The sequence below is a fragment of the Danio rerio genome, chromosome 2 (assembly GCF_052040795.2).
Source record: "Danio rerio strain M-AB ecotype USA chromosome 2, GRCz13ab, whole genome shotgun sequence".
In the NCBI taxonomy this organism is placed as follows: Eukaryota; Metazoa; Chordata; class Actinopteri; order Cypriniformes; family Danionidae; genus Danio; species Danio rerio.
Window position 1 is genome coordinate 63867599 of NC_141022.1, and position 62158 is coordinate 63929756.

At 47.9% G+C, this 62158-nt stretch overlaps 1 protein-coding gene and 1 long non-coding RNA gene across 3 annotated transcripts; both read left to right on the forward strand.

Moving 5' to 3' along the window:
- The first annotated feature begins 787 nt into the window (after window positions 1–787).
- LOC147846617 (uncharacterized) lies at window positions 788–30959 on the forward strand. Of its 2 annotated transcripts, XM_088649533.1 has the most exons (19): window positions 788–13123; window positions 13676–13951; window positions 14504–14779; window positions 15332–15607; window positions 16160–16435; window positions 16988–17263; window positions 17816–18091; window positions 18644–18919; window positions 19472–19747; window positions 20300–20575; window positions 21128–21403; window positions 21956–22231; window positions 22784–23059; window positions 23612–23887; window positions 24440–24715; window positions 25268–25543; window positions 26096–26371; window positions 26926–27201; window positions 27756–30959. In XM_088649533.1, exons 1-19 carry the CDS (start codon window positions 12838–12840, stop codon window positions 28064–28066), a joined length of 5289 nt encoding a protein of 1762 aa, XP_088505659.1. In that variant the 5' UTR covers window positions 788–12837; the 3' UTR covers window positions 28067–30959. The 2 variants fall into 2 exon arrangements, with proteins under 2 accessions (XP_088505659.1, XP_088505660.1); XM_088649534.1 differs by lacking the exon at window positions 27756–30959 and having other exon boundaries at window positions 26926–27477.
- An 8664-nt stretch (window positions 30960–39623) lies between these two features.
- Window positions 39624–48000, forward strand: LOC147846618 (uncharacterized). The gene is made up of 2 exons (XR_015478025.1): window positions 39624–41095; window positions 41457–48000. It is a non-coding gene; the product is annotated as an uncharacterized LOC147846618 (long non-coding RNA).
- The last annotated feature ends 14158 nt before the right edge of the window (window positions 48001–62158 follow it).

A 62158-nucleotide genomic window follows, 5' to 3' on the forward strand; every position in this document is an offset into this window, starting at 1 on the left:
TGTGTTGAAGAGTGCGGTCATTTTCTGTAAATAATAAAGTTTTGTCTTTGTGGACTTAATACATTTATTTTATTTTCCCCTGAGATTAAATAATGTGGCTCTCTCCCATTTGCGTTTTGAAATGGAGGCCCTAAATGTACTGCTCAAACCTTATCGCGACGTTTCGGAGTTTCTTTTCCTTCCTCAGGCTAGTTTGAGCAACTGAATGGCTGGAATACTTCACATCAGCTCATTTATATAGACTTCTCAGTGGGCGTGGCTTCCTAACACTCTCTCTCTCTGTTTTCACACTTTCTCGATGTTTCGGTTTTTCTCGATGTTTCCCAAAACTGAATATCGGCACTTTGTGGTGCGTCATAAACTTAGCGTTACATTTTCTATTGTCTTGTTGTGTACTTTTTGACATCAATTTGTTAAATGCTCCGAGTTGGAGACTCATTTCCCCGACATCGATGGATCCGCCGGCGTTCCCGTCCGCAGCAGGCGAGGTGCAGAGCTGGAGGCACTGGCTGGGTTAGGGTGAAGAAAAATCCAGAGGTTGGACTGAGTCCATCCCCGGTTATGCACGGTCCATCGACATCAACTGCCCGCCACGCCCGCGGCGTCCGAGTCGGCCGAACGGATCCGAACGACATCGAGAAAGGCCAGCGTCAGCCCGCAACACAACTAAGTTGCTGTGAAAAAATTACCCACCAAGTTTTAGGTATGTGTGTAGCGCTAATTCAGTGTTTGGGTAGGGTTCGGGGTCTTAGGGTCCCTGGTCTTAGGGCTCTAGGCACTTGGGTTAAGTTTTTAGGTGTGAAAGGTCACCCGGGTTGGGTTTAGAGGTGTGTTGAAGAGTGCGGTCATTTTCTGTAAATAATAAAGTTTTGTCTTTGTGGACTTAATACATTTATTTTATTTTCCCCTGAGATTAAATAATGTGGCTCTCTCCCATTTGCGTTTTGAAATGGAGGCCCTAAATGTACTGCTCAAACCTTATCGCGACGTTTCGGAGTTTCTTTTCCTTCCTCAGGCTAGTTTGAGCAACTGAATGGCTGGAATACTTCACATCAGCTCATTTATATAGACTTCTCAGTGGGCGTGGCTTCCTAACACTCTCTCTCTCTGTTTTCACACTTTCTCGATGTTTCGGTTTTTCTCGATGTTTCCCAAAACTGAATATCGGCACTTTGTGGTGCGTCATAAACTTAGCGTTACATTTTCTATTGTCTTGTTGTGTACTTTTTGACATCAATTTGTTAAATGCTCCGAGTTGGAGACTCATTTCCCCGACATCGATGGATCCGCCGGCGTTCCCGTCCGCAGCAGGCGAGGTGCAGAGCTGGAGGCACTGGCTGGGTTAGGGTGAAGAAAAATCCAGAGGTTGGACTGAGTCCATCCCCGGTTATGCACGGTCCATCGACATCAACTGCCCGCCACGCCCGCGGCGTCCGAGTCGGCCGAACGGATCCGAACGACATCGAGAAAGGCCAGCGTCAGCCCGCAACACAACTAAGTTGCTGTGAAAAAATTACCCACCAAGTTTTAGGTATGTGTGTAGCGCTAATTCAGTGTTTGGGTAGGGTTCGGGGTCTTAGGGTCCCTGGTCTTAGGGCTCTAGGCACTTGGGTTAAGTTTTTAGGTGTGAAAGGTCACCCGGGTTGGGTTTAGAGGTGTGTTGAAGAGTGCGGTCATTTTCTGTAAATAATAAAGTTTTGTCTTTGTGGACTTAATACATTTATTTTATTTTCCCCTGAGATTAAATAATGTGGCTCTCTCCCATTTGCGTTTTGAAATGGAGGCCCTAAATGTACTGCTCAAACCTTATCGCGACGTTTCGGAGTTTCTTTTCCTTCCTCAGGCTAGTTTGAGCAACTGAATGGCTGGAATACTTCACATCAGCTCATTTATATAGACTTCTCAGTGGGCGTGGCTTCCTAACACTCTCTCTCTCTGTTTTCACACTTTCTCGATGTTTCGGTTTTTCTCGATGTTTCCCAAAACTGAATATCGGCACTTTGTGGTGCGTCATAAACTTAGCGTTACATTTTCTATTGTCTTGTTGTGTACTTTTTGACATCAATTTGTTAAATGCTCCGAGTTGGAGACTCATTTCCCCGACATCGATGGATCCGCCGGCGTTCCCGTCCGCAGCAGGCGAGGTGCAGAGCTGGAGGCACTGGCTGGGTTAGGGTGAAGAAAAATCCAGAGGTTGGACTGAGTCCATCCCCGGTTATGCACGGTCCATCGACATCAACTGCCCGCCACGCCCGCGGCGTCCGAGTCGGCCGAACGGATCCGAACGACATCGAGAAAGGCCAGCGTCAGCCCGCAACACAACTAAGTTGCTGTGAAAAAATTACCCACCAAGTTTTAGGTATGTGTGTAGCGCTAATTCAGTGTTTGGGTAGGGTTCGGGGTCTTAGGGTCCCTGGTCTTAGGGCTCTAGGCACTTGGGTTAAGTTTTTAGGTGTGAAAGGTCACCCGGGTTGGGTTTAGAGGTGTGTTGAAGAGTGCGGTCATTTTCTGTAAATAATAAAGTTTTGTCTTTGTGGACTTAATACATTTATTTTATTTTCCCCTGAGATTAAATAATGTGGCTCTCTCCCATTTGCGTTTTGAAATGGAGGCCCTAAATGTACTGCTCAAACCTTATCGCGACGTTTCGGAGTTTCTTTTCCTTCCTCAGGCTAGTTTGAGCAACTGAATGGCTGGAATACTTCACATCAGCTCATTTATATAGACTTCTCAGTGGGCGTGGCTTCCTAACACTCTCTCTCTCTGTTTTCACACTTTCTCGATGTTTCGGTTTTTCTCGATGTTTCCCAAAACTGAATATCGGCACTTTGTGGTGCGTCATAAACTTAGCGTTACATTTTCTATTGTCTTGTTGTGTACTTTTTGACATCAATTTGTTAAATGCTCCGAGTTGGAGACTCATTTCCCCGACATCGATGGATCCGCCGGCGTTCCCGTCCGCAGCAGGCGAGGTGCAGAGCTGGAGGCACTGGCTGGGTTAGGGTGAAGAAAAATCCAGAGGTTGGACTGAGTCCATCCCCGGTTATGCACGGTCCATCGACATCAACTGCCCGCCACGCCCGCGGCGTCCGAGTCGGCCGAACGGATCCGAACGACATCGAGAAAGGCCAGCGTCAGCCCGCAACACAACTAAGTTGCTGTGAAAAAATTACCCACCAAGTTTTAGGTATGTGTGTAGCGCTAATTCAGTGTTTGGGTAGGGTTCGGGGTCTTAGGGTCCCTGGTCTTAGGGCTCTAGGCACTTGGGTTAAGTTTTTAGGTGTGAAAGGTCACCCGGGTTGGGTTTAGAGGTGTGTTGAAGAGTGCGGTCATTTTCTGTAAATAATAAAGTTTTGTCTTTGTGGACTTAATACATTTATTTTATTTTCCCCTGAGATTAAATAATGTGGCTCTCTCCCATTTGCGTTTTGAAATGGAGGCCCTAAATGTACTGCTCAAACCTTATCGCGACGTTTCGGAGTTTCTTTTCCTTCCTCAGGCTAGTTTGAGCAACTGAATGGCTGGAATACTTCACATCAGCTCATTTATATAGACTTCTCAGTGGGCGTGGCTTCCTAACACTCTCTCTCTCTGTTTTCACACTTTCTCGATGTTTCGGTTTTTCTCGATGTTTCCCAAAACTGAATATCGGCACTTTGTGGTGCGTCATAAACTTAGCGTTACATTTTCTATTGTCTTGTTGTGTACTTTTTGACATCAATTTGTTAAATGCTCCGAGTTGGAGACTCATTTCCCCGACATCGATGGATCCGCCGGCGTTCCCGTCCGCAGCAGGCGAGGTGCAGAGCTGGAGGCACTGGCTGGGTTAGGGTGAAGAAAAATCCAGAGGTTGGACTGAGTCCATCCCCGGTTATGCACGGTCCATCGACATCAACTGCCCGCCACGCCCGCGGCGTCCGAGTCGGCCGAACGGATCCGAACGACATCGAGAAAGGCCAGCGTCAGCCCGCAACACAACTAAGTTGCTGTGAAAAAATTACCCACCAAGTTTTAGGTATGTGTGTAGCGCTAATTCAGTGTTTGGGTAGGGTTCGGGGTCTTAGGGTCCCTGGTCTTAGGGCTCTAGGCACTTGGGTTAAGTTTTTAGGTGTGAAAGGTCACCCGGGTTGGGTTTAGAGGTGTGTTGAAGAGTGCGGTCATTTTCTGTAAATAATAAAGTTTTGTCTTTGTGGACTTAATACATTTATTTTATTTTCCCCTGAGATTAAATAATGTGGCTCTCTCCCATTTGCGTTTTGAAATGGAGGCCCTAAATGTACTGCTCAAACCTTATCGCGACGTTTCGGAGTTTCTTTTCCTTCCTCAGGCTAGTTTGAGCAACTGAATGGCTGGAATACTTCACATCAGCTCATTTATATAGACTTCTCAGTGGGCGTGGCTTCCTAACACTCTCTCTCTCTGTTTTCACACTTTCTCGATGTTTCGGTTTTTCTCGATGTTTCCCAAAACTGAATATCGGCACTTTGTGGTGCGTCATAAACTTAGCGTTACATTTTCTATTGTCTTGTTGTGTACTTTTTGACATCAATTTGTTAAATGCTCCGAGTTGGAGACTCATTTCCCCGACATCGATGGATCCGCCGGCGTTCCCGTCCGCAGCAGGCGAGGTGCAGAGCTGGAGGCACTGGCTGGGTTAGGGTGAAGAAAAATCCAGAGGTTGGACTGAGTCCATCCCCGGTTATGCACGGTCCATCGACATCAACTGCCCGCCACGCCCGCGGCGTCCGAGTCGGCCGAACGGATCCGAACGACATCGAGAAAGGCCAGCGTCAGCCCGCAACACAACTAAGTTGCTGTGAAAAAATTACCCACCAAGTTTTAGGTATGTGTGTAGCGCTAATTCAGTGTTTGGGTAGGGTTCGGGGTCTTAGGGTCCCTGGTCTTAGGGCTCTAGGCACTTGGGTTAAGTTTTTAGGTGTGAAAGGTCACCCGGGTTGGGTTTAGAGGTGTGTTGAAGAGTGCGGTCATTTTCTGTAAATAATAAAGTTTTGTCTTTGTGGACTTAATACATTTATTTTATTTTCCCCTGAGATTAAATAATGTGGCTCTCTCCCATTTGCGTTTTGAAATGGAGGCCCTAAATGTACTGCTCAAACCTTATCGCGACGTTTCGGAGTTTCTTTTCCTTCCTCAGGCTAGTTTGAGCAACTGAATGGCTGGAATACTTCACATCAGCTCATTTATATAGACTTCTCAGTGGGCGTGGCTTCCTAACACTCTCTCTCTCTGTTTTCACACTTTCTCGATGTTTCGGTTTTTCTCGATGTTTCCCAAAACTGAATATCGGCACTTTGTGGTGCGTCATAAACTTAGCGTTACATTTTCTATTGTCTTGTTGTGTACTTTTTGACATCAATTTGTTAAATGCTCCGAGTTGGAGACTCATTTCCCCGACATCGATGGATCCGCCGGCGTTCCCGTCCGCAGCAGGCGAGGTGCAGAGCTGGAGGCACTGGCTGGGTTAGGGTGAAGAAAAATCCAGAGGTTGGACTGAGTCCATCCCCGGTTATGCACGGTCCATCGACATCAACTGCCCGCCACGCCCGCGGCGTCCGAGTCGGCCGAACGGATCCGAACGACATCGAGAAAGGCCAGCGTCAGCCCGCAACACAACTAAGTTGCTGTGAAAAAATTACCCACCAAGTTTTAGGTATGTGTGTAGCGCTAATTCAGTGTTTGGGTAGGGTTCGGGGTCTTAGGGTCCCTGGTCTTAGGGCTCTAGGCACTTGGGTTAAGTTTTTAGGTGTGAAAGGTCACCCGGGTTGGGTTTAGAGGTGTGTTGAAGAGTGCGGTCATTTTCTGTAAATAATAAAGTTTTGTCTTTGTGGACTTAATACATTTATTTTATTTTCCCCTGAGATTAAATAATGTGGCTCTCTCCCATTTGCGTTTTGAAATGGAGGCCCTAAATGTACTGCTCAAACCTTATCGCGACGTTTCGGAGTTTCTTTTCCTTCCTCAGGCTAGTTTGAGCAACTGAATGGCTGGAATACTTCACATCAGCTCATTTATATAGACTTCTCAGTGGGCGTGGCTTCCTAACACTCTCTCTCTCTGTTTTCACACTTTCTCGATGTTTCGGTTTTTCTCGATGTTTCCCAAAACTGAATATCGGCACTTTGTGGTGCGTCATAAACTTAGCGTTACATTTTCTATTGTCTTGTTGTGTACTTTTTGACATCAATTTGTTAAATGCTCCGAGTTGGAGACTCATTTCCCCGACATCGATGGATCCGCCGGCGTTCCCGTCCGCAGCAGGCGAGGTGCAGAGCTGGAGGCACTGGCTGGGTTAGGGTGAAGAAAAATCCAGAGGTTGGACTGAGTCCATCCCCGGTTATGCACGGTCCATCGACATCAACTGCCCGCCACGCCCGCGGCGTCCGAGTCGGCCGAACGGATCCGAACGACATCGAGAAAGGCCAGCGTCAGCCCGCAACACAACTAAGTTGCTGTGAAAAAATTACCCACCAAGTTTTAGGTATGTGTGTAGCGCTAATTCAGTGTTTGGGTAGGGTTCGGGGTCTTAGGGTCCCTGGTCTTAGGGCTCTAGGCACTTGGGTTAAGTTTTTAGGTGTGAAAGGTCACCCGGGTTGGGTTTAGAGGTGTGTTGAAGAGTGCGGTCATTTTCTGTAAATAATAAAGTTTTGTCTTTGTGGACTTAATACATTTATTTTATTTTCCCCTGAGATTAAATAATGTGGCTCTCTCCCATTTGCGTTTTGAAATGGAGGCCCTAAATGTACTGCTCAAACCTTATCGCGACGTTTCGGAGTTTCTTTTCCTTCCTCAGGCTAGTTTGAGCAACTGAATGGCTGGAATACTTCACATCAGCTCATTTATATAGACTTCTCAGTGGGCGTGGCTTCCTAACACTCTCTCTCTCTGTTTTCACACTTTCTCGATGTTTCGGTTTTTCTCGATGTTTCCCAAAACTGAATATCGGCACTTTGTGGTGCGTCATAAACTTAGCGTTACATTTTCTATTGTCTTGTTGTGTACTTTTTGACATCAATTTGTTAAATGCTCCGAGTTGGAGACTCATTTCCCCGACATCGATGGATCCGCCGGCGTTCCCGTCCGCAGCAGGCGAGGTGCAGAGCTGGAGGCACTGGCTGGGTTAGGGTGAAGAAAAATCCAGAGGTTGGACTGAGTCCATCCCCGGTTATGCACGGTCCATCGACATCAACTGCCCGCCACGCCCGCGGCGTCCGAGTCGGCCGAACGGATCCGAACGACATCGAGAAAGGCCAGCGTCAGCCCGCAACACAACTAAGTTGCTGTGAAAAAATTACCCACCAAGTTTTAGGTATGTGTGTAGCGCTAATTCAGTGTTTGGGTAGGGTTCGGGGTCTTAGGGTCCCTGGTCTTAGGGCTCTAGGCACTTGGGTTAAGTTTTTAGGTGTGAAAGGTCACCCGGGTTGGGTTTAGAGGTGTGTTGAAGAGTGCGGTCATTTTCTGTAAATAATAAAGTTTTGTCTTTGTGGACTTAATACATTTATTTTATTTTCCCCTGAGATTAAATAATGTGGCTCTCTCCCATTTGCGTTTTGAAATGGAGGCCCTAAATGTACTGCTCAAACCTTATCGCGACGTTTCGGAGTTTCTTTTCCTTCCTCAGGCTAGTTTGAGCAACTGAATGGCTGGAATACTTCACATCAGCTCATTTATATAGACTTCTCAGTGGGCGTGGCTTCCTAACACTCTCTCTCTCTGTTTTCACACTTTCTCGATGTTTCGGTTTTTCTCGATGTTTCCCAAAACTGAATATCGGCACTTTGTGGTGCGTCATAAACTTAGCGTTACATTTTCTATTGTCTTGTTGTGTACTTTTTGACATCAATTTGTTAAATGCTCCGAGTTGGAGACTCATTTCCCCGACATCGATGGATCCGCCGGCGTTCCCGTCCGCAGCAGGCGAGGTGCAGAGCTGGAGGCACTGGCTGGGTTAGGGTGAAGAAAAATCCAGAGGTTGGACTGAGTCCATCCCCGGTTATGCACGGTCCATCGACATCAACTGCCCGCCACGCCCGCGGCGTCCGAGTCGGCCGAACGGATCCGAACGACATCGAGAAAGGCCAGCGTCAGCCCGCAACACAACTAAGTTGCTGTGAAAAAATTACCCACCAAGTTTTAGGTATGTGTGTAGCGCTAATTCAGTGTTTGGGTAGGGTTCGGGGTCTTAGGGTCCCTGGTCTTAGGGCTCTAGGCACTTGGGTTAAGTTTTTAGGTGTGAAAGGTCACCCGGGTTGGGTTTAGAGGTGTGTTGAAGAGTGCGGTCATTTTCTGTAAATAATAAAGTTTTGTCTTTGTGGACTTAATACATTTATTTTATTTTCCCCTGAGATTAAATAATGTGGCTCTCTCCCATTTGCGTTTTGAAATGGAGGCCCTAAATGTACTGCTCAAACCTTATCGCGACGTTTCGGAGTTTCTTTTCCTTCCTCAGGCTAGTTTGAGCAACTGAATGGCTGGAATACTTCACATCAGCTCATTTATATAGACTTCTCAGTGGGCGTGGCTTCCTAACACTCTCTCTCTCTGTTTTCACACTTTCTCGATGTTTCGGTTTTTCTCGATGTTTCCCAAAACTGAATATCGGCACTTTGTGGTGCGTCATAAACTTAGCGTTACATTTTCTATTGTCTTGTTGTGTACTTTTTGACATCAATTTGTTAAATGCTCCGAGTTGGAGACTCATTTCCCCGACATCGATGGATCCGCCGGCGTTCCCGTCCGCAGCAGGCGAGGTGCAGAGCTGGAGGCACTGGCTGGGTTAGGGTGAAGAAAAATCCAGAGGTTGGACTGAGTCCATCCCCGGTTATGCACGGTCCATCGACATCAACTGCCCGCCACGCCCGCGGCGTCCGAGTCGGCCGAACGGATCCGAACGACATCGAGAAAGGCCAGCGTCAGCCCGCAACACAACTAAGTTGCTGTGAAAAAATTACCCACCAAGTTTTAGGTATGTGTGTAGCGCTAATTCAGTGTTTGGGTAGGGTTCGGGGTCTTAGGGTCCCTGGTCTTAGGGCTCTAGGCACTTGGGTTAAGTTTTTAGGTGTGAAAGGTCACCCGGGTTGGGTTTAGAGGTGTGTTGAAGAGTGCGGTCATTTTCTGTAAATAATAAAGTTTTGTCTTTGTGGACTTAATACATTTATTTTATTTTCCCCTGAGATTAAATAATGTGGCTCTCTCCCATTTGCGTTTTGAAATGGAGGCCCTAAATGTACTGCTCAAACCTTATCGCGACGTTTCGGAGTTTCTTTTCCTTCCTCAGGCTAGTTTGAGCAACTGAATGGCTGGAATACTTCACATCAGCTCATTTATATAGACTTCTCAGTGGGCGTGGCTTCCTAACACTCTCTCTCTCTGTTTTCACACTTTCTCGATGTTTCGGTTTTTCTCGATGTTTCCCAAAACTGAATATCGGCACTTTGTGGTGCGTCATAAACTTAGCGTTACATTTTCTATTGTCTTGTTGTGTACTTTTTGACATCAATTTGTTAAATGCTCCGAGTTGGAGACTCATTTCCCCGACATCGATGGATCCGCCGGCGTTCCCGTCCGCAGCAGGCGAGGTGCAGAGCTGGAGGCACTGGCTGGGTTAGGGTGAAGAAAAATCCAGAGGTTGGACTGAGTCCATCCCCGGTTATGCACGGTCCATCGACATCAACTGCCCGCCACGCCCGCGGCGTCCGAGTCGGCCGAACGGATCCGAACGACATCGAGAAAGGCCAGCGTCAGCCCGCAACACAACTAAGTTGCTGTGAAAAAATTACCCACCAAGTTTTAGGTATGTGTGTAGCGCTAATTCAGTGTTTGGGTAGGGTTCGGGGTCTTAGGGTCCCTGGTCTTAGGGCTCTAGGCACTTGGGTTAAGTTTTTAGGTGTGAAAGGTCACCCGGGTTGGGTTTAGAGGTGTGTTGAAGAGTGCGGTCATTTTCTGTAAATAATAAAGTTTTGTCTTTGTGGACTTAATACATTTATTTTATTTTCCCCTGAGATTAAATAATGTGGCTCTCTCCCATTTGCGTTTTGAAATGGAGGCCCTAAATGTACTGCTCAAACCTTATCGCGACGTTTCGGAGTTTCTTTTCCTTCCTCAGGCTAGTTTGAGCAACTGAATGGCTGGAATACTTCACATCAGCTCATTTATATAGACTTCTCAGTGGGCGTGGCTTCCTAACACTCTCTCTCTCTGTTTTCACACTTTCTCGATGTTTCGGTTTTTCTCGATGTTTCCCAAAACTGAATATCGGCACTTTGTGGTGCGTCATAAACTTAGCGTTACATTTTCTATTGTCTTGTTGTGTACTTTTTGACATCAATTTGTTAAATGCTCCGAGTTGGAGACTCATTTCCCCGACATCGATGGATCCGCCGGCGTTCCCGTCCGCAGCAGGCGAGGTGCAGAGCTGGAGGCACTGGCTGGGTTAGGGTGAAGAAAAATCCAGAGGTTGGACTGAGTCCATCCCCGGTTATGCACGGTCCATCGACATCAACTGCCCGCCACGCCCGCGGCGTCCGAGTCGGCCGAACGGATCCGAACGACATCGAGAAAGGCCAGCGTCAGCCCGCAACACAACTAAGTTGCTGTGAAAAAATTACCCACCAAGTTTTAGGTATGTGTGTAGCGCTAATTCAGTGTTTGGGTAGGGTTCGGGGTCTTAGGGTCCCTGGTCTTAGGGCTCTAGGCACTTGGGTTAAGTTTTTAGGTGTGAAAGGTCACCCGGGTTGGGTTTAGAGGTGTGTTGAAGAGTGCGGTCATTTTCTGTAAATAATAAAGTTTTGTCTTTGTGGACTTAATACATTTATTTTATTTTCCCCTGAGATTAAATAATGTGGCTCTCTCCCATTTGCGTTTTGAAATGGAGGCCCTAAATGTACTGCTCAAACCTTATCGCGACGTTTCGGAGTTTCTTTTCCTTCCTCAGGCTAGTTTGAGCAACTGAATGGCTGGAATACTTCACATCAGCTCATTTATATAGACTTCTCAGTGGGCGTGGCTTCCTAACACTCTCTCTCTCTGTTTTCACACTTTCTCGATGTTTCGGTTTTTCTCGATGTTTCCCAAAACTGAATATCGGCACTTTGTGGTGCGTCATAAACTTAGCGTTACATTTTCTATTGTCTTGTTGTGTACTTTTTGACATCAATTTGTTAAATGCTCCGAGTTGGAGACTCATTTCCCCGACATCGATGGATCCGCCGGCGTTCCCGTCCGCAGCAGGCGAGGTGCAGAGCTGGAGGCACTGGCTGGGTTAGGGTGAAGAAAAATCCAGAGGTTGGACTGAGTCCATCCCCGGTTATGCACGGTCCATCGACATCAACTGCCCGCCACGCCCGCGGCGTCCGAGTCGGCCGAACGGATCCGAACGACATCGAGAAAGGCCAGCGTCAGCCCGCAACACAACTAAGTTGCTGTGAAAAAATTACCCACCAAGTTTTAGGTATGTGTGTAGCGCTAATTCAGTGTTTGGGTAGGGTTCGGGGTCTTAGGGTCCCTGGTCTTAGGGCTCTAGGCACTTGGGTTAAGTTTTTAGGTGTGAAAGGTCACCCGGGTTGGGTTTAGAGGTGTGTTGAAGAGTGCGGTCATTTTCTGTAAATAATAAAGTTTTGTCTTTGTGGACTTAATACATTTATTTTATTTTCCCCTGAGATTAAATAATGTGGCTCTCTCCCATTTGCGTTTTGAAATGGAGGCCCTAAATGTACTGCTCAAACCTTATCGCGACGTTTCGGAGTTTCTTTTCCTTCCTCAGGCTAGTTTGAGCAACTGAATGGCTGGAATACTTCACATCAGCTCATTTATATAGACTTCTCAGTGGGCGTGGCTTCCTAACACTCTCTCTCTCTGTTTTCACACTTTCTCGATGTTTCGGTTTTTCTCGATGTTTCCCAAAACTGAATATCGGCACTTTGTGGTGCGTCATAAACTTAGCGTTACATTTTCTATTGTCTTGTTGTGTACTTTTTGACATCAATTTGTTAAATGCTCCGAGTTGGAGACTCATTTCCCCGACATCGATGGATCCGCCGGCGTTCCCGTCCGCAGCAGGCGAGGTGCAGAGCTGGAGGCACTGGCTGGGTTAGGGTGAAGAAAAATCCAGAGGTTGGACTGAGTCCATCCCCGGTTATGCACGGTCCATCGACATCAACTGCCCGCCACGCCCGCGGCGTCCGAGTCGGCCGAACGGATCCGAACGACATCGAGAAAGGCCAGCGTCAGCCCGCAACACAACTAAGTTGCTGTGAAAAAATTACCCACCAAGTTTTAGGTATGTGTGTAGCGCTAATTCAGTGTTTGGGTAGGGTTCGGGGTCTTAGGGTCCCTGGTCTTAGGGCTCTAGGCACTTGGGTTAAGTTTTTAGGTGTGAAAGGTCACCCGGGTTGGGTTTAGAGGTGTGTTGAAGAGTGCGGTCATTTTCTGTAAATAATAAAGTTTTGTCTTTGTGGACTTAATACATTTATTTTATTTTCCCCTGAGATTAAATAATGTGGCTCTCTCCCATTTGCGTTTTGAAATGGAGGCCCTAAATGTACTGCTCAAACCTTATCGCGACGTTTCGGAGTTTCTTTTCCTTCCTCAGGCTAGTTTGAGCAACTGAATGGCTGGAATACTTCACATCAGCTCATTTATATAGACTTCTCAGTGGGCGTGGCTTCCTAACACTCTCTCTCTCTGTTTTCACACTTTCTCGATGTTTCGGTTTTTCTCGATGTTTCCCAAAACTGAATATCGGCACTTTGTGGTGCGTCATAAACTTAGCGTTACATTTTCTATTGTCTTGTTGTGTACTTTTTGACATCAATTTGTTAAATGCTCCGAGTTGGAGACTCATTTCCCCGACATCGATGGATCCGCCGGCGTTCCCGTCCGCAGCAGGCGAGGTGCAGAGCTGGAGGCACTGGCTGGGTTAGGGTGAAGAAAAATCCAGAGGTTGGACTGAGTCCATCCCCGGTTATGCACGGTCCATCGACATCAACTGCCCGCCACGCCCGCGGCGTCCGAGTCGGCCGAACGGATCCGAACGACATCGAGAAAGGCCAGCGTCAGCCCGCAACACAACTAAGTTGCTGTGAAAAAATTACCCACCAAGTTTTAGGTATGTGTGTAGCGCTAATTCAGTGTTTGGGTAGGGTTCGGGGTCTTAGGGTCCCTGGTCTTAGGGCTCTAGGCACTTGGGTTAAGTTTTTAGGTGTGAAAGGTCACCCGGGTTGGGTTTAGAGGTGTGTTGAAGAGTGCGGTCATTTTCTGTAAATAATAAAGTTTTGTCTTTGTGGACTTAATACATTTATTTTATTTTCCCCTGAGATTAAATAATGTGGCTCTCTCCCATTTGCGTTTTGAAATGGAGGCCCTAAATGTACTGCTCAAACCTTATCGCGACGTTTCGGAGTTTCTTTTCCTTCCTCAGGCTAGTTTGAGCAACTGAATGGCTGGAATACTTCACATCAGCTCATTTATATAGACTTCTCAGTGGGCGTGGCTTCCTAACACTCTCTCTCTCTGTTTTCACACTTTCTCGATGTTTCGGTTTTTCTCGATGTTTCCCAAAACTGAATATCGGCACTTTGTGGTGCGTCATAAACTTAGCGTTACATTTTCTATTGTCTTGTTGTGTACTTTTTGACATCAATTTGTTAAATGCTCCGAGTTGGAGACTCATTTCCCCGACATCGATGGATCCGCCGGCGTTCCCGTCCGCAGCAGGCGAGGTGCAGAGCTGGAGGCACTGGCTGGGTTAGGGTGAAGAAAAATCCAGAGGTTGGACTGAGTCCATCCCCGGTTATGCACGGTCCATCGACATCAACTGCCCGCCACGCCCGCGGCGTCCGAGTCGGCCGAACGGATCCGAACGACATCGAGAAAGGCCAGCGTCAGCCCGCAACACAACTAAGTTGCTGTGAAAAAATTACCCACCAAGTTTTAGGTATGTGTGTAGCGCTAATTCAGTGTTTGGGTAGGGTTCGGGGTCTTAGGGTCCCTGGTCTTAGGGCTCTAGGCACTTGGGTTAAGTTTTTAGGTGTGAAAGGTCACCCGGGTTGGGTTTAGAGGTGTGTTGAAGAGTGCGGTCATTTTCTGTAAATAATAAAGTTTTGTCTTTGTGGACTTAATACATTTATTTTATTTTCCCCTGAGATTAAATAATGTGGCTCTCTCCCATTTGCGTTTTGAAATGGAGGCCCTAAATGTACTGCTCAAACCTTATCGCGACGTTTCGGAGTTTCTTTTCCTTCCTCAGGCTAGTTTGAGCAACTGAATGGCTGGAATACTTCACATCAGCTCATTTATATAGACTTCTCAGTGGGCGTGGCTTCCTAACACTCTCTCTCTCTGTTTTCACACTTTCTCGATGTTTCGGTTTTTCTCGATGTTTCCCAAAACTGAATATCGGCACTTTGTGGTGCGTCATAAACTTAGCGTTACATTTTCTATTGTCTTGTTGTGTACTTTTTGACATCAATTTGTTAAATGCTCCGAGTTGGAGACTCATTTCCCCGACATCGATGGATCCGCCGGCGTTCCCGTCCGCAGCAGGCGAGGTGCAGAGCTGGAGGCACTGGCTGGGTTAGGGTGAAGAAAAATCCAGAGGTTGGACTGAGTCCATCCCCGGTTATGCACGGTCCATCGACATCAACTGCCCGCCACGCCCGCGGCGTCCGAGTCGGCCGAACGGATCCGAACGACATCGAGAAAGGCCAGCGTCAGCCCGCAACACAACTAAGTTGCTGTGAAAAAATTACCCACCAAGTTTTAGGTATGTGTGTAGCGCTAATTCAGTGTTTGGGTAGGGTTCGGGGTCTTAGGGTCCCTGGTCTTAGGGCTCTAGGCACTTGGGTTAAGTTTTTAGGTGTGAAAGGTCACCCGGGTTGGGTTTAGAGGTGTGTTGAAGAGTGCGGTCATTTTCTGTAAATAATAAAGTTTTGTCTTTGTGGACTTAATACATTTATTTTATTTTCCCCTGAGATTAAATAATGTGGCTCTCTCCCATTTGCGTTTTGAAATGGAGGCCCTAAATGTACTGCTCAAACCTTATCGCGACGTTTCGGAGTTTCTTTTCCTTCCTCAGGCTAGTTTGAGCAACTGAATGGCTGGAATACTTCACATCAGCTCATTTATATAGACTTCTCAGTGGGCGTGGCTTCCTAACACTCTCTCTCTCTGTTTTCACACTTTCTCGATGTTTCGGTTTTTCTCGATGTTTCCCAAAACTGAATATCGGCACTTTGTGGTGCGTCATAAACTTAGCGTTACATTTTCTATTGTCTTGTTGTGTACTTTTTGACATCAATTTGTTAAATGCTCCGAGTTGGAGACTCATTTCCCCGACATCGATGGATCCGCCGGCGTTCCCGTCCGCAGCAGGCGAGGTGCAGAGCTGGAGGCACTGGCTGGGTTAGGGTGAAGAAAAATCCAGAGGTTGGACTGAGTCCATCCCCGGTTATGCACGGTCCATCGACATCAACTGCCCGCCACGCCCGCGGCGTCCGAGTCGGCCGAACGGATCCGAACGACATCGAGAAAGGCCAGCGTCAGCCCGCAACACAACTAAGTTGCTGTGAAAAAATTACCCACCAAGTTTTAGGTATGTGTGTAGCGCTAATTCAGTGTTTGGGTAGGGTTCGGGGTCTTAGGGTCCCTGGTCTTAGGGCTCTAGGCACTTGGGTTAAGTTTTTAGGTGTGAAAGGTCACCCGGGTTGGGTTTAGAGGTGTGTTGAAGAGTGCGGTCATTTTCTGTAAATAATAAAGTTTTGTCTTTGTGGACTTAATACATTTATTTTATTTTCCCCTGAGATTAAATAATGTGGCTCTCTCCCATTTGCGTTTTGAAATGGAGGCCCTAAATGTACTGCTCAAACCTTATCGCGACGTTTCGGAGTTTCTTTTCCTTCCTCAGGCTAGTTTGAGCAACTGAATGGCTGGAATACTTCACATCAGCTCATTTATATAGACTTCTCAGTGGGCGTGGCTTCCTAACACTCTCTCTCTCTGTTTTCACACTTTCTCGATGTTTCGGTTTTTCTCGATGTTTCCCAAAACTGAATATCGGCACTTTGTGGTGCGTCATAAACTTAGCGTTACATTTTCTATTGTCTTGTTGTGTACTTTTTGACATCAATTTGTTAAATGCTCCGAGTTGGAGACTCATTTCCCCGACATCGATGGATCCGCCGGCGTTCCCGTCCGCAGCAGGCGAGGTGCAGAGCTGGAGGCACTGGCTGGGTTAGGGTGAAGAAAAATCCAGAGGTTGGACTGAGTCCATCCCCGGTTATGCACGGTCCATCGACATCAACTGCCCGCCACGCCCGCGGCGTCCGAGTCGGCCGAACGGATCCGAACGACATCGAGAAAGGCCAGCGTCAGCCCGCAACACAACTAAGTTGCTGTGAAAAAATTACCCACCAAGTTTTAGGTATGTGTGTAGCGCTAATTCAGTGTTTGGGTAGGGTTCGGGGTCTTAGGGTCCCTGGTCTTAGGGCTCTAGGCACTTGGGTTAAGTTTTTAGGTGTGAAAGGTCACCCGGGTTGGGTTTAGAGGTGTGTTGAAGAGTGCGGTCATTTTCTGTAAATAATAAAGTTTTGTCTTTGTGGACTTAATACATTTATTTTATTTTCCCCTGAGATTAAATAATGTGGCTCTCTCCCATTTGCGTTTTGAAATGGAGGCCCTAAATGTACTGCTCAAACCTTATCGCGACGTTTCGGAGTTTCTTTTCCTTCCTCAGGCTAGTTTGAGCAACTGAATGGCTGGAATACTTCACATCAGCTCATTTATATAGACTTCTCAGTGGGCGTGGCTTCCTAACACTCTCTCTCTCTGTTTTCACACTTTCTCGATGTTTCGGTTTTTCTCGATGTTTCCCAAAACTGAATATCGGCACTTTGTGGTGCGTCATAAACTTAGCGTTACATTTTCTATTGTCTTGTTGTGTACTTTTTGACATCAATTTGTTAAATGCTCCGAGTTGGAGACTCATTTCCCCGACATCGATGGATCCGCCGGCGTTCCCGTCCGCAGCAGGCGAGGTGCAGAGCTGGAGGCACTGGCTGGGTTAGGGTGAAGAAAAATCCAGAGGTTGGACTGAGTCCATCCCCGGTTATGCACGGTCCATCGACATCAACTGCCCGCCACGCCCGCGGCGTCCGAGTCGGCCGAACGGATCCGAACGACATCGAGAAAGGCCAGCGTCAGCCCGCAACACAACTAAGTTGCTGTGAAAAAATTACCCACCAAGTTTTAGGTATGTGTGTAGCGCTAATTCAGTGTTTGGGTAGGGTTCGGGGTCTTAGGGTCCCTGGTCTTAGGGCTCTAGGCACTTGGGTTAAGTTTTTAGGTGTGAAAGGTCACCCGGGTTGGGTTTAGAGGTGTGTTGAAGAGTGCGGTCATTTTCTGTAAATAATAAAGTTTTGTCTTTGTGGACTTAATACATTTATTTTATTTTCCCCTGAGATTAAATAATGTGGCTCTCTCCCATTTGCGTTTTGAAATGGAGGCCCTAAATGTACTGCTCAAACCTTATCGCGACGTTTCGGAGTTTCTTTTCCTTCCTCAGGCTAGTTTGAGCAACTGAATGGCTGGAATACTTCACATCAGCTCATTTATATAGACTTCTCAGTGGGCGTGGCTTCCTAACACTCTCTCTCTCTGTTTTCACACTTTCTCGATGTTTCGGTTTTTCTCGATGTTTCCCAAAACTGAATATCGGCACTTTGTGGTGCGTCATAAACTTAGCGTTACATTTTCTATTGTCTTGTTGTGTACTTTTTGACATCAATTTGTTAAATGCTCCGAGTTGGAGACTCATTTCCCCGACATCGATGGATCCGCCGGCGTTCCCGTCCGCAGCAGGCGAGGTGCAGAGCTGGAGGCACTGGCTGGGTTAGGGTGAAGAAAAATCCAGAGGTTGGACTGAGTCCATCCCCGGTTATGCACGGTCCATCGACATCAACTGCCCGCCACGCCCGCGGCGTCCGAGTCGGCCGAACGGATCCGAACGACATCGAGAAAGGCCAGCGTCAGCCCGCAACACAACTAAGTTGCTGTGAAAAAATTACCCACCAAGTTTTAGGTATGTGTGTAGCGCTAATTCAGTGTTTGGGTAGGGTTCGGGGTCTTAGGGTCCCTGGTCTTAGGGCTCTAGGCACTTGGGTTAAGTTTTTAGGTGTGAAAGGTCACCCGGGTTGGGTTTAGAGGTGTGTTGAAGAGTGCGGTCATTTTCTGTAAATAATAAAGTTTTGTCTTTGTGGACTTAATACATTTATTTTATTTTCCCCTGAGATTAAATAATGTGGCTCTCTCCCATTTGCGTTTTGAAATGGAGGCCCTAAATGTACTGCTCAAACCTTATCGCGACGTTTCGGAGTTTCTTTTCCTTCCTCAGGCTAGTTTGAGCAACTGAATGGCTGGAATACTTCACATCAGCTCATTTATATAGACTTCTCAGTGGGCGTGGCTTCCTAACACTCTCTCTCTCTGTTTTCACACTTTCTCGATGTTTCGGTTTTTCTCGATGTTTCCCAAAACTGAATATCGGCACTTTGTGGTGCGTCATAAACTTAGCGTTACATTTTCTATTGTCTTGTTGTGTACTTTTTGACATCAATTTGTTAAATGCTCCGAGTTGGAGACTCATTTCCCCGACATCGATGGATCCGCCGGCGTTCCCGTCCGCAGCAGGCGAGGTGCAGAGCTGGAGGCACTGGCTGGGTTAGGGTGAAGAAAAATCCAGAGGTTGGACTGAGTCCATCCCCGGTTATGCACGGTCCATCGACATCAACTGCCCGCCACGCCCGCGGCGTCCGAGTCGGCCGAACGGATCCGAACGACATCGAGAAAGGCCAGCGTCAGCCCGCAACACAACTAAGTTGCTGTGAAAAAATTACCCACCAAGTTTTAGGTATGTGTGTAGCGCTAATTCAGTGTTTGGGTAGGGTTCGGGGTCTTAGGGTCCCTGGTCTTAGGGCTCTAGGCACTTGGGTTAAGTTTTTAGGTGTGAAAGGTCACCCGGGTTGGGTTTAGAGGTGTGTTGAAGAGTGCGGTCATTTTCTGTAAATAATAAAGTTTTGTCTTTGTGGACTTAATACATTTATTTTATTTTCCCCTGAGATTAAATAATGTGGCTCTCTCCCATTTGCGTTTTGAAATGGAGGCCCTAAATGTACTGCTCAAACCTTATCGCGACGTTTCGGAGTTTCTTTTCCTTCCTCAGGCTAGTTTGAGCAACTGAATGGCTGGAATACTTCACATCAGCTCATTTATATAGACTTCTCAGTGGGCGTGGCTTCCTAACACTCTCTCTCTCTGTTTTCACACTTTCTCGATGTTTCGGTTTTTCTCGATGTTTCCCAAAACTGAATATCGGCACTTTGTGGTGCGTCATAAACTTAGCGTTACATTTTCTATTGTCTTGTTGTGTACTTTTTGACATCAATTTGTTAAATGCTCCGAGTTGGAGACTCATTTCCCCGACATCGATGGATCCGCCGGCGTTCCCGTCCGCAGCAGGCGAGGTGCAGAGCTGGAGGCACTGGCTGGGTTAGGGTGAAGAAAAATCCAGAGGTTGGACTGAGTCCATCCCCGGTTATGCACGGTCCATCGACATCAACTGCCCGCCACGCCCGCGGCGTCCGAGTCGGCCGAACGGATCCGAACGACATCGAGAAAGGCCAGCGTCAGCCCGCAACACAACTAAGTTGCTGTGAAAAAATTACCCACCAAGTTTTAGGTATGTGTGTAGCGCTAATTCAGTGTTTGGGTAGGGTTCGGGGTCTTAGGGTCCCTGGTCTTAGGGCTCTAGGCACTTGGGTTAAGTTTTTAGGTGTGAAAGGTCACCCGGGTTGGGTTTAGAGGTGTGTTGAAGAGTGCGGTCATTTTCTGTAAATAATAAAGTTTTGTCTTTGTGGACTTAATACATTTATTTTATTTTCCCCTGAGATTAAATAATGTGGCTCTCTCCCATTTGCGTTTTGAAATGGAGGCCCTAAATGTACTGCTCAAACCTTATCGCGACGTTTCGGAGTTTCTTTTCCTTCCTCAGGCTAGTTTGAGCAACTGAATGGCTGGAATACTTCACATCAGCTCATTTATATAGACTTCTCAGTGGGCGTGGCTTCCTAACACTCTCTCTCTCTGTTTTCACACTTTCTCGATGTTTCGGTTTTTCTCGATGTTTCCCAAAACTGAATATCGGCACTTTGTGGTGCGTCATAAACTTAGCGTTACATTTTCTATTGTCTTGTTGTGTACTTTTTGACATCAATTTGTTAAATGCTCCGAGTTGGAGACTCATTTCCCCGACATCGATGGATCCGCCGGCGTTCCCGTCCGCAGCAGGCGAGGTGCAGAGCTGGAGGCACTGGCTGGGTTAGGGTGAAGAAAAATCCAGAGGTTGGACTGAGTCCATCCCCGGTTATGCACGGTCCATCGACATCAACTGCCCGCCACGCCCGCGGCGTCCGAGTCGGCCGAACGGATCCGAACGACATCGAGAAAGGCCAGCGTCAGCCCGCAACACAACTAAGTTGCTGTGAAAAAATTACCCACCAAGTTTTAGGTATGTGTGTAGCGCTAATTCAGTGTTTGGGTAGGGTTCGGGGTCTTAGGGTCCCTGGTCTTAGGGCTCTAGGCACTTGGGTTAAGTTTTTAGGTGTGAAAGGTCACCCGGGTTGGGTTTAGAGGTGTGTTGAAGAGTGCGGTCATTTTCTGTAAATAATAAAGTTTTGTCTTTGTGGACTTAATACATTTATTTTATTTTCCCCTGAGATTAAATAATGTGGCTCTCTCCCATTTGCGTTTTGAAATGGAGGCCCTAAATGTACTGCTCAAACCTTATCGCGACGTTTCGGAGTTTCTTTTCCTTCCTCAGGCTAGTTTGAGCAACTGAATGGCTGGAATACTTCACATCAGCTCATTTATATAGACTTCTCAGTGGGCGTGGCTTCCTAACACTCTCTCTCTCTGTTTTCACACTTTCTCGATGTTTCGGTTTTTCTCGATGTTTCCCAAAACTGAATATCGGCACTTTGTGGTGCGTCATAAACTTAGCGTTACATTTTCTATTGTCTTGTTGTGTACTTTTTGACATCAATTTGTTAAATGCTCCGAGTTGGAGACTCATTTCCCCGACATCGATGGATCCGCCGGCGTTCCCGTCCGCAGCAGGCGAGGTGCAGAGCTGGAGGCACTGGCTGGGTTAGGGTGAAGAAAAATCCAGAGGTTGGACTGAGTCCATCCCCGGTTATGCACGGTCCATCGACATCAACTGCCCGCCACGCCCGCGGCGTCCGAGTCGGCCGAACGGATCCGAACGACATCGAGAAAGGCCAGCGTCAGCCCGCAACACAACTAAGTTGCTGTGAAAAAATTACCCACCAAGTTTTAGGTATGTGTGTAGCGCTAATTCAGTGTTTGGGTAGGGTTCGGGGTCTTAGGGTCCCTGGTCTTAGGGCTCTAGGCACTTGGGTTAAGTTTTTAGGTGTGAAAGGTCACCCGGGTTGGGTTTAGAGGTGTGTTGAAGAGTGCGGTCATTTTCTGTAAATAATAAAGTTTTGTCTTTGTGGACTTAATACATTTATTTTATTTTCCCCTGAGATTAAATAATGTGGCTCTCTCCCATTTGCGTTTTGAAATGGAGGCCCTAAATGTACTGCTCAAACCTTATCGCGACGTTTCGGAGTTTCTTTTCCTTCCTCAGGCTAGTTTGAGCAACTGAATGGCTGGAATACTTCACATCAGCTCATTTATATAGACTTCTCAGTGGGCGTGGCTTCCTAACACTCTCTCTCTCTGTTTTCACACTTTCTCGATGTTTCGGTTTTTCTCGATGTTTCCCAAAACTGAATATCGGCACTTTGTGGTGCGTCATAAACTTAGCGTTACATTTTCTATTGTCTTGTTGTGTACTTTTTGACATCAATTTGTTAAATGCTCCGAGTTGGAGACTCATTTCCCCGACATCGATGGATCCGCCGGCGTTCCCGTCCGCAGCAGGCGAGGTGCAGAGCTGGAGGCACTGGCTGGGTTAGGGTGAAGAAAAATCCAGAGGTTGGACTGAGTCCATCCCCGGTTATGCACGGTCCATCGACATCAACTGCCCGCCACGCCCGCGGCGTCCGAGTCGGCCGAACGGATCCGAACGACATCGAGAAAGGCCAGCGTCAGCCCGCAACACAACTAAGTTGCTGTGAAAAAATTACCCACCAAGTTTTAGGTATGTGTGTAGCGCTAATTCAGTGTTTGGGTAGGGTTCGGGGTCTTAGGGTCCCTGGTCTTAGGGCTCTAGGCACTTGGGTTAAGTTTTTAGGTGTGAAAGGTCACCCGGGTTGGGTTTAGAGGTGTGTTGAAGAGTGCGGTCATTTTCTGTAAATAATAAAGTTTTGTCTTTGTGGACTTAATACATTTATTTTATTTTCCCCTGAGATTAAATAATGTGGCTCTCTCCCATTTGCGTTTTGAAATGGAGGCCCTAAATGTACTGCTCAAACCTTATCGCGACGTTTCGGAGTTTCTTTTCCTTCCTCAGGCTAGTTTGAGCAACTGAATGGCTGGAATACTTCACATCAGCTCATTTATATAGACTTCTCAGTGGGCGTGGCTTCCTAACACTCTCTCTCTCTGTTTTCACACTTTCTCGATGTTTCGGTTTTTCTCGATGTTTCCCAAAACTGAATATCGGCACTTTGTGGTGCGTCATAAACTTAGCGTTACATTTTCTATTGTCTTGTTGTGTACTTTTTGACATCAATTTGTTAAATGCTCCGAGTTGGAGACTCATTTCCCCGACATCGATGGATCCGCCGGCGTTCCCGTCCGCAGCAGGCGAGGTGCAGAGCTGGAGGCACTGGCTGGGTTAGGGTGAAGAAAAATCCAGAGGTTGGACTGAGTCCATCCCCGGTTATGCACGGTCCATCGACATCAACTGCCCGCCACGCCCGCGGCGTCCGAGTCGGCCGAACGGATCCGAACGACATCGAGAAAGGCCAGCGTCAGCCCGCAACACAACTAAGTTGCTGTGAAAAAATTACCCACCAAGTTTTAGGTATGTGTGTAGCGCTAATTCAGTGTTTGGGTAGGGTTCGGGGTCTTAGGGTCCCTGGTCTTAGGGCTCTAGGCACTTGGGTTAAGTTTTTAGGTGTGAAAGGTCACCCGGGTTGGGTTTAGAGGTGTGTTGAAGAGTGCGGTCATTTTCTGTAAATAATAAAGTTTTGTCTTTGTGGACTTAATACATTTATTTTATTTTCCCCTGAGATTAAATAATGTGGCTCTCTCCCATTTGCGTTTTGAAATGGAGGCCCTAAATGTACTGCTCAAACCTTATCGCGACGTTTCGGAGTTTCTTTTCCTTCCTCAGGCTAGTTTGAGCAACTGAATGGCTGGAATACTTCACATCAGCTCATTTATATAGACTTCTCAGTGGGCGTGGCTTCCTAACACTCTCTCTCTCTGTTTTCACACTTTCTCGATGTTTCGGTTTTTCTCGATGTTTCCCAAAACTGAATATCGGCACTTTGTGGTGCGTCATAAACTTAGCGTTACATTTTCTATTGTCTTGTTGTGTACTTTTTGACATCAATTTGTTAAATGCTCCGAGTTGGAGACTCATTTCCCCGACATCGATGGATCCGCCGGCGTTCCCGTCCGCAGCAGGCGAGGTGCAGAGCTGGAGGCACTGGCTGGGTTAGGGTGAAGAAAAATCCAGAGGTTGGACTGAGTCCATCCCCGGTTATGCACGGTCCATCGACATCAACTGCCCGCCACGCCCGCGGCGTCCGAGTCGGCCGAACGGATCCGAACGACATCGAGAAAGGCCAGCGTCAGCCCGCAACACAACTAAGTTGCTGTGAAAAAATTACCCACCAAGTTTTAGGTATGTGTGTAGCGCTAATTCAGTGTTTGGGTAGGGTTCGGGGTCTTAGGGTCCCTGGTCTTAGGGCTCTAGGCACTTGGGTTAAGTTTTTAGGTGTGAAAGGTCACCCGGGTTGGGTTTAGAGGTGTGTTGAAGAGTGCGGTCATTTTCTGTAAATAATAAAGTTTTGTCTTTGTGGACTTAATACATTTATTTTATTTTCCCCTGAGATTAAATAATGTGGCTCTCTCCCATTTGCGTTTTGAAATGGAGGCCCTAAATGTACTGCTCAAACCTTATCGCGACGTTTCGGAGTTTCTTTTCCTTCCTCAGGCTAGTTTGAGCAACTGAATGGCTGGAATACTTCACATCAGCTCATTTATATAGACTTCTCAGTGGGCGTGGCTTCCTAACACTCTCTCTCTCTGTTTTCACACTTTCTCGATGTTTCGGTTTTTCTCGATGTTTCCCAAAACTGAATATCGGCACTTTGTGGTGCGTCATAAACTTAGCGTTACATTTTCTATTGTCTTGTTGTGTACTTTTTGACATCAATTTGTTAAATGCTCCGAGTTGGAGACTCATTTCCCCGACATCGATGGATCCGCCGGCGTTCCCGTCCGCAGCAGGCGAGGTGCAGAGCTGGAGGCACTGGCTGGGTTAGGGTGAAGAAAAATCCAGAGGTTGGACTGAGTCCATCCCCGGTTATGCACGGTCCATCGACATCAACTGCCCGCCACGCCCGCGGCGTCCGAGTCGGCCGAACGGATCCGAACGACATCGAGAAAGGCCAGCGTCAGCCCGCAACACAACTAAGTTGCTGTGAAAAAATTACCCACCAAGTTTTAGGTATGTGTGTAGCGCTAATTCAGTGTTTGGGTAGGGTTCGGGGTCTTAGGGTCCCTGGTCTTAGGGCTCTAGGCACTTGGGTTAAGTTTTTAGGTGTGAAAGGTCACCCGGGTTGGGTTTAGAGGTGTGTTGAAGAGTGCGGTCATTTTCTGTAAATAATAAAGTTTTGTCTTTGTGGACTTAATACATTTATTTTATTTTCCCCTGAGATTAAATAATGTGGCTCTCTCCCATTTGCGTTTTGAAATGGAGGCCCTAAATGTACTGCTCAAACCTTATCGCGACGTTTCGGAGTTTCTTTTCCTTCCTCAGGCTAGTTTGAGCAACTGAATGGCTGGAATACTTCACATCAGCTCATTTATATAGACTTCTCAGTGGGCGTGGCTTCCTAACACTCTCTCTCTCTGTTTTCACACTTTCTCGATGTTTCGGTTTTTCTCGATGTTTCCCAAAACTGAATATCGGCACTTTGTGGTGCGTCATAAACTTAGCGTTACATTTTCTATTGTCTTGTTGTGTACTTTTTGACATCAATTTGTTAAATGCTCCGAGTTGGAGACTCATTTCCCCGACATCGATGGATCCGCCGGCGTTCCCGTCCGCAGCAGGCGAGGTGCAGAGCTGGAGGCACTGGCTGGGTTAGGGTGAAGAAAAATCCAGAGGTTGGACTGAGTCCATCCCCGGTTATGCACGGTCCATCGACATCAACTGCCCGCCACGCCCGCGGCGTCCGAGTCGGCCGAACGGATCCGAACGACATCGAGAAAGGCCAGCGTCAGCCCGCAACACAACTAAGTTGCTGTGAAAAAATTACCCACCAAGTTTTAGGTATGTGTGTAGCGCTAATTCAGTGTTTGGGTAGGGTTCGGGGTCTTAGGGTCCCTGGTCTTAGGGCTCTAGGCACTTGGGTTAAGTTTTTAGGTGTGAAAGGTCACCCGGGTTGGGTTTAGAGGTGTGTTGAAGAGTGCGGTCATTTTCTGTAAATAATAAAGTTTTGTCTTTGTGGACTTAATACATTTATTTTATTTTCCCCTGAGATTAAATAATGTGGCTCTCTCCCATTTGCGTTTTGAAATGGAGGCCCTAAATGTACTGCTCAAACCTTATCGCGACGTTTCGGAGTTTCTTTTCCTTCCTCAGGCTAGTTTGAGCAACTGAATGGCTGGAATACTTCACATCAGCTCATTTATATAGACTTCTCAGTGGGCGTGGCTTCCTAACACTCTCTCTCTCTGTTTTCACACTTTCTCGATGTTTCGGTTTTTCTCGATGTTTCCCAAAACTGAATATCGGCACTTTGTGGTGCGTCATAAACTTAGCGTTACATTTTCTATTGTCTTGTTGTGTACTTTTTGACATCAATTTGTTAAATGCTCCGAGTTGGAGACTCATTTCCCCGACATCGATGGATCCGCCGGCGTTCCCGTCCGCAGCAGGCGAGGTGCAGAGCTGGAGGCACTGGCTGGGTTAGGGTGAAGAAAAATCCAGAGGTTGGACTGAGTCCATCCCCGGTTATGCACGGTCCATCGACATCAACTGCCCGCCACGCCCGCGGCGTCCGGGTCGGCCGAACGGATCCGAACGACATCGAGAAAGGCCAGCGTCAGCCCGCAACACAACCAAATTGCTGTGAAAAAATTACCCACCTAGTTTTAGGTATGTGTACAGCGCTAATTCAGCATTTGGGGTAGGGTTCGGGGTCTTAGGGTCCCTGATCTTAGGGCTCTAGGCACTTGGGTTAAGTTTTAGGTGTGAAAGGTCACCCGGGTTGGGTTTAGAGGTGTGTTGAAGAGTGCAGTCGATGTTTGTAAATAATAAAGTTTTGTTTTTGTGGACTTAATACATTTATTTTACTTCCCCATGAGATTAAATAATGCGGCTCTCTCCCATTTGCGTTTTGAAATGGAGGCACTAAATATACTGCTCAAACCTGATCGCGACGTTTCGGAGTTTCTTTTCCTTCCTCAGGCTAGTTTGAGCAACTGAATGGCTGGAATACTTCACATCAGCTCATTTATATAGACTTCTCAGTGGGCGTGGCTTCCTAACACTCTCTCTCTCTCTGTTTTCACACTTTCTCGATGTTTCGATTTTTCTCGATGTTTCCCAAAACTGAATATCGGCACTTTGTGGTGCGTCATAAACTTAGCGTTATACTTTCTGCTGTCCTGTTGTGTACTTTTTGACACCAATTTATTAAATGTTCCAAGCTGGAGACTCATTTCCCCGACATCGATGGATCCGCCGGCGTTCCCGTCCGCAGCAGGCGAGGTGCAGAGCTGGAGGCACTGGCTGGGTTAGGGTGAAGAAAAATCCAGAGGTTGGACTGAGTCCATCCCCGGTTATGCACGGTCCATCGACATCAACTGCCCGCCACGCCCGCGGCGTCCGGGTCGGCCGAACGGATCCGAACGACATCGAGAAAGGCCAGCGTCAGCCCGCAACACAACCAAATTGCTGTGAAAAAATTACCCACCTAGTTTTAGGTATGTGTACAGCGCTAATTCAGCATTTGGGGTAGGGTTCGGGGTCTTAGGGTCCCTGATCTTAGGGCTCTAGGCACTTGGGTTAAGTTTTAGGTGTGAAAGGTCACCCGGGTTGGGTTTAGAGGTGTGTTGAAGAGTGCAGTCGATGTTTGTAAATAATAAAGTTTTGTTTTTGTGGACTTAATACATTTATTTTACTTCCCCATGAGATTAAATAATGCGGCTCTCTCCCATTTGCGTTTTGAAATGGAGGCACTAAATATACTGCTCAAACCTGATCGCGACGTTTCGGAGTTTCTTTTCCTTCCTCAGGCTAGTTTGAGCAACTGAATGGCTGGAATACTTCACATCAGCTCATTTATATAGACTTCTCAGTGGGCGTGGCTTCCTAACACTCTCTCTCTCTCTGTTTTCACACTTTCTCGATGTTTCGATTTTTCTCGATGTTTCCCAAAACTGAATATCGGCACTTTGTGGTGCGTCATAAACTTAGCGTTATACTTTCTGCTGTCCTGTTGTGTACTTTTTGACACCAATTTATTAAATGTTCCAAGTTGGAGACTCATTTCCCCGACATCGATGGATCCGCCGGCGTTCCCGTCCGCAGCAGGCGAGGTGCAGAGCTGGAGGCACTGGCTGGGTTAGGGTGAGAAAAAATCCAGAGGTTGGACTGGGTCCATCCCCGGTTATGCACGGTCCATCGACATCAACTGCCCGCCACGCCCGCGGCGTCCGGGTCGGCCGAACGGATCCGAACGACATCGAGAAAGGCCAGCGTCAGCCCGCAACCCAACTAAATTGTCGTGAAAAAATTACCCACCAAGTTTTAGGTATGTGTATAGCGCTAATTCAGCATTTGGGGTAGGGTTCGGGGTCTTAGGGTCCCTGCTCTTAGGGCTCTAGGCACTTGGGTTAAGTTTTAGGTGTGAAAGGTCACCCGGGTTGGGTTTAGAGGTGTGTTGAAGAGTGCAGTCGATGTTTGTAAATAATAAAGTTTTGTTTTTGTGGACTTAATACATTTATTTTACTTTCCCATGAGATTAAATATTGCGGCTCTCTCCCATTTGCGTTTTGAAATGGAGGCACTAAATATACTGCTCAAACCTGATCGCGACGTTTCGGAGTTTCTTTTCCTTCCTCAGGCTAGTTTGAGCAACTGAATGGCTGGAATACTTCACATCAGCTCATTTATATAGACTTCTCAGTGGGCGTGGCTTCCTAACACTCTCTCTCTCTGTTTTCACACTTTCTCGATGTTCCGATTTTTCTCGATGTTTCCCAAAACTGAATATCGGCACTTTGTGGTGCGTCATAAACTTAGCGTTATACTTTCTGCTGTCCTGTTGTGTACTTTTTGACACCAATTTATTAAATGTTCCAAGTTGGAGACTCATTTCCCCGACATCGATGGATCCGCCGGCGTTCCCGTCCGCAGCAGGCGAGGTGCAGAGCTGGAGGCACTGGCTGGGTTAGGGTGAGAAAAAATCCAGAGGTTGGACTGGGTCCATCCCCGGTTATGCACGGTCCATCGACATCAACTGCCCGCCACGCCCGCGGCGTCCGGGTCGGCCGAACGGATCCGAACGACATCGAGAAAGGCCAGCGTCAGCCCGCAACCCAACTAAATTGTCGTGAAAAAATTACCCACCAAGTTTTAGGTATGTGTATAGCGCTAATTCAGCATTTGGGGTAGGGTTCGGGGTCTTAGGGTCCCTGCTCTTAGGGCTCTAGGCACTTGGGTTAAGTTTTAGGTGTGAAAGGTCACCCGGGTTGGGTTTAGAGGTGTGTTGAAGAGTGCAGTCGATGTTTGTAAATAATAAAGTTTTGTTTTTGTGGACTTAATACATTTATTTTACTTTCCCATGAGATTAAATATTGCGGCTCTCTCCCATTTGCGTTTTGAAATGGAGGCACTAAATATACTGCTCAAACCTGATCGCGACGTTTCGGAGTTTCTTTTCCTTCCTCAGGCTAGTTTGAGCAACTGAATGGCTGGAATACTTCACATCAGCTCATTTATATAGACTTCTCAGTGGGCGTGGCTTCCTAACACTCTCTCTCTCTGTTTTCACACTTTCTCGATGTTCCGATTTTTCTCGATGTTTCCCAAAACTGAATATCGGCACTTTGTGGTGCGTCATAAACTTAGCGTTATACTTTCTGCTGTCCTGTTGTGTACTTTTTGACACCAATTTATTAAATGTTCCAAGTTGGAGACTCATTTCCCCGACATCGATGGATCCGCCGGCGTTCCCGTCCGCAGCAGGCGAGGTGCAGAGCTGGAGGCACTGGCTGGGTTAGGGTGAGAAAAAATCCAGAGGTTGGACTGGGTCCATCCCCGGTTATGCACGGTCCATCGACATCAACTGCCCGCCACGCCCGCGGCGTCCGGGTCGGCCGAACGGATCCGAACGACATCGAGAAAGGCCAGCGTCAGCCCGCAACCCAACTAAATTGTCGTGAAAAAATTACCCACCAAGTTTTAGGTATGTGTATAGCGCTAATTCAGCATTTGGGGTAGGGTTCGGGGTCTTAGGGTCCCTGCTCTTAGGGCTCTAGGCACTTGGGTTAAGTTTTAGGTGTGAAAGGTCACCCGGGTTGGGTTTAGAGGTGTGTTGAAGAGTGCAGTCGATGTTTGTAAATAATAAAGTTTTGTTTTTGTGGACTTAATACATTTATTTTACTTTCCCATGAGATTAAATATTGCGGCTCTCTCCCATTTGCGTTTTGAAATGGAGGCACTAAATATACTGCTCAAACCTGATCGCGACGTTTCGGAGTTTCTTTTCCTTCCTCAGGCTAGTTTGAGCAACTGAATGGCTGGAATACTTCACATCAGCTCATTTATATAGACTTCTCAGTGGGCGTGGCTTCCTAACACTCTCTCTCTCTGTTTTCACACTTTCTCGATGTTCCGATTTTTCTCGATGTTTCCCAAAACTGAATATCGGCACTTTGTGGTGCGTCATAAACTTAGCGTTATACTTTCTGCTGTCCTGTTGTGTACTTTTTGACACCAATTTATTAAATGTTCCAAGTTGGAGACTCATTTCCCCGACATCGATGGATCCGCCGGCGTTCCCGTCCGCAGCAGGCGAGGTGCAGAGCTGGAGGCACTGGCTGGGTTAGGGTGAGAAAAAATCCAGAGGTTGGACTGGGTCCATCCCCGGTTATGCACGGTCCATCGACATCAACTGCCCGCCACGCCCGCGGCGTCCGGGTCGGCCGAACGGATCCGAACGACATCGAGAAAGGCCAGCGTCAGCCCGCAACCCAACTAAATTGTCGTGAAAAAATTACCCACCAAGTTTTAGGTATGTGTATAGCGCTAATTCAGCATTTGGGGTAGGGTTCGGGGTCTTAGGGTCCCTGCTCTTAGGGCTCTAGGCACTTGGGTTAAGTTTTAGGTGTGAAAGGTCACCCGGGTTGGGTTTAGAGGTGTGTTGAAGAGTGCAGTCGATGTTTGTAAATAATAAAGTTTTGTTTTTGTGGACTTAATACATTTATTTTACTTTCCCATGAGATTAAATATTGCGGCTCTCTCCCATTTGCGTTTTGAAATGGAGGCACTAAATATACTGCTCAAACCTGATCGCGACGTTTCGGAGTTTCTTTTCCTTCCTCAGGCTAGTTTGAGCAACTGAATGGCTGGAATACTTCACATCAGCTCATTTATATAGACTTCTCAGTGGGCGTGGCTTCCTAACACTCTCTCTCTCTGTTTTCACACTTTCTCGATGTTCCGATTTTTCTCGATGTTTCCCAAAACTGAATATCGGCACTTTGTGGTGCGTCATAAACTTAGCGTTATACTTTCTGCTGTCCTGTTGTGTACTTTTTGACACCAATTTATTAAATGTTCCAAGTTGGAGACTCATTTCCCCGACATCGATGGATCCGCCGGCGTTCCCGTCCGCAGCAGGCGAGGTGCAGAGCTGGAGGCACTGGCTGGGTTAGGGTGAGAAAAAATCCAGAGGTTGGACTGGGTCCATCCCCGGTTATGCACGGTCCATCGACATCAACTGCCCGCCACGCCCGCGGCGTCCGGGTCGGCCGAACGGATCCGAACGACATCGAGAAAGGCCAGCGTCAGCCCGCAACCCAACTAAATTGTCGTGAAAAAATTACCCACCAAGTTTTAGGTATGTGTATAGCGCTAATTCAGCATTTGGGGTAGGGTTCGGGGTCTTAGGGTCCCTGCTCTTAGGGCTCTAGGCACTTGGGTTAAGTTTTAGGTGTGAAAGGTCACCCGGGTTGGGTTTAGAGGTGTGTTGAAGAGTGCAGTCGATGTTTGTAAATAATAAAGTTTTGTTTTTGTGGACTTAATACATTTATTTTACTTTCCCATGAGATTAAATATTGCGGCTCTCTCCCATTTGCGTTTTGAAATGGAGGCACTAAATATACTGCTCAAACCTGATCGCGACGTTTCGGAGTTTCTTTTCCTTCCTCAGGCTAGTTTGAGCAACTGAATGGCTGGAATACTTCACATCAGCTCATTTATATAGACTTCTCAGTGGGCGTGGCTTCCTAACACTCTCTCTCTCTGTTTTCACACTTTCTCGATGTTCCGATTTTTCTCGATGTTTCCCAAAACTGAATATCGGCACTTTGTGGTGCGTCATAAACTTAGCGTTATACTTTCTGCTGTCCTGTTGTGTACTTTTTGACACCAATTTATTAAATGTTCCAAGTTGGAGACTCATTTCCCCGACATCGATGGATCCGCCGGCGTTCCCGTCCGCAGCAGGCGAGGTGCAGAGCTGGAGGCACTGGCTGGGTTAGGGTGAGAAAAAATCCAGAGGTTGGACTGGGTCCATCCCCGGTTATGCACGGTCCATCGACATCAACTGCCCGCCACGCCCGCGGCGTCCGGGTCGGCCGAACGGATCCGAACGACATCGAGAAAGGCCAGCGTCAGCCCGCAACCCAACTAAATTGTCGTGAAAAAATTACCCACCAAGTTTTAGGTATGTGTATAGCGCTAATTCAGCATTTGGGGTAGGGTTCGGGGTCTTAGGGTCCCTGCTCTTAGGGCTCTAGGCACTTGGGTTAAGTTTTAGGTGTGAAAGGTCACCCGGGTTGGGTTTAGAGGTGTGTTGAAGAGTGCAGTCGATGTTTGTAAATAATAAAGTTTTGTTTTTGTGGACTTAATACATTTATTTTACTTTCCCATGAGATTAAATATTGCGGCTCTCTCCCATTTGCGTTTTGAAATGGAGGCACTAAATATACTGCTCAAACCTGATCGCGACGTTTCGGAGTTTCTTTTCCTTCCTCAGGCTAGTTTGAGCAACTGAATGGCTGGAATACTTCACATCAGCTCATTTATATAGACTTCTCAGTGGGCGTGGCTTCCTAACACTCTCTCTCTCTGTTTTCACACTTTCTCGATGTTCCGATTTTTCTCGATGTTTCCCAAAACTGAATATCGGCACTTTGTGGTGCGTCATAAACTTAGCGTTATACTTTCTGCTGTCCTGTTGTGTACTTTTTGACACCAATTTATTAAATGTTCCAAGTTGGAGACTCATTTCCCCGACATCGATGGATCCGCCGGCGTTCCCGTCCGCAGCAGGCGAGGTGCAGAGCTGGAGGCACTGGCTGGGTTAGGGTGAGAAAAAATCCAGAGGTTGGACTGGGTCCATCCCCGGTTATGCACGGTCCATCGACATCAACTGCCCGCCACGCCCGCGGCGTCCGGGTCGGCCGAACGGATCCGAACGACATCGAGAAAGGCCAGCGTCAGCCCGCAACCCAACTAAATTGTCGTGAAAAAATTACCCACCAAGTTTTAGGTATGTGTATAGCGCTAATTCAGCATTTGGGGTAGGGTTCGGGGTCTTAGGGTCCCTGCTCTTAGGGCTCTAGGCACTTGGGTTAAGTTTTAGGTGTGAAAGGTCACCCGGGTTGGGTTTAGAGGTGTGTTGAAGAGTGCAGTCGATGTTTGTAAATAATAAAGTTTTGTTTTTGTGGACTTAATACATTTATTTTACTTTCCCATGAGATTAAATATTGCGGCTCTCTCCCATTTGCGTTTTGAAATGGAGGCACTAAATATACTGCTCAAACCTGATCGCGACGTTTCGGAGTTTCTTTTCCTTCCTCAGGCTAGTTTGAGCAACTGAATGGCTGGAATACTTCACATCAGCTCATTTATATAGACTTCTCAGTGGGCGTGGCTTCCTAACACTCTCTCTCTCTGTTTTCACACTTTCTCGATGTTCCGATTTTTCTCGATGTTTCCCAAAACTGAATATCGGCACTTTGTGGTGCGTCATAAACTTAGCGTTATACTTTCTGCTGTCCTGTTGTGTACTTTTTGACACCAATTTATTAAATGTTCCAAGTTGGAGACTCATTTCCCCGACATCGATGGATCCGCCGGCGTTCCCGTCCGCAGCAGGCGAGGTGCAGAGCTGGAGGCACTGGCTGGGTTAGGGTGAGAAAAAATCCAGAGGTTGGACTGGGTCCATCCCCGGTTATGCACGGTCCATCGACATCAACTGCCCGCCACGCCCGCGGCGTCCGGGTCGGCCGAACGGATCCGAACGACATCGAGAAAGGCCAGCGTCAGCCCGCAACCCAACTAAATTGTCGTGAAAAAATTACCCACCAAGTTTTAGGTATGTGTATAGCGCTAATTCAGCATTTGGGGTAGGGTTCGGGGTCTTAGGGTCCCTGCTCTTAGGGCTCTAGGCACTTGGGTTAAGTTTTAGGTGTGAAAGGTCACCCGGGTTGGGTTTAGAGGTGTGTTGAAGAGTGCAGTCGATGTTTGTAAATAATAAAGTTTTGTTTTTGTGGACTTAATACATTTATTTTACTTTCCCATGAGATTAAATATTGCGGCTCTCTCCCATTTGCGTTTTGAAATGGAGGCACTAAATATACTGCTCAAACCTGATCGCGACGTTTCGGAGTTTCTTTTCCTTCCTCAGGCTAGTTTGAGCAACTGAATGGCTGGAATACTTCACATCAGCTCATTTATATAGACTTCTCAGTGGGCGTGGCTTCCTAACACTCTCTCTCTCTGTTTTCACACTTTCTCGATGTTCCGATTTTTCTCGATGTTTCCCAAAACTGAATATCGGCACTTTGTGGTGCGTCATAAACTTAGCGTTATACTTTCTGCTGTCCTGTTGTGTACTTTTTGACACCAATTTATTAAATGTTCCAAGTTGGAGACTCATTTCCCCGACATCGATGGATCCGCCGGCGTTCCCGTCCGCAGCAGGCGAGGTGCAGAGCTGGAGGCACTGGCTGGGTTAGGGTGAGAAAAAATCCAGAGGTTGGACTGGGTCCATCCCCGGTTATGCACGGTCCATCGACATCAACTGCCCGCCACGCCCGCGGCGTCCGGGTCGGCCGAACGGATCCGAACGACATCGAGAAAGGCCAGCGTCAGCCCGCAACCCAACTAAATTGTCGTGAAAAAATTACCCACCAAGTTTTAGGTATGTGTATAGCGCTAATTCAGCATTTGGGGTAGGGTTCGGGGTCTTAGGGTCCCTGCTCTTAGGGCTCTAGGCACTTGGGTTAAGTTTTAGGTGTGAAAGGTCACCCGGGTTGGGTTTAGAGGTGTGTTGAAGAGTGCAGTCGATGTTTGTAAATAATAAAGTTTTGTTTTTGTGGACTTAATACATTTATTTTACTTTCCCATGAGATTAAATATTGCGGCTCTCTCCCATTTGCGTTTTGAAATGGAGGCACTAAATATACTGCTCAAACCTGATCGCGACGTTTCGGAGTTTCTTTTCCTTCCTCAGGCTAGTTTGAGCAACTGAATGGCTGGAATACTTCACATCAGCTCATTTATATAGACTTCTCAGTGGGCGTGGCTTCCTAACACTCTCTCTCTCTGTTTTCACACTTTCTCGATGTTCCGATTTTTCTCGATGTTTCCCAAAACTGAATATCGGCACTTTGTGGTGCGTCATAAACTTAGCGTTATACTTTCTGCTGTCCTGTTGTGTACTTTTTGACACCAATTTATTAAATGTTCCAAGTTGGAGACTCATTTCCCCGACATCGATGGATCCGCCGGCGTTCCCGTCCGCAGCAGGCGAGGTGCAGAGCTGGAGGCACTGGCTGGGTTAGGGTGAGAAAAAATCCAGAGGTTGGACTGGGTCCATCCCCGGTTATGCACGGTCCATCGACATCAACTGCCCGCCACGCCCGCGGCGTCCGGGTCGGCCGAACGGATCCGAACGACATCGAGAAAGGCCAGCGTCAGCCCGCAACCCAACTAAATTGTCGTGAAAAAATTACCCACCAAGTTTTAGGTATGTGTATAGCGCTAATTCAGCATTTGGGGTAGGGTTCGGGGTCTTAGGGTCCCTGCTCTTAGGGCTCTAGGCACTTGGGTTAAGTTTTAGGTGTGAAAGGTCACCCGGGTTGGGTTTAGAGGTGTGTTGAAGAGTGCAGTCGATGTTTGTAAATAATAAAGTTTTGTTTTTGTGGACTTAATACATTTATTTTACTTTCCCATGAGATTAAATATTGCGGCTCTCTCCCATTTGCGTTTTGAAATGGAGGCACTAAATATACTGCTCAAACCTGATCGCGACGTTTCGGAGTTTCTTTTCCTTCCTCAGGCTAGTTTGAGCAACTGAATGGCTGGAATACTTCACATCAGCTCATTTATATAGACTTCTCAGTGGGCGTGGCTTCCTAACACTCTCTCTCTCTGTTTTCACACTTTCTCGATGTTCCGATTTTTCTCGATGTTTCCCAAAACTGAATATCGGCACTTTGTGGTGCGTCATAAACTTAGCGTTATACTTTCTGCTGTCCTGTTGTGTACTTTTTGACACCAATTTATTAAATGTTCCAAGTTGGAGACTCATTTCCCCGACATCGATGGATCCGCCGGCGTTCCCGTCCGCAGCAGGCGAGGTGCAGAGCTGGAGGCACTGGCTGGGTTAGGGTGAGAAAAAATCCAGAGGTTGGACTGGGTCCATCCCCGGTTATGCACGGTCCATCGACATCAACTGCCCGCCACGCCCGCGGCGTCCGGGTCGGCCGAACGGATCCGAACGACATCGAGAAAGGCCAGCGTCAGCCCGCAACCCAACTAAATTGTCGTGAAAAAATTACCCACCAAGTTTTAGGTATGTGTATAGCGCTAATTCAGCATTTGGGGTAGGGTTCGGGGTCTTAGGGTCCCTGCTCTTAGGGCTCTAGGCACTTGGGTTAAGTTTTAGGTGTGAAAGGTCACCCGGGTTGGGTTTAGAGGTGTGTTGAAGAGTGCAGTCGATGTTTGTAAATAATAAAGTTTTGTTTTTGTGGACTTAATACATTTATTTTACTTTCCCATGAGATTAAATATTGCGGCTCTCTCCCATTTGCGTTTTGAAATGGAGGCACTAAATATACTGCTCAAACCTGATCGCGACGTTTCGGAGTTTCTTTTCCTTCCTCAGGCTAGTTTGAGCAACTGAATGGCTGGAATACTTCACATCAGCTCATTTATATAGACTTCTCAGTGGGCGTGGCTTCCTAACACTCTCTCTCTCTGTTTTCACACTTTCTCGATGTTCCGATTTTTCTCGATGTTTCCCAAAACTGAATATCGGCACTTTGTGGTGCGTCATAAACTTAGCGTTATACTTTCTGCTGTCCTGTTGTGTACTTTTTGACACCAATTTATTAAATGTTCCAAGTTGGAGACTCATTTCCCCGACATCGATGGATCCGCCGGCGTTCCCGTCCGCAGCAGGCGAGGTGCAGAGCTGGAGGCACTGGCTGGGTTAGGGTGAGAAAAAATCCAGAGGTTGGACTGGGTCCATCCCCGGTTATGCACGGTCCATCGACATCAACTGCCCGCCACGCCCGCGGCGTCCGGGTCGGCCGAACGGATCCGAACGACATCGAGAAAGGCCAGCGTCAGCCCGCAACCCAACTAAATTGTCGTGAAAAAATTACCCACCAAGTTTTAGGTATGTGTATAGCGCTAATTCAGCATTTGGGGTAGGGTTCGGGGTCTTAGGGTCCCTGCTCTTAGGGCTCTAGGCACTTGGGTTAAGTTTTAGGTGTGAAAGGTCACCCGGGTTGGGTTTAGAGGTGTGTTGAAGAGTGCAGTCGATGTTTGTAAATAATAAAGTTTTGTTTTTGTGGACTTAATACATTTATTTTACTTTCCCATGAGATTAAATATTGCGGCTCTCTCCCATTTGCGTTTTGAAATGGAGGCACTAAATATACTGCTCAAACCTGATCGCGACGTTTCGGAGTTTCTTTTCCTTCCTCAGGCTAGTTTGAGCAACTGAATGGCTGGAATACTTCACATCAGCTCATTTATATAGACTTCTCAGTGGGCGTGGCTTCCTAACACTCTCTCTCTCTGTTTTCACACTTTCTCGATGTTCCGATTTTTCTCGATGTTTCCCAAAACTGAATATCGGCACTTTGTGGTGCGTCATAAACTTAGCGTTATACTTTCTGCTGTCCTGTTGTGTACTTTTTGACACCAATTTATTAAATGTTCCAAGTTGGAGACTCATTTCCCCGACATCGATGGATCCGCCGGCGTTCCCGTCCGCAGCAGGCGAGGTGCAGAGCTGGAGGCACTGGCTGGGTTAGGGTGAGAAAAAATCCAGAGGTTGGACTGGGTCCATCCCCGGTTATGCACGGTCCATCGACATCAACTGCCCGCCACGCCCGCGGCGTCCGGGTCGGCCGAACGGATCCGAACGACATCGAGAAAGGCCAGCGTCAGCCCGCAACCCAACTAAATTGTCGTGAAAAAATTACCCACCAAGTTTTAGGTATGTGTATAGCGCTAATTCAGCATTTGGGGTAGGGTTCGGGGTCTTAGGGTCCCTGCTCTTAGGGCTCTAGGCACTTGGGTTAAGTTTTAGGTGTGAAAGGTCACCCGGGTTGGGTTTAGAGGTGTGTTGAAGAGTGCAGTCGATGTTTGTAAATAATAAAGTTTTGTTTTTGTGGACTTAATACATTTATTTTACTTTCCCATGAGATTAAATATTGCGGCTCTCTCCCATTTGCGTTTTGAAATGGAGGCACTAAATATACTGCTCAAACCTGATCGCGACGTTTCGGAGTTTCTTTTCCTTCCTCAGGCTAGTTTGAGCAACTGAATGGCTGGAATACTTCACATCAGCTCATTTATATAGACTTCTCAGTGGGCGTGGCTTCCTAACACTCTCTCTCTCTGTTTTCACACTTTCTCGATGTTCCGATTTTTCTCGATGTTTCCCAAAACTGAATATCGGCACTTTGTGGTGCGTCATAAACTTAGCGTTATACTTTCTGCTGTCCTGTTGTGTACTTTTTGACACCAATTTATTAAATGTTCCAAGTTGGAGACTCATTTCCCCGACATCGATGGATCCGCCGGCGTTCCCGTCCGCAGCAGGCGAGGTGCAGAGCTGGAGGCACTGGCTGGGTTAGGGTGAGAAAAAATCCAGAGGTTGGACTGGGTCCATCCCCGGTTATGCACGGTCCATCGACATCAACTGCCCGCCACGCCCGCGGCGTCCGGGTCGGCCGAACGGATCCGAACGACATCGAGAAAGGCCAGCGTCAGCCCGCAACCCAACTAAATTGTCGTGAAAAAATTACCCACCAAGTTTTAGGTATGTGTATAGCGCTAATTCAGCATTTGGGGTAGGGTTCGGGGTCTTAGGGTCCCTGCTCTTAGGGCTCTAGGCACTTGGGTTAAGTTTTAGGTGTGAAAGGTCACCCGGGTTGGGTTTAGAGGTGTGTTGAAGAGTGCAGTCGATGTTTGTAAATAATAAAGTTTTGTTTTTGTGGACTTAATACATTTATTTTACTTTCCCATGAGATTAAATATTGCGGCTCTCTCCCATTTGCGTTTTGAAATGGAGGCACTAAATATACTGCTCAAACCTGATCGCGACGTTTCGGAGTTTCTTTTCCTTCCTCAGGCTAGTTTGAGCAACTGAATGGCTGGAATACTTCACATCAGCTCATTTATATAGACTTCTCAGTGGGCGTGGCTTCCTAACACTCTCTCTCTCTGTTTTCACACTTTCTCGATGTTCCGATTTTTCTCGATGTTTCCCAAAACTGAATATCGGCACTTTGTGGTGCGTCATAAACTTAGCGTTATACTTTCTGCTGTCCTGTTGTGTACTTTTTGACACCAATTTATTAAATGTTCCAAGTTGGAGACTCATTTCCCCGACATCGATGGATCCGCCGGCGTTCCCGTCCGCAGCAGGCGAGGTGCAGAGCTGGAGGCACTGGCTGGGTTAGGGTGAGAAAAAATCCAGAGGTTGGACTGGGTCCATCCCCGGTTATGCACGGTCCATCGACATCAACTGCCCGCCACGCCCGCGGCGTCCGGGTCGGCCGAACGGATCCGAACGACATCGAGAAAGGCCAGCGTCAGCCCGCAACCCAACTAAATTGTCGTGAAAAAATTACCCACCAAGTTTTAGGTATGTGTATAGCGCTAATTCAGCATTTGGGGTAGGGTTCGGGGTCTTAGGGTCCCTGCTCTTAGGGCTCTAGGCACTTGGGTTAAGTTTTAGGTGTGAAAGGTCACCCGGGTTGGGTTTAGAGGTGTGTTGAAGAGTGCAGTCGATGTTTGTAAATAATAAAGTTTTGTTTTTGTGGACTTAATACATTTATTTTACTTTCCCATGAGATTAAATATTGCGGCTCTCTCCCATTTGCGTTTTGAAATGGAGGCACTAAATATACTGCTCAAACCTGATCGCGACGTTTCGGAGTTTCTTTTCCTTCCTCAGGCTAGTTTGAGCAACTGAATGGCTGGAATACTTCACATCAGCTCATTTATATAGACTTCTCAGTGGGCGTGGCTTCCTAACACTCTCTCTCTCTGTTTTCACACTTTCTCGATGTTCCGATTTTTCTCGATGTTTCCCAAAACTGAATATCGGCACTTTGTGGTGCGTCATAAACTTAGCGTTATACTTTCTGCTGTCCTGTTGTGTACTTTTTGACACCAATTTATTAAATGTTCCAAGTTGGAGACTCATTTCCCCGACATCGATGGATCCGCCGGCGTTCCCGTCCGCAGCAGGCGAGGTGCAGAGCTGGAGGCACTGGCTGGGTTAGGGTGAGAAAAAATCCAGAGGTTGGACTGGGTCCATCCCCGGTTATGCACGGTCCATCGACATCAACTGCCCGCCACGCCCGCGGCGTCCGGGTCGGCCGAACGGATCCGAACGACATCGAGAAAGGCCAGCGTCAGCCCGCAACCCAACTAAATTGTCGTGAAAAAATTACCCACCAAGTTTTAGGTATGTGTATAGCGCTAATTCAGCATTTGGGGTAGGGTTCGGGGTCTTAGGGTCCCTGCTCTTAGGGCTCTAGGCACTTGGGTTAAGTTTTAGGTGTGAAAGGTCACCCGGGTTGGGTTTAGAGGTGTGTTGAAGAGTGCAGTCGATGTTTGTAAATAATAAAGTTTTGTTTTTGTGGACTTAATACATTTATTTTACTTTCCCATGAGATTAAATATTGCGGCTCTCTCCCATTTGCGTTTTGAAATGGAGGCACTAAATATACTGCTCAAACCTGATCGCGACGTTTCGGAGTTTCTTTTCCTTCCTCAGGCTAGTTTGAGCAACTGAATGGCTGGAATACTTCACATCAGCTCATTTATATAGACTTCTCAGTGGGCGTGGCTTCCTAACACTCTCTCTCTCTGTTTTCACACTTTCTCGATGTTCCGATTTTTCTCGATGTTTCCCAAAACTGAATATCGGCACTTTGTGGTGCGTCATAAACTTAGCGTTATACTTTCTGCTGTCCTGTTGTGTACTTTTTGACACCAATTTATTAAATGTTCCAAGTTGGAGACTCATTTCCCCGACATCGATGGATCCGCCGGCGTTCCCGTCCGCAGCAGGCGAGGTGCAGAGCTGGAGGCACTGGCTGGGTTAGGGTGAGAAAAAATCCAGAGGTTGGACTGGGTCCATCCCCGGTTATGCACGGTCCATCGACATCAACTGCCCGCCACGCCCGCGGCGTCCGGGTCGGCCGAACGGATCCGAACGACATCGAGAAAGGCCAGCGTCAGCCCGCAACCCAACTAAATTGTCGTGAAAAAATTACCCACCAAGTTTTAGGTATGTGTATAGCGCTAATTCAGCATTTGGGGTAGGGTTCGGGGTCTTAGGGTCCCTGCTCTTAGGGCTCTAGGCACTTGGGTTAAGTTTTAGGTGTGAAAGGTCACCCGGGTTGGGTTTAGAGGTGTGTTGAAGAGTTAGGGTTAGGGTTAGGGTTAGGGTTAGGGTTAGGGTTAGGGTGAGGAAAAATCCAGAGGTTGGACTGAGTCCATCCCCGGTTATGCACGGTCCATCGACATCAACTGCCCGCCACGCCCGCGGCGTCCGAGTCGGCCGAACGGATCCGAACGACATCGAGAAAGGCCAGCGTCAGCCCGCAACACAACCAAGTTGCTGTGAAAAAATTACCCACCAAGTTTTAGGTATGTGTGTAACGCTAATTCAGCGTTTGGGTAGGGTTCGGGGTCTTAGGGTCCCTGGTCTTAGGGCTCTAGGCACTTGGGTTAAGTTTTAGGTGTGAAAGGTCACCCGGGTTGGGTTTAGAGATGTGTTGAAGAGTGCGGTCGATTTTTGTAAATTAATAAAGTTTTGTCTTTGTGGACTTAATACATTTATTTTACTTTCCCATGAGATCAAATAATGTGGCTCTCTCCCATTTGCGTTTTGAAATGGAGGCCCTAAATGTACTGCTCAAACCTGATCGCGACGTTTCGGAGTTTCTTTTCCTTCCTCAGGCTAGTTTGAGCAACTGAATGGCTGGAATACTTCACATCAGCTCATTTATATAGACTTCTCAGTGGGCGTGGCTTCCTAACACTCTCTCTCTCTCTGTTTTCACACTTTCTCGATGTTTCGATTTTTCTCGATGTTTCCCAAAACTGAATATCGGCACTTTGTGGTGCGTCATAAACTTAGCGTTACATTTTCTATTGTCTTGTTGTGTACTTTTTGACATCAATTTATTAAATGCTCCGAGTTGGAGACTCATTTCCCCGACATCGATGGATCCGCCGGCGTTCCCGTCCGCAGCAGGCGAGGTGCAGAGCTGGAGGCACTGGCTGGGTTAGGGTGAGGAAAAATCCAGAGGTTGGACTGAGTCCATCCCCGGTTATGCACGGTCCATCGACATCAACTGCCCGCCACGCCCGCGGCGTCCGAGTCGGCCGAACGGATCCGAACGACATCGAGAAAGGCCAGCGTCAGCCCGCAACACAACCAAGTTGCTGTGAAAAAATTACCCACCAAGTTTTAGGTATGTGTGTAACGCTAATTCAGCGTTTGGGTAGGGTTCGGGGTCTTAGGGTCCCTGGTCTTAGGGCTCTAGGCACTTGGGTTAAGTTTTAGGTGTGAAAGGTCACCCGGGTTGGGTTTAGAGATGTGTTGAAGAGTGCGGTCGATTTTTGTAAATTAATAAAGTTTTGTCTTTGTGGACTTAATACATTTATTTTACTTTCCCATGAGATCAAATAATGTGGCTCTCTCCCATTTGCGTTTTGAAATGGAGGCCCTAAATGTACTGCTCAAACCTGATCGCGACGTTTCGGAGTTTCTTTTCCTTCCTCAGGCTAGTTTGAGCAACTGAATGGCTGGAATACTTCACATCAGCTCATTTATATAGACTTCTCAGTGGGCGTGGCTTCCTAACACTCTCTCTCTCTCTGTTTTCACACTTTCTCGATGTTTCGATTTTTCTCGATGTTTCCCAAAACTGAATATCGGCACTTTGTGGTGCGTCATAAACTTAGCGTTACATTTTCTATTGTCTTGTTGTGTACTTTTTGACATCAATTTATTAAATGCTCCGAGTTGGAGACTCATTTCCCCGACATCGATGGATCCGCCGGCGTTCCCGTCCGCAGCAGGCGAGGTGCAGAGCTGGAGGCACTGGCTGGGTTAGGGTGAGGAAAAATCCAGAGGTTGGACTGAGTCCATCCCCGGTTATGCACGGTCCATCGACATCAACTGCCCGCCACGCCCGCGGCGTCCGAGTCGGCCGAACGGATCCGAACGACATCGAGAAAGGCCAGCGTCAGCCCGCAACACAACCAAGTTGCTGTGAAAAAATTACCCACCAAGTTTTAGGTATGTGTGTAACGCTAATTCAGCGTTTGGGTAGGGTTCGGGGTCTTAGGGTCCCTGGTCTTAGGGCTCTAGGCACTTGGGTTAAGTTTTAGGTGTGAAAGGTCACCCGGGTTGGGTTTAGAGATGTGTTGAAGAGTGCGGTCGATTTTTGTAAATTAATAAAGTTTTGTCTTTGTGGACTTAATACATTTATTTTACTTTCCCATGAGATCAAATAATGTGGCTCTCTCCCATTTGCGTTTTGAAATGGAGGCCCTAAATGTACTGCTCAAACCTGATCGCGACGTTTCGGAGTTTCTTTTCCTTCCTCAGGCTAGTTTGAGCAACTGAATGGCTGGAATACTTCACATCAGCTCATTTATATAGACTTCTCAGTGGGCGTGGCTTCCTAACACTCTCTCTCTCTCTGTTTTCACACTTTCTCGATGTTTCGATTTTTCTCGATGTTTCCCAAAACTGAATATCGGCACTTTGTGGTGCGTCATAAACTTAGCGTTACATTTTCTATTGTCTTGTTGTGTACTTTTTGACATCAATTTATTAAATGCTCCGAGTTGGAGACTCATTTCCCCGACATCGATGGATCCGCCGGCGTTCCCGTCCGCAGCAGGCGAGGTGCAGAGCTGGAGGCACTGGCTGGGTTAGGGTGAGGAAAAATCCAGAGGTTGGACTGAGTCCATCCCCGGTTATGCACGGTCCATCGACATCAACTGCCCGCCACGCCCGCGGCGTCCGAGTCGGCCGAACGGATCCGAACGACATCGAGAAAGGCCAGCGTCAGCCCGCAACACAACCAAGTTGCTGTGAAAAAATTACCCACCAAGTTTTAGGTATGTGTGTAACGCTAATTCAGCGTTTGGGTAGGGTTCGGGGTCTTAGGGTCCCTGGTCTTAGGGCTCTAGGCACTTGGGTTAAGTTTTAGGTGTGAAAGGTCACCCGGGTTGGGTTTAGAGATGTGTTGAAGAGTGCGGTCGATTTTTGTAAATTAATAAAGTTTTGTCTTTGTGGACTTAATACATTTATTTTACTTTCCCATGAGATCAAATAATGTGGCTCTCTCCCATTTGCGTTTTGAAATGGAGGCCCTAAATGTACTGCTCAAACCTGATCGCGACGTTTCGGAGTTTCTTTTCCTTCCTCAGGCTAGTTTGAGCAACTGAATGGCTGGAATACTTCACATCAGCTCATTTATATAGACTTCTCAGTGGGCGTGGCTTCCTAACACTCTCTCTCTCTCTGTTTTCACACTTTCTCGATGTTTCGATTTTTCTCGATGTTTCCCAAAACTGAATATCGGCACTTTGTGGTGCGTCATAAACTTAGCGTTACATTTTCTATTGTCTTGTTGTGTACTTTTTGACATCAATTTATTAAATGCTCCGAGTTGGAGACTCATTTCCCCGACATCGATGGATCCGCCGGCGTTCCCGTCCGCAGCAGGCGAGGTGCAGAGCTGGAGGCACTGGCTGGGTTAGGGTGAGGAAAAATCCAGAGGTTGGACTGAGTCCATCCCCGGTTATGCACGGTCCATCGACATCAACTGCCCGCCACGCCCGCGGCGTCCGAGTCGGCCGAACGGATCCGAACGACATCGAGAAAGGCCAGCGTCAGCCCGCAACACAACCAAGTTGCTGTGAAAAAATTACCCACCAAGTTTTAGGTATGTGTGTAACGCTAATTCAGCGTTTGGGTAGGGTTCGGGGTCTTAGGGTCCCTGGTCTTAGGGCTCTAGGCACTTGGGTTAAGTTTTAGGTGTGAAAGGTCACCCGGGTTGGGTTTAGAGATGTGTTGAAGAGTGCGGTCGATTTTTGTAAATTAATAAAGTTTTGTCTTTGTGGACTTAATACATTTATTTTACTTTCCCATGAGATCAAATAATGTGGCTCTCTCCCATTTGCGTTTTGAAATGGAGGCCCTAAATGTACTGCTCAAACCTGATCGCGACGTTTCGGAGTTTCTTTTCCTTCCTCAGGCTAGTTTGAGCAACTGAATGGCTGGAATACTTCACATCAGCTCATTTATATAGACTTCTCAGTGGGCGTGGCTTCCTAACACTCTCTCTCTCTCTGTTTTCACACTTTCTCGATGTTTCGATTTTTCTCGATGTTTCCCAAAACTGAATATCGGCACTTTGTGGTGCGTCATAAACTTAGCGTTACATTTTCTATTGTCTTGTTGTGTACTTTTTGACATCAATTTATTAAATGCTCCGAGTTGGAGACTCATTTCCCCGACATCGATGGATCCGCCGGCGTTCCCGTCCGCAGCAGGCGAGGTGCAGAGCTGGAGGCACTGGCTGGGTTAGGGTGAGGAAAAATCCAGAGGTTGGACTGAGTCCATCCCCGGTTATGCACGGTCCATCGACATCAACTGCCCGCCACGCCCGCGGCGTCCGAGTCGGCCGAACGGATCCGAACGACATCGAGAAAGGCCAGCGTCAGCCCGCAACACAACCAAGTTGCTGTGAAAAAATTACCCACCAAGTTTTAGGTATGTGTGTAACGCTAATTCAGCGTTTGGGTAGGGTTCGGGGTCTTAGGGTCCCTGGTCTTAGGGCTCTAGGCACTTGGGTTAAGTTTTAGGTGTGAAAGGTCACCCGGGTTGGGTTTAGAGATGTGTTGAAGAGTGCGGTCGATTTTTGTAAATTAATAAAGTTTTGTCTTTGTGGACTTAATACATTTATTTTACTTTCCCATGAGATCAAATAATGTGGCTCTCTCCCATTTGCGTTTTGAAATGGAGGCCCTAAATGTACTGCTCAAACCTGATCGCGACGTTTCGGAGTTTCTTTTCCTTCCTCAGGCTAGTTTGAGCAACTGAATGGCTGGAATACTTCACATCAGCTCATTTATATAGACTTCTCAGTGGGCGTGGCTTCCTAACACTCTCTCTCTCTCTGTTTTCACACTTTCTCGATGTTTCGATTTTTCTCGATGTTTCCCAAAACTGAATATCGGCACTTTGTGGTGCGTCATAAACTTAGCGTTACATTTTCTATTGTCTTGTTGTGTACTTTTTGACATCAATTTATTAAATGCTCCGAGTTGGAGACTCATTTCCCCGACATCGATGGATCCGCCGGCGTTCCCGTCCGCAGCAGGCGAGGTGCAGAGCTGGAGGCACTGGCTGGGTTAGGGTGAGGAAAAATCCAGAGGTTGGACTGAGTCCATCCCCGGTTATGCACGGTCCATCGACATCAACTGCCCGCCACGCCCGCGGCGTCCGAGTCGGCCGAACGGATCCGAACGACATCGAGAAAGGCCAGCGTCAGCCCGCAACACAACCAAGTTGCTGTGAAAAAATTACCCACCAAGTTTTAGGTATGTGTGTAACGCTAATTCAGCGTTTGGGTAGGGTTCGGGGTCTTAGGGTCCCTGGTCTTAGGGCTCTAGGCACTTGGGTTAAGTTTTAGGTGTGAAAGGTCACCCGGGTTGGGTTTAGAGATGTGTTGAAGAGTGCGGTCGATTTTTGTAAATTAATAAAGTTTTGTCTTTGTGGACTTAATACATTTATTTTACTTTCCCATGAGATCAAATAATGTGGCTCTCTCCCATTTGCGTTTTGAAATGGAGGCCCTAAATGTACTGCTCAAACCTGATCGCGACGTTTCGGAGTTTCTTTTCCTTCCTCAGGCTAGTTTGAGCAACTGAATGGCTGGAATACTTCACATCAGCTCATTTATATAGACTTCTCAGTGGGCGTGGCTTCCTAACACTCTCTCTCTCTCTGTTTTCACACTTTCTCGATGTTTCGATTTTTCTCGATGTTTCCCAAAACTGAATATCGGCACTTTGTGGTGCGTCATAAACTTAGCGTTACATTTTCTATTGTCTTGTTGTGTACTTTTTGACATCAATTTATTAAATGCTCCGAGTTGGAGACTCATTTCCCCGACATCGATGGATCCGCCGGCGTTCCCGTCCGCAGCAGGCGAGGTGCAGAGCTGGAGGCACTGGCTGGGTTAGGGTGAGGAAAAATCCAGAGGTTGGACTGAGTCCATCCCCGGTTATGCACGGTCCATCGACATCAACTGCCCGCCACGCCCGCGGCGTCCGAGTCGGCCGAACGGATCCGAACGACATCGAGAAAGGCCAGCGTCAGCCCGCAACACAACCAAGTTGCTGTGAAAAAATTACCCACCAAGTTTTAGGTATGTGTGTAACGCTAATTCAGCGTTTGGGTAGGGTTCGGGGTCTTAGGGTCCCTGGTCTTAGGGCTCTAGGCACTTGGGTTAAGTTTTAGGTGTGAAAGGTCACCCGGGTTGGGTTTAGAGATGTGTTGAAGAGTGCGGTCGATTTTTGTAAATTAATAAAGTTTTGTCTTTGTGGACTTAATACATTTATTTTACTTTCCCATGAGATCAAATAATGTGGCTCTCTCCCATTTGCGTTTTGAAATGGAGGCCCTAAATGTACTGCTCAAACCTGATCGCGACGTTTCGGAGTTTCTTTTCCTTCCTCAGGCTAGTTTGAGCAACTGAATGGCTGGAATACTTCACATCAGCTCATTTATATAGACTTCTCAGTGGGCGTGGCTTCCTAACACTCTCTCTCTCTCTGTTTTCACACTTTCTCGATGTTTCGATTTTTCTCGATGTTTCCCAAAACTGAATATCGGCACTTTGTGGTGCGTCATAAACTTAGCGTTACATTTTCTATTGTCTTGTTGTGTACTTTTTGACATCAATTTATTAAATGCTCCGAGTTGGAGACTCATTTCCCCGACATCGATGGATCCGCCGGCGTTCCCGTCCGCAGCAGGCGAGGTGCAGAGCTGGAGGCACTGGCTGGGTTAGGGTGAGGAAAAATCCAGAGGTTGGACTGAGTCCATCCCCGGTTATGCACGGTCCATCGACATCAACTGCCCGCCACGCCCGCGGCGTCCGAGTCGGCCGAACGGATCCGAACGACATCGAGAAAGGCCAGCGTCAGCCCGCAACACAACCAAGTTGCTGTGAAAAAATTACCCACCAAGTTTTAGGTATGTGTGTAACGCTAATTCAGCGTTTGGGTAGGGTTCGGGGTCTTAGGGTCCCTGGTCTTAGGGCTCTAGGCACTTGGGTTAAGTTTTAGGTGTGAAAGGGTTAGGGTGAAGAAAAATCCAGAGGTTGGACTGAGTCCATCCCCGGTTATGCACGGTCCATCGACATCAACTGCCCGCCACGCCCGCGGCGTCCGGGTCGGCCGAACGGATCCGAACGACATCGAGAAAGGCCAGCGTCAGCCCGCAACACAACCAAATTGCTGTGAAAAAATTACCCACCCAGTTTTAGGTATGTGTATAGCGCTAATTCAGCATTTGGGGTAGGGTTCGGGGTCTTAGGGTCCCTGATCTTAGGGCTCTAGGCACTTGGGTTAAGTTTTAGGTGTGAAAGGTCACCCGGGTTGGGTTTAGAGGTGTGTTGAAGAGTGCAGTCGATGTTTGTAAATAATAAAGTTTTGTTTTTGTGGACTTAATACATTTATTTTACTTTCCCATGAGATTAAATAATGCGGCTCTCTCCCATTTGCGTTTTGAAATGGAGGCACTAAATATACTACTCAAACCTGATCGCGACGTTTCGGAGTTTCTTTTCCTTCCTCAGGCTAGTTTGAGCAACTGAATGGCTGGAATACTTCACATCAGCTCATTTATATAGACTTCTCAGTGGGCGTGGCTTCCTAACACTCTCTCTCTCTGTTTTCACACTTTCTCGATGTTTCGATTTTTCTCGATGTTTCCCAAAACTGAATATCGGCACTTTGTGGTGCGTCATAAACTTAGCGTTACACTTTCTGCTGTCCTGTTGTGTACTTCTTGACACCAATTTATTAAATGTTCCAAGCTGGAGACTCATTTCCCCGACATCGATGGATCCGCCGGCGTTCCCGTCCGCAGCAGGCGAGGTGCAGAGCTGGAGGCACTGGCTGGGTTAGGGTGAAGAAAAATCCAGAGGTTGGACTGAGTCCATCCCCGGTTATGCACGGTCCATCGACATCAACTGCCCGCCACGCCCGCGGCGTCCGGGTCGGCCGAACGGATCCGAACGACATCGAGAAAGGCCAGCGTCAGCCCGCAACACAACCAAATTGCTGTGAAAAAATTACCCACCCAGTTTTAGGTATGTGTATAGCGCTAATTCAGCATTTGGGGTAGGGTTCGGGGTCTTAGGGTCCCTGATCTTAGGGCTCTAGGCACTTGGGTTAAGTTTTAGGTGTGAAAGGTCACCCGGGTTGGGTTTAGAGGTGTGTTGAAGAGTGCAGTCGATGTTTGTAAATAATAAAGTTTTGTTTTTGTGGACTTAATACATTTATTTTACTTTCCCATGAGATTAAATAATGCGGCTCTCTCCCATTTGCGTTTTGAAATGGAGGCACTAAATATACTACTCAAACCTGATCGCGACGTTTCGGAGTTTCTTTTCCTTCCTCAGGCTAGTTTGAGCAACTGAATGGCTGGAATACTTCACATCAGCTCATTTATATAGACTTCTCAGTGGGCGTGGCTTCCTAACACTCTCTCTCTCTGTTTTCACACTTTCTCGATGTTTCGATTTTTCTCGATGTTTCCCAAAACTGAATATCGGCACTTTGTGGTGCGTCATAAACTTAGCGTTACACTTTCTGCTGTCCTGTTGTGTACTTCTTGACACCAATTTATTAAATGTTCCAAGCTGGAGACTCATTTCCCCGACATCGATGGATCCGCCGGCGTTCCCGTCCGCAGCAGGCGAGGTGCAGAGCTGGAGGCACTGGCTGGGTTAGGGTGAAGAAAAATCCAGAGGTTGGACTGAGTCCATCCCCGGTTATGCACGGTCCATCGACATCAACTGCCCGCCACGCCCGCGGCGTCCGGGTCGGCCGAACGGATCCGAACGACATCGAGAAAGGCCAGCGTCAGCCCGCAACACAACCAAATTGCTGTGAAAAAATTACCCACCCAGTTTTAGGTATGTGTATAGCGCTAATTCAGCATTTGGGGTAGGGTTCGGGGTCTTAGGGTCCCTGATCTTAGGGCTCTAGGCACTTGGGTTAAGTTTTAGGTGTGAAAGGTCACCCGGGTTGGGTTTAGAGGTGTGTTGAAGAGTTAGGGTTAGGGTTAGGGTTAGGGTTAGGGTTAGGGTTAGGGTTAGGGTTAGGGTTAGGGTTAGGGTTAGGGTTAGGGTTAGGGTTAGGGTTAGGGTTAGGGTTAGGGTTAGGGTTAGGGTTAGGGTTAGGGTTAGGGTTAGGGTTAGGGTTAGGGTTAGGGTTAGGTTAGGGTTAGGTTAGGGTTAGGGTTAGGGTTAGGTTAGGGTTAGGGTTAGGGTTAGGGTTAGGGTTAGGGTTAGGGTTAGGGTTAGGGTTAGGGTTAGGGTTAGTTAGGGTTAGGGTTAGGGTTAGGGTTAGGGTTAGGGTTAGGGTTAGGGTTAGGGTTAGGGTTAGGGTTAGGGTTAGGGTTAGGGTTAGGGTTAGGGTTAGGGTTAGGGTTAGGGTTAGGGTTAGGTTAGGGTTAGGGTTAGGGTTAGGGTTAGGGTTAGGGTTAGGGTTAGGGTTAGGGTTAGGGTTAGGGTTAGGGTTAGGGTTAGGGTTAGGTTAGGGTTAGGTTAGGGTTAGGGTTAGGTTAGGGTTAGGGTTAGGGTTAGGGTTAGGGTTAGGGTTAGGGTTAGGGTTAGGGTTAGGGTTAGGTTAGGGTTAGGGTTAGGGTTAGGGTTAGGGTTAGGGTTAGGGTTAGGGTTAGGGTTAGGGTTAGGGTTAGGGTTAGGGTTAGGGTTAGGGTTAGGGTTAGGGTTAGGGTTAGGGTTAGGGTTAGGGTTAGGTTAGGGTTAGGGTTAGGGTTAGGGTTAGGTTAGGGTTAGGGTTAGGTTAGGGTTAGGTTAGGTTAGGGTTAGGGTTAGGGTTAGGGTTAGGGTTAGGGTTAGGGTTAGGGTTAGGTTAGGGTTAGGGTTAGGTTAGGGTTAGGGTTAGGGTTAGGGTTAGGGTTAGGGTTAGGGTTAGGGTTAGGGTTAGGGTTAGGGTTAGGTTAGGGTTAGGGTTAGGGTTAGGGTTAGGGTTAGGGTTAGGGTTAGGGTTAGGGTTAGGGTTAGGGTTAGGTTAGGGTTAGGGTTAGGGTTAGGGTTAGGGTTAGGGTTAGGGTTAGGGTTAGGGTTAGGGTTAGGGTTAGGGTTAGGGTTAGGGTTAGGGTTAGGGTTAGGGTTAGGGTTAGGGTTAGGGTTAGGGTTAGGGTTAGGGTTAGGGTTAGGGTTAGGGTTAGGGTTAGGGTTAGGGTTAGGGTTAGGGTTAGGGTTAGGGTTAGGGTTAGGGTTAGGGTTAGGGTTAGGTTAGGGTTAGGGTTAGGGTTAGGGTTAGGGTTAGGGTTAGGGTTAGGGTTAGGGTTAGGGTTAGGGTTAGGGTTAGGGTTAGGGTTAGGGTTAGGGTTAGGGTTAGGGTTAGGGTTAGGGTTAGGGTTAGGGTTAGGGTTAGGTTAGGGTTAGGGTTAGGGTTAGGGTTAGGGTTAGGGTTAGGGTTAGGGTTAGGTTAGGGTTAGGGTTAGGGTTAGGGTTAGGGTTAGGGTTAGGGTTAGGGTTAGGGTTAGGGTTAGGGTTAGGGTTAGGGTTAGGGTTAGGGTTAGGGTTAGGGTTAGGGTTAGGGTTAGGGTTAGGGTTAGGGTTAGGGTTAGGGTTAGGGTTAGGGTTAGGGTTTGGGTTAGGGTTAGGGTTAGGGTTAGGGTTAGGGTTAGGGTTAGGGTTAGGGTTAGGGTTAGGGTTAGGTTAGGGTTAGGGTTAGGGTTAGGGTTAGGGTTAGGGTTAGGGTTAGGGTTAGGGTTAGGGTTAGGGTTAGGGTTAGGGTTAGGGTTAGGGTTAGGGTTAGGGTTAGGGTTAGGGTTAGGGTTAGGGTTAGGGTTAGGGTTAGGGTTAGGGTTAGGGTTAGGGTTAGGGTTAGGTTAGGGTTAGGGTTAGGGTTAGGGTTAGGGTTAGGGTTAGGGTTAGGGTTAGGGTTAGGGTTAGGGTTAGGGTTAGGGTTAGGGTTAGGGTTAGGGTTAGGGTTAGGGTTAGGGTTAGGGTTAGGGTTAGGGTTAGGGTTAGGGTTAGGGTTAGGGTTAGGGTTAGGGTTAGGGTTAGGGTTAGGGTTAGGTTAGGGTTAGGGTTAGGGTTAGGGTTAGGGTTAGGGTTAGGGTTAGGGTTAGGGTTAGGGTTAGGGTTAGGGTTAGGGTTAGGGTTAGGGTTAGGGTTAGGGTTAGGGTTAGGTTAGGGTTAGGGTTAGGGTTAGGGTTAGGGTTAGGGTTAGGGTTAGGGTTAGGGTTAGGGTTAGGGTTAGGGTTAGGGTTAGGGTTAGGGTTAGGGTTAGGGTTAGGGTTAGGGTTAGGGTTAGGGTTAGGGTTAGGGTTAGGGTTAGGGTTAGGGTTAGGGTTAGGGTTAGGGTTAGGGTTAGGGTTAGGGTTAGGGTTAGGGTTAGGGTTAGGGTTAGGGTTAGGGTTAGGGTTAGGGTTAGGGTTAGGGTTAGGGTTAGGGTTAGGGTTAGGTTAGGGTTAGGGTTAGGGTTAGGGTTAGGGTTAGGGTTAGGGTTAGGGTTAGGGTTAGGGTTAGGGTTAGGGTTAGGGTTAGGGTTAGGGTTAGGGTTAGGGTTAGGGTTAGGGTTAGGGTTAGGGTTAGGGTTAGGGTTAGGGTTAGGGTTAGGGTTAGGGTTAGGGTTAGGGTTAGGGTTAGGGTTAGGGTTAGGGTTAGGGTTAGGGTTAGGGTTAGGGTTAGGGTTAGGGTTAGGGTTAGGGTTAGGGTTAGGGTTAGGGTTAGGGTTTAGGGTTAGGGTTAGGGTTAGGGTTAGGGTTAGGGTTAGGGTTAGGGTTAGGGTTAGGGTTAGGGTTAGGGTTAGGGTTAGGGTTAGGGTTAGGGTTAGGGTTAGGGTTAGGGTTAGGGTTAGGGTTAGGGTTAGGGTTAGGGTTAGGGTTAGGGTTAGGGTTAGGGTTAGGGTTAGGGTTAGGGTTAGGGTTAGGGTTAGGTTAGGGTTAGGGTTAGGGTTAGGGTTAGGGTTAGGGTTAGGGTTAGGGTTAGGGTTAGGGTTAGGGTTAGGGTTAGGGTTAGGGTTAGGGTTAGGGTTAGGGTTAGGGTTAGGGTTAGGGTTAGGGTTAGGGTTAGGGTTAGGGTTAGGGTTAGGGTTAGGGTTAGGGTTAGGGTTAGGGTTAGGGTTAGGGTTAGGGTTAGGGTTAGGGTTAGGGTTAGGGTTAGGGTTAGGGTTAGGGTTAGGGTTAGGGTTAGGGTTAGGTTAGGGTTAGGGTTAGGGTTAGGGTTAGGGTTAGGGTTAGGGTTAGGGTTAGGTTAGGGTTAGGGTTAGGGTTAGGGTTAGGGTTAGGGTTAGGGTTAGGGTTAGGGTTAGGGTTAGGTTAGGGTTAGGGTTAGGGTTAGGGTTAGGGTTAGGGTTAGGGTTAGGGTTAGGGTTAGGGTTAGGGTTAGGGTTAGGGTTAGGGTTAGGGTTAGGGTTAGGGTTAGGGTTAGGGTTAGGGTTAGGGTTAGGGTTAGGGTTAGGGTTAGGGTTAGGGTTAGGGTTAGGGTTAGGGTTAGGGTTAGGGTTAGGGTTAGGGTTAGGTTAGGGTTAGGGTTAGGGTTAGGGTTAGGGTTAGGGTTAGGGTTAGGGTTAGGGTTAGGTTAGGGTTAGGGTTAGGGTTAGGGTTAGGGTTAGGGTTAGGGTTAGGGTTAGGGTTAGGGTTAGGGTTAGGGTTAGGGTTAGGGTTAGGGTTAGGTTAGGGTTAGGGTTAGGGTTAGGGTTAGGGTTAGGGTTAGGGTTAGGGTTAGGGTTAGGGTTAGGGTTAGGGTTAGGGTTAGGGTTAGGGTTAGGGTTAGGGTTAGGGTTAGGGTTAGGGTTAGGGTTAGGGTTAGGGTTAGGGTTAGGGTTAGGGTTAGGGTTAGGGTTAGGGTTAGGGTTAGGGTTAGGGTTAGGGTTAGGGTTAGGGTTAGGGTTAGGGTTAGGGTTAGGGTTAGGGTTAGGGTTAGGGTTAGGGTTAGGGTTAGGGTTAGGGTTAGGGTTAGGGTTAGGGTTAGGGTTAGGGTTAGGTTAGGGTTAGGGTTAGGGTTAGGGTTAGGGTTAGGGTTAGGGTTAGGGTTAGGGTTAGGGTTAGGGTTAGGGTTAGGGTTAGGGTTAGGGTTAGGGTTAGGGTTAGGGTTAGGGTTAGGGTTAGGGTTAGGGTTAGGGTTAGGGTTAGGGTTAGGGTTAGGGTTAGGGTTAGGGTTAGGGTTAGGGTTAGGGTTAGGGTTAGGGTTAGGGTTAGGGTTAGGGTTAGGGTTAGGGTTAGGGTTAGGGTTAGGGTTAGGGTTAGGGTTAGGGTTAGGGTTAGGGTTAGGGTTAGGGTTAGGGTTAGGGTTAGGGTTAGGGTTAGGGTTAGGGTTAGGGTTAGGGTTAGGTTAGGGTTAGGGTTAGGGTTAGGGTTAGGGTTAGGGTTAGGGTTAGGGTTAGGGTTAGGGTTAGGGTTAGGGTTAGGGTTAGGGTTAGGGTTAGGGTTAGGGTTAGGGTTAGGGTTAGGGTTAGGGTTAGGGTTAGGGTTAGGGTTAGGGTTAGGGTTAGGGTTAGGGTTAGGGTTAGGGTTAGGGTTAGGGTTAGGGTTAGGGTTAGGGTTAGGGTTAGGGTTAGGGTTAGGGTTAGGGTTAGGGTTAGGGTTAGGGTTAGGGTTAGGGTTAGGGTTAGGGTTAGGGTTAGGGTTAGGGTTAGGGTTAGGGTTAGGGTTAGGGTTAGGGTTAGGGTTAGGGTTAGGGTTAGGGTTAGGGTTAGGGTTAGGGTTAGGGTTAGGGTTAGGGTTAGGGTTAGGGTTAGGGTTAGGGTTAGGGTTAGGGTTAGGGTTAGGGTTAGGGTTAGGGTTAGGGTTAGGGTTAGGGTTAGGTTAGGGTTAGGGTTAGGGTTAGGGTTAGGGTTAGGGTTAGGGTTAGGGTTAGGGTTAGGGTTAGGGTTAGGGTTAGGGTTAGGGTTAGGGTTAGGGTTAGGGTTAGGGTTAGGGTTAGGGTTAGGGTTAGGGTTAGGGTTAGGGTTAGGGTTAGGGTTAGGGTTAGGGTTAGGGTTAGTGTTAGGGTTAGGGTTAGGGTTAGGGTTAGGGTTAGGGTTAGGGTTAGGGTTAGGGTTAGGGTTAGGGTTAGGGTTAGGGTTAGGGTTAGGGTTAGGGTTAGGGTTAGGGTTAGGGTTAGGGTTAGGGTTAGGGTTAGGGTTAGGGTTAGGGTTAGGGTTAGGGTTAGGTTAGGGTTAGGGTTAGGGTTAGGGTTAGGGTTAGGGTTAGGGTTAGGGTTAGGGTTAGGGTTAGGGTTAGGGTTAGGGTTAGGGTTAGGGTTAGGGTTAGGGTTAGGGTTAGGGTTAGGGTTAGGGTTAGGGTTAGGGTTAGGGTTAGGGTTAGGGTTAGGGTTAGGGTTAGGGTTAGGGTTAGGGTTAGGGTTAGGGTTAGGGTTAGGGTTAGGGTTAGGGTTAGGGTTAGGGTTAGGGTTAGGGGTTAGGGTTAGGGTTAGGGTTAGGGTTAGGGTTAGGGTTAGGGTTAGGGTTAGGGTTAGGGTTAGGGTTAGGGTTAGGGTTAGGGTTAGGTTAGGGTTAGGGTTAGGGTTAGGGTTAGGGTTAGGGTTAGGGTTAGGGTTAGGGTTAGGGTTAGGGTTAGGGTTAGGGTTAGGGTTAGGGTTAGGGTTAGGGTTAGGGTTAGGGTTAGGGTTAGGGTTAGGGTTAGGGTTAGGGTTAGGGTTAGGGTTAGGGTTAGGGTTAGGGTTAGGGTTAGGGTTAGGGTTAGGGTTAGGGTTAGGGTTAGGGTTAGGGTTAGGGTTAGGGTTAGGGTTAGGGTTAGGGTTAGGGTTAGGGTTAGGGTTAGGGTTAGGGTTAGGGTTAGGGTTAGGGTTAGGGTTAGGGTTAGGGTTAGGGTTAGGGTTAGGGTTAGGGTTAGGGTTAGGGTTAGGGTTAGGGTTAGGGTTAGGGTTAGGGTTAGGGTTAGGGTTAGGGTTAGGGTTAGGGTTAGGGTTAGGGTTAGGGTTAGGGTTAGGGTTAGGGTTAGGGTTAGGGTTAGGGTTAGGGTTAGGGTTAGGGTTAGGGTTAGGGTTAGGGTTAGGGTTAGGGTTAGGGTTAGGGTTAGGGTTAGGGTTAGGGTTAGGGTTAGGGTTAGGGTTAGGGTTAGGGTTAGGGTTAGGGTTAGGGTTAGGGTTAGGGTTAGGGTTAGGGTTAGGGGTTAGGGTTAGGGTTAGGGTTAGGGTTAGGGTTAGGGTTAGGGTTAGGGTTAGGGTTAGGGTTAGGGTTAGGGTTAGGGTTAGGGTTAGGGTTAGGGTTAGGGTTAGGGTTAGGGTTAGGGTTAGGGGTTAGGGTTAGGGTTAGGGTTAGGGTTAGGGTTAGGGTTAGGGTTAGGGTTAGGGTTAGGGTTAGGGTTAGGGTTAGGGTTAGGGTTAGGGTTAGGGTTAGGGTTAGGGTTAGGGTTAGGGTTAGGGTTAGGGTTAGGGTTAGGGTTAGGGTTAGGGTTAGGGTTAGGGTTAGGGTTAGGGTTAGGGTTAGGGTTAGGGTTAGGGTTAGGGTTAGGGTTAGGGTTAGGGTTAGGGTTAGGGTTAGGGTTAGGGTTAGGGTTAGGGTTAGGGTTAGGGTTAGGGTTAGGGTTAGGGTTAGGGTTAGGGTTAGGGTTAGGGTTAGGGTTAGGGTTAGGGTTAGGGTTAGGGTTAGGGTTAGGGTTAGGGTTAGGGTTAGGGTTAGGGTTAGGGTTAGGGTTAGGGTTAGGGTTAGGGTTAGGGTTAGGGTTAGGGTTAGGGTTAGGGTTAGGGTTAGGGTTAGGGTTAGGGTTAGGGTTAGGGTTAGGGTTAGGGTTAGGGTTAGGGTTAGGGTTAGGGTTAGGGTTAGGGTTAGGGTTAGGGTTAGGGTTAGGGTTAGGGTTAGGGTTAGGGTTAGGGTTAGGGTTAGGGTTAGGGTTAGGGTTAGGGTTAGGGTTAGGGTTAGGGTTAGGGTTAGGGTTAGGGTTAGGGTTAGGGTTAGGGTTAGGGTTAGGGTTAGGGTTAGGGTTAGGGTTAGGGTTAGGGTTAGGGTTAGGGTTAGGGTTAGGGTTAGGGTTAGGGTTAGGGTTAGGGTTAGGGTTAGGGTTAGGGTTAGGGTTAGGGTTAGGGTTAGGGTTAGGGTTAGGGTTAGGGTTAGGGTTAGGGTTAGGGTTAGGGTTAGGGTTAGGGTTAGGGTTAGGGTTAGGGTTAGGGTTAGGGTTAGGGTTAGGGTTAGGGTTAGGGTTAGGGTTAGGGTTAGGGTTAGGGTTAGGGTTAGGGTTAGGGTTAGGGTTAGGGTTAGGGTTAGGGTTAGGGTTAGGGTTAGGGTTAGGGTTAGGGTAGGGTTAGGGTTAGGGTTAGGGTTAGGGTTAGGGTTAGGGTTAGGGTTAGGGTTAGGGTTAGGGTTAGGGTTAGGGTTAGGGTTAGGGTTAGGGTTAGGGTTAGGGTTAGGGTTAGGGTTAGGGTTAGGGTTAGGGTTAGGGTTAGGGTTAGGGTTAGGGTTAGGGTTAGGGTTAGGGTTAGGGTTAGGGTTAGGGTTAGGGTTAGGGTTAGGGTTAGGGTTAGGGTTAGGGTTAGGGTTAGGGTTAGGGTTAGGGTTAGGGTTAGGGTTAGGGTTAGGGTTAGGGTTAGGGTTAGGGTTAGGGTTAGGGTTAGGGTTAGGGTTAGGGTTAGGGTTAGGGTTAGGGTTAGGGTTAGGGTTAGGGTTAGGGTTAGGGTTAGGGTTAGGGTTAGGGTTAGGGTTAGGGTTAGGGTTAGGGTTAGGGTTAGGGTTAGGGTTAGGGTTAGGGTTAGGGTTAGGGTTAGGGTTAGGGTTAGGGTTAGGGTTAGGGTTAGGGTTAGGGTTAGGGTTAGGGTTAGGGTTAGGGTTAGGGTTAGGGTTAGGGGTTAGGGTTAGGGTTAGGGTTAGGGTTAGGGTTAGGGTTAGGGTTAGGGTTAGGGTTAGGGTTAGGGTTAGGGTTAGGGTTAGGGTTAGGGTTAGGGTTAGGGTTAGGGTTAGGGTTAGGGTTAGGGTTAGGGTTAGGGTTAGGGTTAGGGTTAGGGTTAGGGTTAGGGTTAGGGTTAGGGTTAGGGTTAGGGTTAGGGTTAGGGTTAGGGTTAGGGTTAGGGTTAGGGTTAGGGTTAGGGTTAGGGTTAGGGTTAGGGTTAGGGTTAGGGTTAGGGTTAGGGTTAGGGTTAGGGTTAGGGTTAGGGTTAGGGTTAGGGTTAGGGTTAGGGTTAGGGTTAGGGTTAGGGTTAGGGTTAGGGTTAGGGTTAGGGTTAGGGTTAGGGTTAGGGTTAGGGTTAGGGTTAGGGTTAGGGTTAGGGTTAGGGTTAGGGTTAGGGTTAGGGTTAGGGTTAGGGTTAGGGTTAGGGTTAGGGTTAGGGTTAGGGTTAGGGTTAGGGTTAGGGTTAGGGTTAGGGTTAGGGTTAGGGTTAGGGTTAGGGTTAGGGTTAGGGTTAGGGTTAGGGTTAGGGTTAGGGTTAGGGTTAGGGTTAGGGTTAGGGGTTAGGGTTAGGGTTAGGGTTAGGGTTAGGGTTAGGGTTAGGGTTAGGGTTAGGGTTAGGGTTAGGGTTAGGGTTAGGGTTAGGGTTAGGGTTAGGGTTAGGTTAGGGTTAGGGTTAGGGTTAGGGTTAGGGTTAGGGTTAGGGTTAGGGTTAGGGTTAGGGTTAGGGTTAGGGTTAGGGGTTAGGGTTAGGGTTAGGGTTAGGGTTAGGGTTAGGGTTAGGGTTAGGGTTAGGGTTAGGGTTAGGGTTAGGGTTAGGGTTAGGGTTAGGGTTAGGGTTAGGGTTAGGGTTAGGGTTAGGGTTAGGGGGTTAGGGTTAGGGTTAGGGTTAGGGTTAGGGTTAGGGTTAGGGTTAGGGTTAGGGTTAGGGTTAGGGTTAGGGTTAGGGTTAGGGTTAGGGTTAGGGTTAGGGTTAGGGTTAGGGTTAGGGTTAGGGTTAGGGTTAGGGTTAGGGTTAGGGTTAGGGTTAGGGTTAGGGTTAGGGTTAGGGTTAGGGTTAGGGTTAGGGTTAGGGTTAGGGTTAGGGTTAGGGTTAGGGTTAGGGTTAGGGTTAGGGTTAGGGTTAGGGTTAGGGTTAGGGTTAGGGTTAGGGTTAGGGTTAGGGTTAGGTTAGGGTTAGGGTTAGGGTTAGGGTTAGGTTAGGGTTAGGGTTAGGGTTAGGGTTAGGGTTAGGGTTAGGGTTAGGGTTAGGGTTAGGGTTAGGGTTAGGGTTAGGGTTAGGGTTAGGGTTAGGGTTAGGGTTAGGGTTAGGGTTAGGGTTAGGGTTAGGGTTAGGGTTAGGGTTAGGGTTAGGGTTAGGGTTAGGGTTAGGGTTAGGGTTAGGGTTAGGGTTAGGGTTAGGGTTAGGGTTAGGGTTAGGGTTAGGGTTAGGGTTAGGGTTAGGGTTAGGGTTAGGGTTAGGGTTAGGGTTAGGGTTAGGGTTAGGGTTAGGGTTAGGGTTAGGGTTAGGGTTAGGGTTAGGGTTAGGGTTAGGGTTAGGGTTAGGGTTAGGGTTAGGGTTAGGGTTAGGGTTAGGGTTAGGGTTAGGGTTAGGGTTAGGGTTAGGGTTAGGGTTAGGGTTAGGGTTAGGGTTAGGGTTAGGGTTAGGGTTAGGGTTAGGGTTAGGGTTAGGGTTAGGGTTAGGGTTAGGGTTAGGGTTAGGGTTAGGGTTAGGGTTAGGGTTAGGGTTAGGGTTAGGGTTAGGGTTAGGGTTAGGGTTAGGGTTAGGGTTAGGGTTAGGGTTAGGGTTAGGGTTAGGGTTAGGGTTAGGGTTAGGGTTAGGGTTAGGGTTAGGGTTAGGGTTAGGGTTAGGGTTAGGGTTAGGGTTAGGGTTAGGGTTAGGGTTAGGGTTAGGGTTAGGGTTAGGGTTAGGGTTAGGTTAGGGTTAGGGTTAGGGTTAGGGTTAGGGTTAGGGTTAGGGTTAGGGTTAGGGTTAGGGTTAGGGTTAGGGTTAGGGTTAGGGTTAGGGTTAGGGTTAGGGTTAGGGTTAGGGTTAGGGTTAGGGTTAGGGTTAGGGTTAGGGTTAGGGTTAGGGTTAGGGTTAGGGTTAGGGTTAGGGTTAGGGTTAGGGTTAGGGTTAGGGTTAGGGTTAGGGTTAGGGTTAGGGTTAGGGTTAGGGTTAGGGTTAGGGTTAGGGTTAGGGTTAGGGTTAGGGTTAGGGTTAGGGTTAGGGTTAGGGTTAGGGTTAGGGTTAGGGTTAGGGGTTAGGGTTAGGGTTAGGGTTAGGGTTAGGGTTAGGGTTAGGGTTAGGGTTAGGGTTAGGGTTAGGGTTAGGGTTAGGGTTAGGGTTAGGGTTAGGGTTAGGGTTAGGGTTAGGGTTAGGGTTAGGGTTAGGGTTAGGGTTAGGGTTAGGGTTAGGGTTAGGGTTAGGGTTAGGGTTAGGGTTAGGGTTAGGGTTAGGGTTAGGGTTAGGGGTTAGGGTTAGGGTTAGGGTTAGGGTTAGGGTTAGGGTTAGGGTTAGGGTTAGGGTTAGGGTTAGGGTTAGGGGTTAGGGTTAGGGTTAGGGTTAGGGTTAGGGTTAGGGTTAGGGTTAGGGTTAGGGTTAGGGTTAGGGTTAGGGTTAGGGTTAGGGTTAGGGTTAGGGTTAGGGTTAGGGTTAGGGTTAGGGTTAGGGTTAGGGTTAGGGTTAGGGTTAGGGTTAGGGTTAGGGTTAGGGTTAGGGTTAGGGTTAGGGTTAGGGTTAGGGTTAGGGTTAGGGTTAGGGTTAGGGTTAGGGTTAGGGTTAGGGTTAGGGTTAGGGTTAGGGTTAGGGTTAGGGTTAGGGTTAGGGTTAGGGTTAGGGTTAGGGTTAGGGTTAGGGTTAGGGTTAGGGTTAGGGTTAGGGTTAGGGTTAGGGTTAGGGTTAGGGTTAGGGTTAGGGTTAGGGTTAGGGTTAGGGTTAGGGTTAGGGTTAGGGTTAGGGTTAGGGTTAGGGTTAGGGTTAGGGTTAGGGTTAGGGTTAGGGTTAGGGTTAGGGTTAGGGTTAGGGTTAGGGTTAGGGTTAGGGTTAGGGTTAGGGTTAGGGTTAGGGTTAGGGTTAGGGTTAGGGTTAGGGTTAGGGTTAGGGTTAGGGTTAGGGTTAGGGTTAGGGTTAGGGTTAGGGTTAGGGTTAGGGTTAGGGTTAGGGTTAGGGTTAGGGTTAGGGTTAGGGTTAGGGTTAGGGTTAGGGTTAGGGTTAGGGTTAGGGTTAGGGTTAGGGTTAGGGTTAGGGTTAGGGTTAGGGTTAGGGTTAGGGTTAGGGTTAGGGTTAGGGTTAGGGTTAGGGTTAGGGTTAGGGTTAGGGTTAGGGTTAGGGTTAGGGTTAGGGTTAGGGTTAGGGTTAGGGTTAGGGTTAGGGTTAGGGTTAGGGTTAGGGTTAGGGTTAGGGTTAGGGTTAGGGTTAGGGTTAGGGTTAGGGTTAGGGTTAGGGTTAGGGTTAGGGTTAGGGTTAGGGTTAGGGGTTAGGGTTAGGGTTAGGGTTAGGGTTAGGGTTAGGGTTAGGGTTAGGGTTAGGGTTAGGGTTAGGGTTAGGGTTAGGGTTAGGGTTAGGGTTAGGGTTAGGGTTAGGGTTAGGGTTAGGGTTAGGGTTAGGGTTAGGGTTAGGGTTAGGGTTAGGGTTAGGGTTAGGGTTAGGGTTAGGGTTAGGGTTAGGGTTAGGGTTAGGGTTAGGGTTAGGGTTAGGGTTAGGGTTAGTAGGGTTAGGGTTAGGGTTAGGGTTAGGGTTAGGGTTAGGGTTAGGGTTAGGGTTAGGGTTAGGGTTAGGGTTAGGGTTAGGGTTAGGGTTAGGGTTAGGGTTAGGGTTAGGGTTAGGGGTTAGGGTTAGGGTTAGGGTTAGGGTTAGGGTTAGGGTTAGGGTTAGGGTTAGGGTTAGGGTTAGGGTTAGGGTTAGGGTTAGGGTTAGGGTTAGGGTTAGGGTTAGGGTTAGGGTTAGGGTTAGGGTTAGGGTTAGGGTTAGGGTTAGGGTTAGGGTTAGGGTTAGGGTTAGGGTTAGGGTTAGGGTTAGGGTTAGGGTTAGGGTTAGGGTTAGGGTTAGGGTTAGCAATCGA

Coding starts and splice junctions, on each gene's coding strand:
- LOC147846617 (XM_088649533.1), top strand. CDS start 12,838: ATGCTCCGAGTTGGAGACTCATTTCCCCGACATCGATGGATCCGCCGG. Junction 13,124..13,675: donor AATTACCCACCAAGTTTTAG/GTATGTGTGTAG, acceptor AAATGCTCCGAG/TTGGAGACTCATTTCCCCGA. Junction 27,202..27,755: donor AATTACCCACCTAGTTTTAG/GTATGTGTACAG, acceptor AAATGTTCCAAG/TTGGAGACTCATTTCCCCGA.